Source organism: Diceros bicornis, chromosome 3 (genome assembly GCF_020826845.1).
Source record: "Diceros bicornis minor isolate mBicDic1 chromosome 3, mDicBic1.mat.cur, whole genome shotgun sequence".
Taxonomy (NCBI): Eukaryota; Metazoa; Chordata; class Mammalia; order Perissodactyla; family Rhinocerotidae; genus Diceros; species Diceros bicornis.
Window position 1 is genome coordinate 43,208,062 of NC_080742.1, and position 72,089 is coordinate 43,280,150.

The window sequence follows — 72,089 nt, forward strand, 5'->3', positions numbered from 1 at the left end:
TCCTTCTATTTTGTGGAGGAGAGCTATGAGGGAAGTGGGCAGAGACAGGAAGGATATGAGATTGTAGCTTCCCTTTTATTATTTACTAGTGGTTAATAGTTATGCCACATTAAAGCATTGCCTATAACTAGTATTTCTCCAGGCTCACCAGCCTATAGGTACAAATAAGGTCACAGAACATCTACCTAAATTTTTGTTGGTTTAATACCTATATTTATTAATGCAGAAACTCCAATCTCCTGAACATTATCTCCAGGTATTTTTCAAGGCAGCTAAATCACGTGTGCAGCACTCCTATAGTATCTGTCCACTCTATTTTGGTGCTCAAAGAGGTGCTACATCCACCTTTCCTGCTTCCTTTCCAGGCACAATTCCTTTTTGGTGTCCCTTGTGTGCTAGAGGCATCAACATTTGCTGGTGGTTTGTGGTGGAGTGAGGAAGAAAGGCTCTTTCCTGTTAGATTTACACTTTGCTAGAGGCCCATGTCAGTGCTGCTTGGACTCAGGTGGTTAATAAAACTAGTCTCTATGTTCTTACTTAAAACCTTCTTTTAAACCAGGACCCAAATGCGTGTCCAAGCTCAACTAAGTATTGGTTGAATTGACAGCCACCATTGTGGTACTCAAAATCAGTCTACCTCTTTTGACACTAAGGTTTTGGCACTGGATAACAGTTACTACCTGACTGCTGCTTTTCTTTTTGCAAAGAATATTCTGAAAAGTGTGTCATTTGCCTTCCTGAAAACAGATTTCTATTGGGTCACATCTATTTGATCTTAGCAGTGGACAAAGTTTCATTTTGTTCCCTCCTGGAGTCTTTTCAGGCCCACTACAAATGGCCTTATGAAAGCTTCTTCCATTGGTCTATCTGATGTGCCTAGACTCTGAATCCCAAAGTAGGTTCAACTAGGACACCGCTGGAGGTGACTACTGTGCCTTCTCTTTCTTAGACTTGTCACTCAAACATCTAACATACCTGACTTTGACCCACAGATTTATCAGGGATCCGTTTGCACACCCAGTTCAGCAGATGTGGTCCACCATTTTGGTGCATTGACTGCTCCAGAATTAAGGTTTTGGAGGAAATTTTATCCTTGATTTAATTTTAAATTTGGTAATAGGTTTCCTGTGTCTCATTTTCTGTCTGCCTGTCTCTGTCTTTGTGTTTGATCTCTTATAAAATTATAACATGGACTCTTTTTTTCAGAGCTGTTTAGAATATCAGCAAGTTTTGAAACCCATCACCTTATGCTCTCTAAAATATATTTAGAAGTAATTATTTTTTATCATTTGCCTATTATATATGTAAAATGGTTGCTCTAATTACATAAAAATAACCTTTTTCCGTTTATTTTAGTGTTTCTTAATGTTCACATAATTCACACATGTTTATATTATGTTTATATTTTTGTGTTTATATATTATTTATATATCATATATTTTTTATTTAATATTTCTTCTGGGGGTCTAAAAATCCCCATTTGTGAGAGAAAATGATGGATTGAATCATCTCCAGCTCCTTTTACAGCCTGAAAATTCTGTTTATTCTTTGAACCTTGCCACTAGCTTCTCATTACTCTTGTTTCTAAATTAAAATGATAGAATTAAATTGGCCAGAAACTCTTAGCTCAGTTATGAAATTTTAATAACTGGATGCTTTATGTTGTAAACATAAATACTTTTATATAAGAATAAAAATATTTTGAGTCTTTGAGATTGACTATAAACCATGTCATTGACAATGCTTGTCATAACGTTTTTGTAAAATTACATGCTCTTATTTTAAATAGTAAGAAACTAGATTTTAACCATGTGTTCTGTTTGGCCTAGGGGGTTGGGAGCATCCGAAATCTGAATTTAAGGAATGTACTCTTATAGAAAGTGAAACGACTTGGAAAAATTACTTCTTAAAAATCCCACAACTTGAGCACAGAAAGGGTATTTTGAGGAAGCGCTACTATGTGGGAGAAAAAGTGTTGTAGGCAGTGCTTTGAAGAAGTGAAATGTAAGCAGTTGCTTCTTCCTTTTTACAAACATTTGTCTCATTCTGGAGAGATGGCTCAGGGAGGGCTGTGCATCAGCACTTGAGAAACAGATGGCCACACTAATAGCTATCCTGGGGATTGGCTGGATTTAGGGTACATGAAAGCAGTAGAGAGGGGCCTGGTAGAGCTCTATTTTGAGTCAACAGTGTAAATGCTAAACTATGTAGTGAATCACAGGCTTTTGGATGGCCAATAAAGGCAGTTGAAATCATAGATTTGGAACAAACAAGAACTAGTGGATGGAAGAGAGGATAGCTGGGTCTATTTTTTGTTTTTTTCCTGAAACCATAAGAATTTGATGGAATAGCTGTCCTATTACTCTTTTCTGAAAGAGTGAGATTTTAATGTCTGGATTCCTAAGTTTGTACATCCAAAAAATTTGGATGAAATGTTTCCCATAATTTAAAGATACTTTATGAGGATTAAAGTAGTGTGGACAGGATAAAATACCAGAATTATAGAGCTGGAGGATATTAGAGATTCTAGTCCAAATGCTCTGTCCAAATGAGGCCTAAAATACCAAGGTCATCTGCAAATGGCAAAGCTGGGGCTAAAACTCCAGTTCTTATCTCTGTAAACTATACGGTTGCTTTTGTAAAAAGGGGAGAAAGGGGGGCCGGCCTGGCAGCATAGTGGTTGGGTTCACTGTGTTCCACTTCAGCAGCCCAGGTTTGAAGATTCAGATCCCGGGTGCAGACCTACACCACTTGTCAGCCATTCAGTGTCAGTGACCCACATACAAAATAGAGGAAGATTGGCACAGATGTTAGCTCAGGGCTAATCTTCCTCACCAAAAAAAAAAAAAAAAAAAGGTGGGTGGAAAAGGACCAGGAAGATATGAAACACCTGCATTATTATGTATCAATATGGAAACAAGGGATTCTTACAGCTTTGTAGCCAATTTCCTAGAGTTAGTGAATGTACTGTAATCAATATTTTCCTTCAGTGAACCAAAGTAAAAGACAATCAAGAAGTCAAGAGAATACAGAGATGATGATTTACCTCTGGGCATTGTATAATTAATGATACCTGGAAACATGTCAGAGTGAGGAGGTGAAGGGCATGAACTTTGGAACCACACCTCCTTGGGTTCAAGTCTTGGCTCTGTCACTTCAAGTGTGGCTGCCTTTGGCCACTTTCTTAACCTTCTATTCCTGGATAAAATGGGGGATAATCATGGCACCTATCTCATATGTTGATCATTAGATGAATAAAAGCATGTAAAGTATCTGGCACAGAATAATTGGCACATTTTAAGTGCTCAAAAATGCTAGTTATTATTATATTCTTAATTTAAAAAATAAATTCCATAAACAAAACAAAATAAAATAAAATAAAATAAAGGAAGTGTTGGAGATCTAAATTAGCCATGCCAGAATATGTCTCTCTACCTTGATTATTTTCTCTGACAGACATTTGACCTCTCCCAAACTACCTAAAGAATTTAACATAGAAGGCCTGTTTCAGGAAAGAGCCACTACCACATGATGGCTGTAGAATAATGTAAAACAGATGTTACAATAGGAAAGGCACCAACAAGCCCGTTTTATCAAAAATTCTCTTGCTCAGGCCACATTCTCTAGGTGGCCCTGTAAAGGGTTGTCAGACAGACATTTGCATTTCCATCTCCATGTGAATTGTCTTCTTCCTCTCTGAAATCCCCCATAGCTGTCTCCTCCCCCACCTCCAACATCCTCCTTTGTCTTTATCTAAGTCTATTTAAGGTGAAGAGCCTCCGCCATTTGTTGAGAAACTCAGTTTCCCTGGTTTCTCCCATGTATATGTGTTATTAAACTTTGTTTTATTTTCTCCTGCTAACCTGTCTTAATTATTTGGTCAGCCATAAGAACCTTAAGGGAAAGGGCAGAGGGGGATTCTCCCTCTTCCCCAACAGAATCAAGCAAACAAATAAAAAAATTCCAGTGTGATGTGTTATAAGCCTTGGAAGAGAATTAGGGAGTCATAGAGAGAGGGGCATTTTACCCAGGCTTGGAGCAAGGAATTAAAAACTCATGATCTCTCCACATATCCCAGTTGATTCCTCTTCAAATGTCTCCCTCTCCACACCCACTCCTACTCCCCAAATCTTGACCTCTTCCAGAGTTTCCTATCTCAGTCGTTGCTTAAGTCAGAAACATAAGGATCTCTTAAGACATACTGCATTTCTTACCTCCTGGCTTAAAACTGTTTTGTTCTTAATTTTATATCCTGCGTTATTCAATTATTTTGGTAGTATCGCTAAGAACTATAACACCTTCTGTTTTTATCCAAGTATAAAACGATTATTAAATGTCTTATTAATTTTAGGACTTAGGAGAAGTATTATCAGTTTCCAAAATACTAATATAAAAAAGGCTTGAGATATAATCTGTAGAATCTAAACTATGTGATAACGATCCATTCCTATGAAGAAGGCATGTTGTCATAACCAAAATGTGTGTGATGTGGCATCTGCTAAGTCATACCTGAGTCCTTGTAAAAGGAGAGTCAGCTCCATAAAATTCTGAAAAGATCAGTCAAATCCAAGCCAAAAAATTAATGTGACCAGTTGTTTTGCATTATGTAGACAAGAAAACTATCTGCTTTTCCAAATGGTGGTGAAGGTGACATTAGTTGTCGCATCTTGGCCCTGCGTCATAAAACCAGTGGCATCGCCCCTATGGTCACCTCCTTCACAAGGACATGGCTGGTGCTGGAGCCTGCTGGAGTCTACATCTTAACCTGTCACCTCTTCCCACGCATGCATTCTGCATCTGTGGTCCTGAGCTCTTCCTCCCTTCCTTTAGACTTGTCTCTTGAATGTGGCGACTACCATGACTCTTCTGCATCTTGTTTTCTCCTCTGAGTCAGAAGCTGTCCTTGCCCCTTTAGACTCTTTCATTGCGACCAAGTTCAGCCTGAGCCCATAAATCTGTTGGGGTGTCAATTTATTCCTGTTGTTTGAATTCCTGATTGTTCCACACTTTGTATAAGCTGTTCACTGACCTTTCTCACTTAAGCTTTTCTTACTTTCTCCCTTCTGCACTGCCACCAACAACCTATACACCTACACCCACTCAAAAAAATATTCTTTTTGTAAAGTTTTTCTTCAACTCTTTCTTCTGTCTGGAATGGTCCCGCACCCCATTCCCAAAGCATTTCTACTTATTAACTGATCAAATGTCATCTCTCCACGAAGCCTTCTTAGATCCCCCCAGAGGAATTTAGACGTTGTATTCACCCATCACCCATCCACGAGTTTCTTCTCGCATAGCACAGTGTATATGTCTCTACTATCATGTTTTTGAAATGCTGCTTTGTATTAGTTTTCTGTTTCTGTTATGGCTATGGGTGTCTGTTTCCCTGACCAAGTTATGATTCTGAAGGGCTGAGGCTGTCACTCATTTTTATATCCCCACAGAACCTAACGTAGTGCCCTGTAGGCCACTGTCATTCAGAAAATATCTGTAGGATTTGATTGAAACAGGGAACAAAATATGGCTGATCAATCAAATTTGATGGTTGATGTTAACACACATTTGTTAGTTGGTGAATAGTGGATGTGTGGATAGGTATGGGTGGCTATTTTCTAACGATATTTTAGAATATTGGTTTCAGATGTTTTGAGGGAGGTACAAAGGAACAGATTACTATAAATATTGCTGCTTAAAACCCAGGCACATAGTTTTAAGATTTAATATCATCTTCTCTCTTTTTCTCCCAGTCTTATGGATTTGAAAAGATTTCAAATTCTTACCAAATAGCTTTCTCATCAGTTTTCAAACATAAACGTATTGACAGGAAACAAAATCCTTATGTTTTTAATTCTTTAATAGTAACATTCATAAGATATTACTTGAGTATAACTTAATATCTTAGAACACTTCAAGCCTTTGAAACTGGAAATTATTTCCCAGGGGAAAAGTGAAATGGTATTCTTTGTGATCGCTTTTCAAAATCTAGGACCCAATGAGTTAGCAGATTCTAAATTTGGCAAGCCAATCTCTACTATTCCTAGTGGGAAGTATTTTGGTTTTAACTTCCTTTGGAAAATCTCCCAAGCTGGAGGGGAAATAAACATACCTCAACAATCAAGCCTCCTTGTAAAAATTCAATTTTAAAATACTTTTTCAGGAATTCTGGCTCTGACTCTTTTTTTCTCCTTTTAATCAACATTTCATCTCTCTCTTGTCAGCTGCCAAAAACCAGCGTTTTCCTGGGCAACTAGGGATTTGAATCATTTTGGCAAGCTAAGGAGGAAAATGGGTGGGAGAAACTCACAAAAAGGGTGAGAAATGATGTTTCCACTTCCTTATATTCCTGGCCAGATCAGTTTTCTGTGTGGGAGGAGAACACTCTGGAATCATTTCAAGCACTCCACTGAGATTCAGACTTATACGGCTGGACTCATTAAATCAACAAATATTTAGCATGTGCTGGGAGCTTTAGTCGACATAGAACTTTAAAAACTTAGTCCATACTCTTAAAACACTTAGATATAGTTGTGGAGATAAAATGTTTGCAATATTTAATGGCAGTGTAACAGACACACATAACTCAAAAGAGTACATATTCAGTTTCGAGACGTGTGGTAAAGACAGAAAAAGAAGAGTTCAGGGAATGAGAGGATCTTTGTAGATGCACAGTAACTTGAGGATCGCCTGTATTTCCAGAGGAAATTGGAGAAGTGTGAGAATGTATCACAGAAGATGCATATTTGACTGGGTTTTCAAGAATTATTAATAATGATAACTATTATTTGTCTACCTACTCTATATTATATGCTTTGCACATATTCTCTTTAGTCCTAACTGCTGTGCAAAGTGGGTATTATACGATTTTTTATTATTATTATTTTTTTTATTGATGTTTTAATGGTTTCTAACATTGTGAAATTTTGGGTTGTACATTTTTGTTTGTCCATCACCCCATATATGACTCCCTTCACCCCTTGTGCCCACCCCCCACCCCCACTGCCCGGGTAACCACAGTCCAGTTTTCTCTGTCCATGGGTTGGTTTATATTCCACATATGAGTGAGGTCATACAGTGTTTGTCTTTCTCTTTCTGGCTTATTTCACTTAACATAATACGCTCCAGGCCCATCCATGTTGTTGCAAATGGGACGATTTTGTCTTTTTTTATGGCTGAGTAGTATTCCATTGTATATATATACCACATTTTCTTAATCCAATCGTCAGTCGAGGGACACTTAGGTTGCTTCCACTTCTTGGCTATGGTGAATAATGCTGCAATGAACATAGGGGTGCATAAGCCTCTTTGGATTGTTGATTTCAGGTGTGTTGGATAGATTCCCAGTAGTGGGATGGCTGGATCATAGGGCATCTCTATTTTTAATTCTTTGAGGAATCTCCATACCGTTTTCCATAGAGGCTGCACCAATTTGCATTCTCACCAGCTGTGTATGAGGGTTCCTGTTTCTCCACATCCTCTCCAACATTTGTTGTTTTTTGTCTTGGTGATTATAGCCATTCTAACGGGCGTGAGGTGGTATCTTAGTGTTGTTTTGATTTGCATTTCCCTGATGATTAGTGATGTTGAGCATCTTTTCATGTGCCTATTGGCCATCTGTATATCTTCCTTGGAGAAGTGTCTGTTCATTTCCTCTGCCCATTTTTTTGATCGGGTTGTTTGTTTTTTTGTTGTTCAATTGTGTGAGTTCTTTATATATTATGGAGATCAACCCCTTGTCAGATGTATGTTTTGCAAATATTCTCTCCCAGCTGGTTGGTTGTTTGTTCATCTTGATTCTGGTTTCATTTGTCTTATAAAAGCTCTTTAGTCTGATAAAGTCCCACTTGTTTATTTTTTCTTTAGTTTCCCTAGTCTGGGTAGGCATGTCATCCGAAAAGATTCCTTTAAACCCAATGTCAAATAGTGTGTTGCCTATATTTTCTTCTATGAGTTTTATAGTTTCAGGTCTCACCTTCAGGTCTTTGATCCATTTTGAGTTAATTTTTGTGAATGGCGATAGCACATGGTCCACTTTCATTCTTTTGCATGTGGCTGTCCAGTTTTCCCAACACCATTTATTGAAGAGACTTTCCTTTCTCCATTGCATGTTCTTAGCACCTTTGTCGAAAATTAGCTGTCCGTATATGTGTGGTTTTATTTCTGGGCTTTCAATTCTGTTCCATTGATCTGTGTGTCTGTTTTTGTACCAGTACCATGCTGTTTTGATTACTATTGCTTTGTAGTATGTTTTGAAGTCAGGAATTGTGATGCCTCCTGCTTTGTTCTTTTTCTTTAGGATTTCTTTAGCTATTCGGGGTCTTTTGTTGCCCCATATAAATTTTAGTATTCTTTTTTCTATTTCTGTGAAGAATGTCATTGGGATTCTGATTGGGATTGCATTGAATCTGTAGATTGCTTTAGGTAATATAGACATTTTAACTATGTTTATTCTTCCAATCCACGTGCATGGGATATCTTTCCATTTCTTTATGTCATCGTGGATTTCCCTCAATAATGTCTTGTAGTTCTCATTGTATAGGTCCTTCACCTCCTTGGTAAGATTTATTCCTAGGTATTTTATTCTTTTTGATGCAATTGTAAATGGTATTATCTTTTTGAGCTCTCTTTCTGTTAGTTCATTATTAGCATATAGAAATGCAACTGATTTTTGTAGATTGATTTTGTACCCTGCAACTTTGCTGTAGTTGTTGATTGTTTCTAACAGTTTTCCAACAGATTCTTTAGGGTTTTCTATATATACAATCATGTCATCTGCAAATAGTGAGAGTTTCACTTCTTCGTTACCTATTTGGATTCCTTTTATTCCTTTTTCTTGCCTAATTGCCCTGGCCAAAACCTCCAGTACTATGTTGAACAGGAGCGGTGAGAGTGGGCAGCCCTGCCTGTTCTCAGAGGAATGGCTTTCAGTCTTTCCCCGTTGAGTATGATGTTAGCTGTGGGTTTGTCATATATGGCCTTTATTATGTTGAGGTATTTTCCTTCTATTCCCATTTTATTGAGAGTTTTTATCATAAATGGATGTTGTATCTTGTCAAATGCCTTCTCTGTGTCTATTGAGACGATCATGTGGTTTTTATTCTTTGTTTTGTTGATGTGATGTATCACGTTGATTGATTTGCGGATGTTGAACCATCCCTGCGTCTCTGGTATAAATCCCACTTGATCATGGTGTATGATCTTTTTAATATATTGTTGTATTCGGTTTGCCAATATTTTGTTGAGGATTTTTGCATCAATGTTCATCAGCGATATTGGCCTGTAATTTTCTTTCTTTGTATTGTCTTTGTCTGGTTTTGGTATCAGGGTGATGTTGGCCTCATAGAATGATTCAGGAAGGGTTCCATCTTCCTCTATTTTTTGGAATAGTTTGAGAAGGATGGGTATTAAATCTTCTTTGAATGTTTGGTAAAATTCACTGGAGAAGCCATCTGGTCCTGGACTTTTATTTTTTGGGAGGTTTTTGATTACTATTTCAATCTCTTTACTTGTTATTGGTCTATTCAGATTCTCCATTTCTTCTTGGTTCAATTTTGGGAGGTTGTATAAGTCTAAGAATTTATCCATTTCTTCTAGATTGTCCAATTTGTTGGCATATAATTTCTCATAGTATTCTCTTATAATCCTCTGTATTTCCATGGTATCCGTTGTAATTTCTCCTCTTTCATTTCTAATTTTATTTACTTAAGCCTTTTCTCTTTTTTTTCTTAGTAAGCCTGGCTAAGGGTTTGTCTATTTTGTTTATCTTCTCGAAGAACCAACTCTTTGTTTCATTAATCCTTTCTACTGTATTTTTGGTCTCAATATCATTTATTTCTGCTCTGATTTTTATTATTTCTCTCCTTCTGCTGGCTTTGGGCTTTGTTTGTTCTTCTTTTTCTAGTTCTGTTAGGTGTAATTTAAGGTTGCCTATTAGGACTTTTGCTTGTTTGTTAAGGTGGGCTTGTATCGCTATGAGTTTCCCTCTCAGGACCGCTTTTGCTGCATCCCATATGGTTTGATATGGCATGTTATCATTTTCGTTTGTTTCCAGATAGTTTTTGATTTCTCCTTTAATTTCATCAATGATGCATTGGTTGTTCAGTAGCATGTTGTTTAATCTCCACATTTTTGTTACTTTCCCAGTTTTTTTTTCCTGGTTCATTTCCAGTTTCATAGCCTTATGGTCTGAAAAGATGCTTGTTATGATTTCAATCTTCTTAAATTTATTGAGGCTTGCTTTGTTTCCCAACATATGGTCTATCCTAGAGAATGTTCCATGCGTGCTTGAGAAGAATGTGTAGTTAGCTGTTTTTGGGTGGAGTGCTCTGTATATGTCTACTAGGTCCATCTCGTCCAGTTTTTCATTTAAGTCTAATATTTCTTTATTAACTTTTTGTCTGGATGATCTATCCATTGCTGTAAGTGGGGTGTTAAGATCCCCTACTATTATTGTGTTGTTGTTGATTTCTCCTTTTAGGTTTGTTAATAGTTGTTTTATGTACATTGGTGCTCCTATGTTGGGTGCATATATATTTATAAGTGATATGTCTTCTTGATGGAGTGTCCCTTTTATCATTATATATTTCCCTTATTTGTCTTTCTTAACCTGTTTTATCTTGAAGTCTACTTTGTCTGATATGAGTATGGCAACACCTGCTTTCTTTTGTTTGCCATTAGCTTGGAGTATTGTCTTCCATCCTTTCACTCTGAGCCTGTGCTTGTCTTTAGTGCTAAGATGTGTTTCCTGAAGGCAGCATATTGTTGGGTCTTGCTTTTTAATCCATCCTGCCACTCTGTATCTTTTGATTGGAGAGTTCAATCCATTTACATTTAGGGTAATTATTGAAATATGAGGGCTGAATGTTGCTGTTTTGTCACTTATTTTCTGGTTCTTTTGCATTTCCTTTGTTTCTTGTCCCATTTGTTTTGGACTGCCAATTCAGTTTGGTTGTTCTGTCTTATGATTCTTCTAGTTTTCTCTTTGTTTATCATATGTGGTTTTAATTTGATTATTTGTTTAGTGGTTACCTTGAGGTTTGGGCAAAAAATCTTGTGTATGAGATAGTCCATTATCTGATAGCCTCCTATTTCCTTATACTAAGTCAATTCAGTCACTTTCCTCTTCCCCTTCTAAGTTGCTCTTGTTATACCTTATTCTATCTTGTGTTGTGGCTGTGTGTTTACAGTGATGAGGTTAAATTTATTTTTGGTGAATTTCTTCCTTTGATCTTTGAGTTTAGTATTTAAGTGGTTGCTAACCTATTCCGGTAAAGATCTACTATTTCTCTGATTTTGTCTACCTACTTTTCTCCTTACTCAAAGCTTTGTGTTCCCTTTCTCTTCTTGTTTTCAGGCCTGAGGGCCTTCTTGAGTATTTCTTGTAGTGGGGGTCTCGTGGCCATGAACTCCCTTAGCTTTTGTTTATCTGGGAGAGTTACTATTTCTCCATCATATTTGAAGGATATTTTTGCTGGATAGAGTATTCTTGGCTGAAAGTTTTTGTCTTTTAGTATTTTGAATATATCATTCCAGTCTCTTCTAGCCTGAAAAGTTTCTGTTGAGAAATCCGCTGAGAGCCTGATGGGAGTTCCTTTGTACGTTATTTTTTGTTTTTGTCTAGCTGCCCTTAATATTGTTTCTTTGTCGTTGACCCTGGCTAGCCTTACCACTAGGTGTCGTGGTGAAGGCCTTTGTCTGTTAATATATATAGGCGTCCTGTTGGCTTCGCTTACTGGTATTTCCTGCTCCTTCCCCAGATTTGGCAAATTTTCAGCTATTATTTCCTTGAATAGGCTCTCTGTTCCTCTTTCCCTCTCTTCTCCCTCAGGAATACCTATAATTCTTATGTTACATTTTCTAATAGAGTCTGATATTTCTCGGAGTCTTTCTTCATTTCTTTTCAGTCTTAGTTCTCTCTCTTCTTCCATCTGGAGTATATCTGTATTCCTATCCTCTAAAGTACTAATTCTTTCCTCCATATTGTCAGCTCTGTTCTTTAAAGATTCCAGATTCTCCTTTATCTCCTCCATTGTGTTCTTCATCTCCATCAGCACTGATTGGTTTTTCTTTATGATTTCAATCTCTTTTGTGAAGAAACTCCTAATCTCATTTAATTGTTTGTCTGTGTTGTCTCGTATTTCATTGAGTGTTCTTATGATAGCTATTTTGAAATCTCTGTCATTTAGTTTATGGATTTCTGTGTCTTCGGGGTTGATTTCTGGGTGCTTGTCATTTTGTTTCTGGTCTGGTGATTTCATATATTTTTGCATTGTGGTTCGTGTGTTGGTTTTGATTTTCCTCATCCTGGAAGTCTCTGGTTGCAATTTCCACCTGCCGCCACTGTCTGGTGGTAAAGGGCTGTGTAGTCTAAGCCCCCTGCGCTCTGCCCCAGTTTTTCTGCTGCGATCCGCAGTTTTGTTTTGTTTTGTTTTGTTTTTTCCCCACTGCGATCCACGGGTCCAGTCCAGTTTGTTCAGGTCTGCCTCGGATCGCTAGGTCTGGTCGAGCTGCAGACTCCGGGTTGCGGGGAGGGGGGAGCTCTCTCTTTTGCCCTCTGGGTCCCTGACGTGGGAGGCTTCTCGTTTGCCCCTCTTTATCCGCTCTCTGGGGTGCTCACATGTTGATGGTAGCCCTGTGGCTCCTCTGAGCCCTCTGTGAGGGAGTTTCCCACTGGCTGAGAGAGCCCGAAGAGCTAGTTTCCCGCCGAGGGCCGCCCCTCCCCCCTCTCTGGGAGCCGCGGGACCGGGATCGCTGATCTGATGGGGAGGGAGCGGAGTTCTCCTTACCTCTCCCCACTTCCTCCGGGGGCCCAGCACGTTCCGCTCTCAGATGTGCGGCAGTGTGGATCCCTCCGCTCTAGCTTTTCACTGTCTGGGATTCCGTTGTTGGTCTGTGGCTGTTGCTTTTGTTGTATCTTGTGGGGGAAGAATTCACGGGAAAGCTCACTCCACCATGATGCTGACGTCACTCCTCATACGATTTTTTTTTAATGTCTATCATTCCATGGGACTAGAAGCTCCATGAGGACAGGGATGGATATATCTGCTTTTATTGGTCTTTGTATCCTTAGGCCTAGTACAATGTCTGGCAGATGAAAAGTAGCTAATAATTACTTGTAGACTACAGATGAGAAAACTGGGACTCGGAGGTTAAGTAATTTGACCAAACTCACAGTGCCAGAAAGTGGCAAAGATGGGATTCGCACTTAATGTCATTGCAAAGCCTAAGGTCGACTGTGGTATAATGCTCTTCAGTGATGAATATGATTGAAAGAGTTGGAGAGGAATGAGAAGGACATGCCAGGTCGAAGCACAAGCACGAGGAAGATCATAGAGGGATAAGTAATTGGCCGATTTAGCTCTGGTATTTGTAGGCAAACTGGAAAATAAGGTTGGGGTCAGATTCTGTAAAACTTGGTATATCAGGCTCAAAATTTTTCATTTTTCTTGTAGTTAGTGGGACATAATAAAAGGTTTTATAATAAGAGAAACAGTGATCAAAGCAGTGCTTTAAGAAAATTCATGCAGCAGCTGTGCAAGGAAGTTTTGGAAGGAGAGGCTGAAAGCTGATGCCAGAGAAGAGACTGTTCCAATAGCCTTAGCAGGAAGTGATAGATACAGGATCAAGGAGAGTGGAGTTCTCTTTATATGGATATGGGTTCTTTGTCAGATCAGTGGAAGTGGAACTAATGGGGCTATGCAAGAGATAAGCTAAAGGAATGTCTTCAGGTATTCACGGTAAGCTTGCTGTTGCTACCTGCTGTCAAGCCCTCTCTCACTCCTGGCCACCCTATGAATGAGAGATGCCCACAATGTCCTGCCCTCAACAGCCCTACTCAGCTCCTGTAGACTCATGCCTACAGCTTCCTTTAGGGGTCAATCCATCATATTTGGTCTTCCTCTTTTCCTGCTGCCTTCTACTTTTCCCAGCATTATTGTCTCTTCTAAAGATTCCTGCCTTCTCACGATGTGCCCAAAGTAGGACAGCCTCAGTTTTATTGTTTTTGCCTCCAGTGATAGTTCAGGCTTAATTTGCTCTAGGACCTACTTGTTCATCTTTCTGGCCGTCCAGGGTACCCATAGAGCTCTCCCCCAGCACCATATTTCAAATGAATCAATTATTTTCCTGTCAGCCTTCTTTATTGTCCAGCTTTCACACCTGTGCATAGTAATTGGGAATATGAGGGTGTGGGTAATCATGATAAGGTAAGGGCACTTAAAAAGAGGGAAATTTTACAGACAACTGTATTGTGAGCCTGTGTAACTGGGCAAATGATGGTACCCTTGGGAAGGCAGAATAGTAATCTTTTTAGCGGAATTTGGTTTTAGACCTGTTACAACTGAGATCTGAACGAAACGTTCAGTGGGAAGGAATTTAAATATTCAGGACTGATACTAACATTAGAAGCCAGGAATACCGAATAACTGTTAGAGGTCAGGAAATAACCAAAACCGCAGTAGCGGATGAGGAGAAACAAGGATTGATGTTAGAGAGAAGCTCCATTAAACAAAATGAATTGCTTCTTTTTGATAAACATTGATATTGAACTATAAATAAGATGTACAAATTTTATATGTACAGCTCAGTGAAATTTTACAAAGTGATGCACCCGTGTAACATATGAAGATCATGATCAAGAATATTACCACATCCTAGAAGCCTGTCTCATCATAATCCTCCCTGAAAAGGTAGCCAGTATTCTGAGCTCTGTCACTAGAGATATGTGGAACCTTGTATAATTGAAACCATACAGTATGGTATGTGCTCTTTTGTGTCTGGCTTTTTTTGCTCAGCATTGTGACTGTGAGATGTATTGTTTATAATTTGACCCATGGGTTATTCAGAAATGTATTGCTTAATTTTAGCAAATTTGGAAGTTTTCTAGTTTTCTTTCTGTTATTGATTTTAGCTTAATCCCACTGAAGTCAGAAAACATTCTTGGTATTATTTCAATCCTTTGAAATTTGCTAAGACTTGCTTTATGGTCTAGCAAATTTTCTATTTTGGTAAATTTTCCATTGCATTGGAAAAGAATATGTATAAGAATGTGTACTCTGAAATGTTGAGTACAATGTTCTATAAATTTCAATCAGGTCAAGTTTGTTAATCTTAGTGTGTTAAATCCTTCTACATTTTAATGCTTTTTTGTTTGCTTGTTCTATCACTTGCTGAGAGAAGTATGTTACATTTTCCAACTATTATCATGATTTTGTTTAGTCCTTCTGTTAGTTATTTTTTCCTTTATAAATCTTGAAGCTTTCTTATTAGGTACAGATAAATTTAGTCTTATTATATTCTTCCATTAAAATGAGATTTTGTACGCTGAAATATATCTACTTATCTCTAGTACTATTTCTTGTCTCAAAGTCTACTGTGTTTATTATCATTATGGCTATACAATTTTCTTTTGCTTGGTATTTTTGTGATGTAGCTTTTTTCTATCTCTTTATTTTCAATCTTTCTATATCTTTATACATAAAGATATATATTTATATGTGTTGGATATATATATTTAATATACATATTAAATCATAGTTAGTCATATTATGGAAGCCAAGGTTTAAGGATGAGGAGCAAGCAGGGCTAAGAAAGAGACAGGAATAATCAGAGAAGTAGGAGGAGGATAAGGCTAATAAGGAATTAGTGACACCAAAAAAGAAGAATTTCAAGTAGGATAGAAAATTCAACCTGCTTTGCTACTATTTTAGCAGAGGCACGTGTCAAGTGCCGTAGAGACACTAAGGCAAATAGAGATTATGAAAGATCATTAGATTCGGTAGTTATGCATTCATTAAAATTTTTTTGAGTTATTTTATAATAGATAAAACAAAGTAGGCTGAAAGAGATAATTAATGACAATAAAATGTAAGCAGCAGATTTAGACATATTGTTTATTAAATTTAGCCGTGGAGAGAGAAATACTTTGAAAACACTCTTCAAGCTTTAGGTTTAATATGGTCACAACTTTTGGCCTTTTTAATAAATTATTCGAGCATCCACCTGCCTTTTTAGCAGGCACTTTGGTATCTCCTTCCCAAGGCTTCATCCTCCCCTTTAATTATACAGAAATCTCAAGCACTTACACATTCCAGTGCAGGATATCAGACTACTCGTATCCCTAAGCACGGTGAACACTATTTACTGCCCCTGTTCTCTCTCACCCTCAGGGTGAGGGGTGAAGGCTGAGACCTGTATAGTGAGACTCCCAGAGCAGGCTCGGTGGTGGGATGGTACTTTATTGGTCCATTTCTGTTTCTCTGTCTTCCTCTCCCTGCAAAGATAAAACAGTTTTCTATTTTAAAGCTCCAGAACACAAAGTATATAGTTAAATAAATTATGATTCAGTCATCCAAAGAAATTGTTTGCATCTTCAAAGAAAAAGAAATAGAATGAACAAGCTGACCACATGGAAAGAGCTCTAAGACATATTGGTACTGAAGTAAAGTAAGGTTCAGGCCAATGGGTATAGAATACCACACTTTCCCAGGGCAGAGTGATTATCTGCCCAGCTTTCTAAAGGAGGTCACCCTCTATAACCTCACATACATCTTCCTCCCCTTCTGAGGGGGATTCTCTAAGTGATTCTAAAATATACATGCATTCCCAGGAGAAGAAGATGGCCCTCAGCGATCTAAAATGATATGGTAATACCTCTTTTGATGGAAAAGACAAAAATACAAATCACCTCTTATAGGTTAGCCTTCTGCCCTTGATAGGTGGCTACACTGAGCAATTATTTTCAAAGCTGGGTTAGCCTGTGCCAACTTGAATGTGGATGAGAAGTATGGAATGCATATAAAACGCTGAAAGGATAATTAGGTAGCTTCTTGGAAAAACCAGGGGAGTTAGTTTGGGAAAGGAGAAGATACTCCTCTTTATCCAAAACAGAAAGCAAAGAGGATTCACTTAGACTAAATATTTAAAGTACACACAGGGGGAGAGGCATGGGAAATTCACGATTGATGGTCTGAATCTTCATACTAGAAGATTACTAGCAAAGCATTTGATTGTGGCTTCTGTCCTGACAGTAGCATAGAAAAAGATGAAGTGACGTGCATAAGTCTAGACAGTAACTTTATTACCACACAAAAAAATTAGAACTCATTCCCAAATTTTTAAAAGTTTGTATTATGGAAAACTTTCAGAAAAATATAAAAGTAGAGAGAATGATCAGCCTCCGTTAATCCATCACATTAGCTCCAGCAATTATGAACACAAAGCCAACCTTTTTTCATCTACAACCTACCCACTTTTTTGGATTATTTTGTAGCTAATCCCAGGCATCATAGTATTTTATCTGTAAATCATTTGATTTGGGATAAAGAAATTTTATAGATAGAGGAATTTTAAAAGCATAAGGGGATACACGCAACTCTATAGCCACAAATTTAAAAATCTGGATTTAACAGATGATTCTTATCAAAATATAAATTATCAAAAGTTAACCCAAGAAAATAATAGAAAAATCAAAAAAGGCAATTGCCATAGAAGACAGAGAAAAGATGATTAATATTTGTCATGAAAAATTTCACCAAGATTACAAAAATTAGAAATACATGGTATAAGCATAGGGAAGAAAGTGATAATTTTTGCCGATGATAAAAAGCTGAGATATTATATTTAAAAAGTTTAGAACTAACACAAAAATTTGAGAAGGTGTATGGGTGAAGCACAAATATATAAAATTTTCTCTTTTAGCAGTAATTACCTAGTAGTGGAATATAAAAAATATTCCACTAAACTATTGACAAATATTAAACTATTTATAATAAAATTAATGAGAAAAGCACAGGATATACATGAAAAACAATTAAATCTTATTGATTTATGAAGGACACAAAAGATCTGAATAAATGGAAAGATATACTATATTCTTGGATGGAAAGACAATATCATAAGCAAAACAAACTGACGATTAGAAAAAATACACTCCAATAGAAAAGAGAGCAGAGACTATGAAGAGAAGTTTCTTAGGTGAGTAAATTCAATCACCAAGATACGTATTCAAAACACTGTTTGCCAGTAAAGAAAATGGAAATTAACAATGAAACATCACTTCACATGCAGTGGACTGACAAATACGAAAAAGAAAAAGCCTACTGCCTGGGATGTAGAGAAATGGGTACTCTCATGAAATGCTGATGGATGTCTGAATTATTACAGCACATTGGGCAATAGATCTGGCAGGATCTCTTAAAATTATAAACACACATAGTTTTCATTTCCACAATTCTACTCCTGTGCATCTAGCTCATAGAAATAAGAGAAATAAAAAGATCACTACATATGATATAGGATGGGGAAATTTGTTATGAAGTTGCATGAAATGACAAAGAACTGGAAGAAAAGTGGATGCCCAGCAATAGGGAAATGTGTAAATGTGAATTTATGAAGTGTGTATGATATCTCATGTCGGTAAAATCTGTAATGTGTATACATTTAATTGCATATAATGATATTATCACAGAGAAAAATAAAAGATATTAGGTTGTTAAAATGGGATAACTAGTTGGAGGAAGAGGAGACTAGATGGATATAAAAGAGAAGAAAGGAAAGGAGAGAACTATGAAAAAAAAATTCATTAAAAACCCCACCCAGGATGTAAATGTCTTATTTATGCATTTATCTAAAAATATATTACATACACATGATTTTTCAAAATTAAAAGCATAAGACAAGTTTCCTTCTTTTAAGTAACTTGGAGTCTAGTCCTCAGATTATAATACAAAGTAGAAATTGAACATATTAAATGAACTTGTTCATTAGTTTCAATTTATAAATCACTTCCTCATTTGATCATCAAAATTCTAATTAATATTTATTTTTGAGAACATCTATTTTCTGAGTCGGCTATTGGTCAGGGATTTGGTTTGCCTTGTGCATTTCCTTCCGTGGGGTTTTCATATGGCGACTGCAAGGATTACCAATCAAATGAATAACAAGGTGTCAAAATATTAGGGCAAGGACTGCAAACTGTCCAATGACGGGCTTTTTGGTTAAAGAGAAGTGGTTTAGCCTTGAAGATAAAATGATGTCTTCTTCCTCCTGCACTGAATCTAAATCTTAAAACAAAAATGCCAGGGATGCCTGTTGGAGGAGTGGGTTGACACCACGTGGGCAGAGCAGGGTTCCGGGTCCAGCTGGAACAAGTCCGTGGACCAGTCTTACAACTACTTTTGAAGAGTGAGAGGAGGGTGAATCGCATCCTCTTCTCAGACTTTGGAGAAAAGACAGTCCAGGTGTGCTCACTACTTGGAACAGGAAGCAGTAGAAGAAGGAGGCCACACCTCGCCTACGGGTAAGAAGAGAAGGAGGAAGTGCCTGCACTAATTTTTGCTTTTGAGCGGCTGCAAGCCTCCCGTGAACGTCATGTAAAACATGGCCCAGGAGTGTCAAGCTCTGGATAATCAGATTAGTTCTTCTTCCTCTCTTCTGAAGGAGCAAATGCAGGGATCAGAGACAGGAGCCAGAGACGTTCTATCCAACCCTCCTCAAAGCGGAGATCAAAAAAAAGACGCCACCTTCGCCTGCAGGCTACCAGCAACCTGAAAAGCTGTCCCTCACACGGTCAATAACGGTGCAAAGCCCACTTCATAGGAGTGATAACTATCAGACCATAGTCTTCAAGCAATTTTCAAAATGCCCACAGATAAAAAGGAAAATGCATTTTCCACCTTTTCCTAAGATGCTTGGTTTTGATTATGCCAAACAAATGAGCAAGAAACTTGAAGAACCACTCTGGAACACTGCCAACAGTCTTAACTTGAAAGTAGTATTTGATTATCCTGTGGACATAAGGTTCTCCTTACATTCCTGCAGGAGTTATAGGCAAGAGCTTTGTCATTATTATTGTCTACATTGTGTAATTAGAAAAGATGGTTGTGCTGTGTTAATAGTTTGCATTAACAACTTGGAACTAGTTTAAAGGTAACTTGGGTTGTTTGTTTGGAAATAATATTTAAACAGCTTGAGGGATTGAGTCTTGCAGTCCTCAAAGCTTTCAAAAGTGTGCTGTAACTTGTACGAGGGTACAGATTGGTGAATACGTGCAATTACATCTGCGCGCTTTCAAGATTGCTTTAACGTTGTTGTTTCTCTGAGTGTTGGCATGTAAATACACATGTAAATATTTACCTAGTGCTTGCTATGCTCCTAGGAGAGTTCTCAGCTCTGGCGATTGACAAATGAATAACTCTCTGCAATTGATACTTCTAAGGAATATGTGTATAGCACAATACAATCTACTTGTCCTGATTGTGGAAGAAAAAAGTAAGGCTAATTGACATAATTGGGGGCTCTGAATGTCTGGTACTGTTATGGCACCAAAGCCACCAACCTGGGAGTTTCCAAATGTTTCTGTTGTGTCTGTCTCCTCCTTTCTGTATTAACTGCTGGTATCTAGATCAGATCCTCACTTTCCCTTGCTTGGACCACATGCTGGTTTTGTGTCCCTAGTTTTGTCCCTTGCCATCTCCACTGTCCTTTAACCTGCTCATCTCATACTGTCACTTCCCCCAATATAACTCCTCAATGATGTAATGTTCAACTACATTCGAGGAGAGAGTTCTAACTCTAGAATCTGAGTTCCTAAGGACTATGGCATACTGTCTGCCAGCAGGGACCAGGGTCTTCTGTTCCCTCACTTCCTAACTCCTAGTGAGTCCAGCTGATTGTGTCTTAATGTCCTTCACTCCCCTTTCCCTTTCCCCACCCCTGCTTTAATTGCTTGTGTCAGACTCTCAACATTTCTCATTTGTATTATGATTAACAATGTCTTCCTGCCAGTCTTCCCTATTCCATTCCAGTTTTCCAACTTCTGGTAGAATGGCTTTATAAAACACACATTTGATCAAGTTGCTGCATTAGAAACAACAACAACCCTCTGGTGTTCTCAGCAGCTTTCAGGATGAAGGGCTCGCTTCTTTCCCTGGCACCCTTGGCACTTGATGATCTGGCCCCTGCCTAACTCTAGTCTCGGCTTTGGCTGCACCCCTCCTGTCCCTCAGCTCAGCCAGTTCCTTGGAATTACCTGCGGTTTTTGCAAGGCCTCCTTCCTGCTTGCTTGTGCCTTTGCGCAGGGCTCTGCTCCCTAGTGAGAATCCTCATCCTTTCTCTCTCCCCAGAATTCTTTGCTCAGTAACTCCTAGTTGTTTTTTTAAAAACTTGTCTCACTCTTCCGCAGAAACATTTTCTAAACACTGTTATCCTCAACTCTACTCCCAGGTTGGATTGGATGCATTTCTGGTGTTCCCTCGGCCCTGATGCTAACCTCCATAGTAGCACTTAGTGTGCTGTACTTTAATCGTCTGTTTATGAAAAGACCAGTTCTTATGGATCACCTTTCATCTCCAGGGGGCAGCAAGTTGCCCAGCACCTAAGGGCAGACCCACCTAAGGGCAATCTTCCTGATCTGAGGCTCTCCAACAGAATCCTCAGAGGGTTCTCCTCAAGAGTTGATTTTGTTTTCTTCTTCTTATTTTTTGAGACTAAAAAAAAATGTAGTTGTAGACTGAAGGGTCAGATCAAATTATTCTCTAAATATTGGGATATGCCCTAAATTAATTTTATTTTGAAGTACGGATTAATTCTGCTACAGTATTTGATTGCAAAGTAACTAGAAATGTTCTCATTTAGATGCTGCTGAATTTCTTAAAAAAACATCATCTGTAATATTTTCACTGACTTTAGTCATAATCACTAGTGCTGTAATAATGATGGTAACTTTCTCATCAATAGCTAGAATTAATCTGAAAATAGGCTTAACTTTTAAAAAAATGTTTCATTTTTGCTAAAAATACTTTTTTGATTAATCAACTGATTTTTAAGACTGTCAGGCCCTGGGTTTCTGGATACATTGTGTAATTAATGTAAACTTGAGGAACCTTATTTTGTTTTGTTTTGTTTTGTTTCTAATGATCCAAAATTAAGTTGCTTTTAGTCACAGGATTTCTGTAAATACAAACTTATGTCAGAAGAGGCCTTTTATTTACTTTTTGATTCAACTCAGCATGTTTATTTAATCTGCAATGATTCAGCTTACTGGCTGCTTTAGAAAGTTGGAGTGTGTGTTCTCATGATGGCCGAATAAATTGATGCCTTTGATCTGAATGGTAAAGGCTCAGAGAAAAGGCATTTGTTTCCTGCAACTTGCCTTTGGAATTTCTTTTTCTTCTCTGTTAGGAAAGTATTCTTGTTTGACTGTAGGGCCACTCTCATTTAGTTTAGATTTCCTATACTTGCAAAATTAGAGGTTTTTTCATCTTGGGGTGCTTTTGGGTGCTTTCAGATGGAAAAGACAGGTTCATTCTAGGCACTGACAGAAATCTGTGTTGATTTTGTCACTCTTCTGGATATTCTGGAGGAAATACAAGAGAAGATGTTGATATTAATTGTTAGGGAGGTCACAAAATAACCAGTGTATGAATAATTGAGTCTAATGTCTCAGGATCCCTCACAAGAGAACGGTGACCAGTGTACATTCCCTCCTTAGGCAAGATTGTCTTGCAAAGTCTGTTCCCTCACTCCTCAGCCTCCCACCTCATTCACTCTGCGTTTACCCACGTTCCCACTATACCATTTCTTAGTCATAACCAGCTTCTACCCATCCTCCCTTTGCTCCGGATGGTCGCGTCTGAATTTGTAATCATCCCCCAGGTGACTTTTATCTCCATTTGTACCCTCTGCTGCCATTTCTGCTCTTGGATCATCTGAATTTCTAGGTGCTGGGCGACCCTGTCCCTAAGGTAAATCTGGTTCGCCATAATGTGCTCAGATCATGCCTGCCAGGCAGGGACTGCTTCTCTTCGAGTCTTTGAAATATGATTTCTTGGAACTATGGCTTTCAAACAAGTTCTCTGGAAAAAAAAAAAAGTGCTTAGATCATAAAAATGCCTGAGTCTGCAGGCTTGATCCTTTCCAATTGAATGAATGCTTAGTATTTCAAGTAAGGAAGATCCTTCTAGATTCTGACACTTTGTGTAGGGACATCAATAATGACCTGAGAGTTTCATGATCTGCTTTCATAGAAATCAGATGCTTTATAAGCTTAAACCTAAATTACATGTAATATTTTAAAAATGAAAGAACCAGGTATCCCAGAACCTCAGTGTTGGAAGGGACCAGAAGGTAATTTATCCCTTCTACATACAAATGTCCTCTCCTTGAGCATCCCTCAAGAAGAGAAACTCATTGCATTCTGAGGCAGCTCAGTGCCGCATTTGGACAGATCTAACAAATTTCTTCTCCCTATTCAACTGATATTTGTTTCCCTGGGATTTTTATCCCTTGGTTCTGGCTCTGCTTCTGAGCCCACCAATCAAAACTTCCCCTCATGAATGTCTGTAGAAAGCTATCATACATTCCTCAGCCTTCTTTTTAGGCTTCACATTCCTAGTTCTTAAACTCTTTTTCCCTCTGATGTGATCTCAAGATCTCTCACCTCCTGGCTGTTCAATTCTTCTTTTATTTTGTCTCTAATTCTACTAAAATGTGTGGTTCAGACTCAAAGATGAGGTCTCATCACTCCTCTCTTTCTTGTTGCGTTTGCTATTACAACCCTTAAAATGAATTCACCTTTGAGTGGGTGGGAACATACCCCGCAATTAGTTCATACTGAAATTATGACACAGAATCTTGAATTTTTAAATAGATACTGCTAAGTCACTGCCCCATTTCAAATTTATATGTTCTGGACCTCACAGTGGTGTATTATGTTCATCCGTGTTATATTTTATCTTCTTAGAGCCCATTATTTAAATAGTTTGAATTCTGAATCTGTAACCCAGCATATCCACTGTACTTTTTTTTTTTCCTTTGGTGAGGAAGATTTGCCCTGAGCTAACATCCATTGCCAATCTTCCTCTTTTTTTTCTTTTTCTTTTTCTTTTTTTTTTGCTTGAGGAAGATAAGCTCTGAGCTAATATCTGTGCCAATCTTTCTCTATTTTTATGTGGGATGCCTCCACAGCATGGCTGATGAGTGGCGTAGGTCTGTGCCCAGGATCCGAACCCGCAAACCCGGGCCGCCAAATTGGAGCACGTAGAACTTTAACCACTCGGCCAGCAGGCCAGCCCATCCATTGTCCTTTTTGACTTCATGTTACCTCTATGCTTTGTGAATGGACCTTCTGTAGCTTCACCAAAAGCAATGACAAAAATGGATCAACAGAACACAAAAGAGACCCCTGTGAGTCATCACTAGAAATCTCCCTTTAGATTGTTACCATCTTTTATTTGGAACCATTCATACTTGTTCAGTCAGCTACAAATCCACCTAGTTGTCTGACTACTCAGCCCAATTTTTTCACCTTTTCTTAAAGAATATTTTGAAACATCTCAACCAAACCCTCGCTGAAAAATCCATGGATCGCTGTTCTTTATCAGTAAGGAAAATAAAGATAAGTCTTTATAACTGGTTTTAGTAAATCTGTGATGCATTTCAATTATCACTTCTTCCTTATCCAATGTTTAGAAACCACCTTTTTAATAATCTGTCCTGGGACCTTGCCATACAAAGCTACCATTTCTAAATTATCTCCGCTTTTGGAAAAACTAGAATGAATTCCCTACGTCCAACTTTTCTGCATCTTTCTATACTTCATGATTATTAAATTATTATCATATCTCTTCTTCAAACTCTCAGTTACCCTAGCTGGGCTTTTCCTGCTGGGATGGTTAATTCATTTGTAGTCATTAGGTAATTGTGTAAGTCCCTCTACGCAGGGGCCGCATCCCCCAGGGCCTAGCCAAGTCTTGCCACAAACCATATTTTGCCACATTGAACAAATGACTCTCTTTCCTTATCTTGACAAAATTGATTCATTATTTTTCAGTCAGAAGATTATTTTACTTGTTAAAATTGCTGTAAATAACAGAAAACATAAAATCAAGGCACTTTCAACAAAATAGAGGTAACAGTTGTCCTGAGTAAGCAGGGATCCAGCTCCTTATTTCTTTCTGCTCTTTCATTCTAATACTTAAGTTTTCAGCTTCAAGGTCCAACATGCTGCTGGTGCTCCATCCATTACCTCTGTCTTCCAGGTAGCTGGAAGTAGAAGGGGCGAGGTGACTCACTGCTGAGCCAGCTTTCTTTAAACATCTTGCTTATCCTTGTTTGCCAGAACTTTGTCAAATGGCTGCACAAAGTTGAAGGGGAGCTGAAAATACAATCTTTAACCGGGCACATTGCAACCCCAGTCAAAGCTGATTTCTATTACTTAGATGATGAGAACAGCTTTTGTGGGGCAACAAGCCATCTCTGCTAAAACTTGAAGAGGAAACAGGCTACAGAGGAGGTCAGGAGGTCTTTCTTTACGTCCCTCAAAAACATGTTTGTCTTAGGAAGTAAATCTAGTATTTTTGACTACCTTTTGCTTCAGACCTCAGTAATAAGCCCGTTTTATTAACCACAAAAGTACATAGACATTTTGCTTCTTGAAATTTAGCCTTGTTACCATGCTTTTTCTTTGCTTTTTGTTACTGTTTCTGTGCATCCACACTGGCTTCTTTAGCTTCCTCTTCTCCTTAGTTACTCAACCAGAGCAGCACTTTTTTTTTTTTTGTGAGGAAGATTAGCCCTGAGCTAATATCCGATGCCAATCCTCCTCTTTTTGCTGAGGAAGACTGGCCCTGGGCTAACATCCGTGCCAATATTCCTTCACAGCATGGCTTGACAAGCAGAGCATTGGTCTGCGCCTGGGATCTGAACCTGTGAACCCTGGCCGCTGAAGCGGAGTGCTCGAACTTAACTGCTACACCACCAGGCTGGCCCCAATCAGAGCAGCATTTTTGCTGGCTCTCTAACCGTGTCGAGTCACATTCCCTTCCAGATGCTTAGGTCATGGAGTTATGAATCTTTTTCCTCTTTATTTTTTAAAAGCTGTCTTCCTTAAGTTTTCAAGAGGGTATATCTAACCAGCAGCTTGTGTCTTTTTCTACCGGTTTCTTGCCCCATTTTCAGTCATTGTGATTTGGCTGTAGCTTCTACCCTCTTCTACAAAGACTGGGCACATGACCGCAGTCTGGTTGGTACGTGCTCTTTTCCTATTCATCCTGATTGTTTCAGGGATGGCCAAGAGACCTAACTGACGTCTTTTACTGACAACACCACAAGGGGCCAGGTCTCTCGCTCTGAGATCCCTGGGGCCATCTTCAATGCCACACGGAGAGACAGCCTGTCTGAGAACGAAGCCAACACAGAGGAAAGCAAAGCAGATAGAGCTCGCTTCCTGAGGACAGGAATCCACCCTGCCTAATTCTAGTACTACTCTGGGACTTTGTGTTACGTAATCCAGTAAAGATCCTTCTCCCCTTTAAGCCAGTTTGAATTGAATTTATGCAACTTGTACCTTAATGAGTCCTCATCAGTTCAGTTTGGTAACTTCTCTGGGCTCTTGTTCATTCCACTAGCCAAACACTTTTTCCTTATTTGTTAAAATCTACAGTTTTACTTGATACATATGACCCTACATATGATAGTTGAGTTACATAAGGTGGATGTGAAATGAGTACATAGTAAAATCTTTAACCTGTCAGTGTCCGTTTAATGATGCTACTGAGCAATCATCAGGTTCCGTGTTTATGTGAAATAAAGGGATTGGTTTCAGCTTGGACGCAATCTCACCAGCTTCTCTCTTGACTCTCCTTATCACAGCACCTAAGGAACACAGAGGTGACTGACTGGAAAGTCAGTCATACCTGAAAGATGGAAAGATGGCCGCATACCAGACAGGAAAAAGCAGAACGAGGCACACATAAAGGCGTTTCAGAGAACATCTGGGAGCAGGCACCTTTCAGAAAGCTTTGAAGGGAATTAAACCTCTTTAGAAATCAGTTAATGATGTTTCTGTTCTGTAGTAGTTGAACTTTGAGCAACTATGGAATGCAACTAGGAATTCTCCAAGAGTAATAAGGGCCCTGATATAACGAAGCAGCCATATCAATCTAAAACGGCAAGCGACACAGGGGAAGGGAAGCAAAACTAACATTTGTTGAGAATCAGTTATGTCCTAGACATTGTCCAGGTTCCTTTTATGCAGAACTTAATACTAAAAAGAAAGAAGGTAGAGGCATTTTCTAAGCCATACCTGTCTAAGGAAAATGGGAATATAGTGCCTGGTGCGTAGGAAATATTCAATAAATAATAGCAACTACGGTGATGGTGATTGTGGTGGTGAGGATGATATACAAACACCTGGGTAAGGTAAACCTTCCCAGAGCACTGAGGTTGGGGTTCTGGTACCCCGAATGAGAGACCAGGTCCACAGTGGCACTTGTGTTCCTAAACACAAACTAAATACCTCGTCATTGCCCTCTAGGGGTAGATATTAATATGCAGATTCCTAGTCCGCAGCACTTGTGAATCAGAATCCTTAAAGGTAGAGCCCTGGTCAGCTGTATTTCCATCACGCTCCCTAGGAGGCTCTCGATGCCCATTAAAATGTGTGAATCCTGGCCTCAGAGGTAACACTGGGTGGGGAGAGAGGGATTAATATTAGTATTAATAACAACTAACATTTGTTAGCTGGTATTTCACTAACTCTTAAATTTGAAAATCTTCCAAATTGATTTAACATCACCAGACAATAATTTCAGAACAATTTCGATAATAATAACATTATTTTTTAATCTTTCAATTCTGACAAACATTTTCTGCAGTGAAAGCACAATCTCTATTTACTAAACAATCATAATTATGGGCAAAAATAGTTTATTTTTAATGTACCAAAGCTTCTATTAAAGATTATATATCCCAATTTTACTTATTTACTTTCTTTCTTTTCTTTATTCCTTTCCTTTCCTTCCTGCTTTCCTTTCTTTTCCATGTGTTGATTTTTTTTCCTCATAATGTAGTGCTTCAGTATGATCAGCAGAGGGCACTATTCTTCAGCAAGTCTAGAACTCAAAAGCATCTGAAAGATAATTTGCTGATTGTATAAAGAAGTCAGATTAAAACAAGCTCATAGAGGTTGTTACATACATGATTGCTTACTACATTTTAATTACTGTGATTTACACGAACCTGTCATGATCACATGGCTCGTAAAACGAACTCTGTTTTAATAGTAGTGTTTAACGATGTACCCTTTCCTTTATGAGAATTTAATTTTTTTTCAACTCCCAAACTCCTGAAAATGATACTCTTTTAAGTAAGACAAACTCTACTCAAACCAATGGCCAATAGAGCTGTGGCTCCTTCTGAAAAGCCTGTTTTATTGGTCTGTTCTACTGTGTAATTGTTTAGTTTAATTTGATAAACATGTCAGTTTTCCCAGGATAATTAGGTGGATAAACAGAATGTTCAAAAAGAAACCGAGCCAATTAGATTCTCTATCAGAGACATACACAAAAAAGGCTTTACAAATGGACAGACTTTTCCTTAGAGATTTGATCTCAAATTAGAGTTCCTGGAATTTACAAGGGACAAAGGAGACAGCTTTCCTAAATATAATGAAGTCTCAATTATCTGGAGAAGAGAGCAGATAAAAAAGACGAACTCTTACATGCTTCAAAATTCACAGTCGAGTTGGAAATGCAGAGGGACATGCCTTTAGTAAGAGCATAATTTTATCCCCACCTAATCACAACCACTTTTAAACAGGTTGGGCAACTGGAAGCGATTGCTCTGTGGCTGTGGGTAATTTTCTTGGAGCTAGCTCAAAGTCGACAGGTATCCAACGTTTGTTTATGCTGTAAATCTGTCACCATGCATGTTGTGGATACTCATGTATTCTAAGACTGAGTGTTCCACAGTTATTTGTCCTGACAATAACAGTCCATTCATTTGTTAGGTACTGTTTTGTAGAACTTACAATGTTTTGAGGAGTAAATAACATCATATCATTTTATTTTATTTCTTATTTTTGGTCTTTGAAAATAGTCTCATATTTGAAGTGTAATATCTGACCTGACTTCTCTATCCAGGTTTTAGCTCCTGTTTTCTGCTGCTTCTCTATAAGGCTCTTTGGTCCTTAATTAAATAATAGTTCATGTTGCTGTGATTCAGGATTTGGTCCTATTAGGACAGAATCAAGGGATGTGTTTATTTCTACTTGAAAATCTTCATAATATAATCCAATCAATAAAATATGTACTAATATTTTTTCATCACTTCTTGCCACATCGTTTATGATTTTCCTAGTTATTATTCCCTTTGAGTTCTGGAAAGCTGCTCAAAATGAAAAATCTTCAGAATTAATAAAATACATTTCTAAATTTAAGGATTCGCCCCACCCCCATGATTACTCCCACTTCTTCACACTTCAAGCTTGTGTACACTCTCTAGATTTCTCGATTCTCGCAAGCTTCATGTGGGATGGTAATAGACTATCTTCCAGAAAAAAAAGCCCTTTCATTCTTTAATAATAGAGTCTGTTTTTCTATGCACATCTCTCAGGGTTTCTTCACTCTGCTCTCAGTTTTGTTTCGATTTCTATGCTGCTTTTTCTTTTTCTTGTCTCAAATTCTCGGTATAATAGCAAAGTCCTTTCTGCCTATTTGTCACAATACCTATTACCACTGACAACCTCAGAACCTTATGTCTCTTGGGTGCCATGGCTTGAGTGGCTCGAACCAGCCATTCAATCTCTTGTGAGATTAATTCAGCATGTAGTTAGGATATTAAACTCTCCTTTGACAGGTAGGAATTAATTAGCGGGTGGTGTACAAAGCACATGTTTTCATTTATGGAGGGGACTCTAGGGGATGAAATCTAGGGGCGTGATCTAGGCCATCTAAAAAAAATGATGCTTGAAGTTCATTGTGGACTGCTGCCTGAGAGCCCCCCTGTGTGTGACGTCTGCGTCGGTGACGATGAGCATCTGAAGAAAGCGACTGTTTCGCCAAATGGTTTTCTGCCAGTTTCACCTACTTAAAGACTCAAACCTGCATTCAATATTGAAGCCCTGAGCTAGTCATCTGGGGACACATTTTCCTAAGAGTCTCTAAGCATTTTGATGTCTCTACAAGGACTTTTTAAAACTTACTTTTCTTGCTTCTCTTTTAAAAATGAAATGGCTGTATTTTGAAAAGAAATTTGAAAGCAGGAAGATATTAATAAATAAATAAAAATCACCCTAAATAACAAAATCGAAAAAACCACTTCAACAAAACATTGAAAAGCTTGAAGACATAAAAAATAAAAAAAATGAAATGATCATCATTAGCATTAGGTGAAAATTATTCCAAACATTTCTCTATATATCTATACATATATCTATATCTATATCTATCTATATAGTTGGGTGAGTAGATGGATAGAAATATAATTATAAAAATGTGATCATACTATAAAGCTCTTTTAAAATAATGAGTTTACACTTAATGTTACTACAATTTAATAGAGGAAAAAAATGAAGTGAAACTGAAGAAAATGCTGCACTTCAGATAAAAGTTTCTTTACCATAAAAGGCACTAAACTCTAAAGAATCTCCAGAGTATTTTTAAAAATACATTTTAAGAAATCTGTGGAAGAAACTCAAATCAAGTTGGCAATTTATTCTAAACTCTGGGCTTGATTAATTGATCTTACATTTTTCTTTTATCCTGTGCCCTTGGAATGAATTCTTAACTAGATATGGATTAATGTGAGCCTCTCCTTTTGCAAGAGAGAGTGCTATGTGCATTACGTAGAAAAAGGAAGACAGATCTTTCCAGCATTATGAACAAGTGCCTAGGCCAGCATAACATTTTAGAATATATTGGATAGAAATGAACCGACTGTGATTTGTTCTTGCCTCTCTCAGTTGCCTCACAAAATCATAGGCACTCAATAAGGGCTGCAATGAATTAAAGTCAGAGAGAGATGGTGTCTGAGTTTTTTTTTCCCCCTGTATGACTTGTATTTGGACTTGATGACTTTCTCTGATCTATGGCTGAATCCAGGAAGAACCTAAGAAGATGTGGTTTTCCACACAGGACAATGGTAATAGAGCCACTTGTTGACATTTCATCAGATGGTTAAATATCAACAAAGAAGAATGTGGTTCCATTCTAAGGCTTGTTCTCATCTGTGCAGACCCTCACAGAGGGATAAACAATTACCAGCAGTGAGAGGGCAGGGAAGAGGAGCATCTGAACTCAGATGTTATCCAGGCAGCCCCTGAAATCTTGAAGGCAACTGCTTCCCAGGCAATCTCTCAAAATAGAATCTACCAACGGGGAAGTCAGCAGATGCTCTCTGGCTGTCACAACTGGGTTCAGAAATCAAAGAACACCGGCCATTTCATTATAGCGTCTTGTATCCTACCATGCTTGTTTGAGATGGCAAGTATTATCAACTTAGCCTTGTGACATCGGAGTTTTTCTGAGGAACCTAAGATTTTTATCACAACAGCTAGGAAAGCTTGTGGACAATCACAACTTTGTTTCTTGTTTTCCAAGTAAGACTATGGGATCCTCCTTCAAAAAACATCTTTCAGCAAAAGGTTTATGAGATCAACCTTGGAAGACTTACTTACAATTCCAATAGCAACATTACTAGTTTTATCAAATTCATGGTTTAATTAACAATGTAATTGAGCTGTGAGCAAATGTCATGGGTAGAAAGATCAATAGTGTGGTCTCTGGGAGGCGCAGTGCCTGGATGATACTATGTGGATAATTGCATAACAACGATGTAGTAATGCTACTGAACAATCAGTACATTGTCTGTTCTGAATGAGGAAGGAAACAGTTTCCAGTGTTGCCATCACAAGTTCCCTAAACACTTATTGAACTTATGGGGACATTAGATTTTATAACTTTATCCAGACAGTGGGTTCATCTGCTGCTAAATGGAAAACAGGCAAGCAGAGGAGAAAAATAGAAATGGAATGATATGCCTTATTCCACTTCTGTGATGTTCTCACCCATGTCCTCCTTTGGGCTTGTATAACTGGGGAGTCAGATGCTGAAATCTGGACAAAGTCAAAATCTCTATGCAACTTTACAGTCATTTCATGAATATTTATTGAGGAACCAGATGGAAAGACAACCATCCCCAAAGATGGGAAATAAATCATTTCAACCATGTAGATTTTAAATTGTGTTGGGTGGGATTAGAACAATCTTTAGCTAGGACTAATTTTTCCCCGGTGTTGAGAACCCTTCTGAATGTTCAATTTGATGTCTCATGAATTACAAAGTTTTCCACTTTGGGGGGAACACAATCTAGTCCTGTCCCTGTATGAGTTCTGAGAATTGTTCCCTTAGGTGGTTTTTCCCCCAGTCTCGGGTAGTTTCTTCTCACTTATGTGCTGATCAGAATTCAGGTGAAGACTCAAAAGAAACCCTCTGCAGATCTCCCTCTCCCCCGCCCCCCCTGTGTGTGTGTGTGTGTGTGTGTGTGTGTGTGTGTGTGTCTGTGCAGCTCTCTTCTTTGGAAATCTGCCTGTGAATTCCCGGCCTTCCCAGACTCCTAGTACTGCTTCTTCAACTTAGGGACTCTACCAGGCTCCACTTGCGTTCCAGCTCCTTGAGCTTTGACCTAGAAACTCTCTCCAGGAGTAAGCTGGGACAACCACAGGATCGCTTTCTTTGTTTCCCATCTCTTAGGTCACTGTCCTATGTTGCCTGATGTCCAATGTCTGAAAATCATTGTTTCATATATTTTGTCAACTTTTTTAGTTGTTTCCTGGGGAAGGGTAAATCCAGTCCCTGTTACTTCATCCTGGTTAGAAACAACCACATAAATTTTAAATTAGAAAACATTCTTTATTGCTGTCTCCCTTAAAAATGGCTCATGGCTCCAAACACATGTTATCTTTTATACTGAGGATCTGGCTTACCATCTTCAGCCTTAGGGGAGGGCATTGTCAAGATAGGTGTCACATGAGAGTTGACAAGTCTCCTTAATGATCCTACGAGTGACTCTGTAGAATTAATTAGCTACAGGTTGAGCACTATAATGGATAGCTCTGGTCTTGAATTTGACTTCTCATATGAAAAAAATCTAATCTGCAGTTTGAACTTATAGACTCCGTTTTATGAAATCTCTCCTCTCTTTTTCATAGTTGCATCTCTGGGGTACATAGTGGGATAACCTTTAGGATATGTAATCATTAACATTAGATCTGTGAGTATAAATGTGGGCCACTTTATTCTAGGTTTGTGTTTTGCCTCATCCAGTCTTAAAAATAAGTTCTGGTTCACGTGCCACAGACCTAGAAGAAATAAGAGTAGTATCCATAAAAATAGATCTTGAGACGATAAAGTTGAACATACTTTATGCTTCCTTTAGATTCTGCTTGATTTCCACTGGAAGCTCTTTTAAGATATATTAAACTTACTTGGGCAAGTAAATGCCTCTGTGTGTGTGTGTGTGTGTGTGTGTTTACTATGGTGAAAATGAAAATGAGTGGGAACACTGCGAATATGGTGAACTCCGAACAATTTTAGAAGAAAAGGACTTCCCACAAGGTGCAGATCTGCACAAAGGGAAGCTGTGCGTTGGTTTCTAGCAAAGTTACAAAAAAATAGGAGAAATGATATGTTGTTGCTACGTCTTTCATGTAAAAGTACTTTCAATGACCTTTGTTACTGGATGAAATATGAGCACATAAATGGTCACATTTAGTTTTTATACCCCTTAAACAAGGCTGCCATTTGCCAAACAGAAGATGGAAATATGAAAAAATAGTAGGTTAAAAAATACTTTGAGGTGATGTTAGAAGTCTGGGGACTAGACGCATTGGTTCAATATCCTAAAAAGTTGAATTCCTGCTATAATCTTCCTAGTAATTCAGCAAATTATCTCTTCATAAGCATTTGTTTTTAATTTAATAAGCCTCTGAATTACTAAGGAGAATCAGATTATACTTTGGTTAACCTTGATGTTAACCATGATAAAGCTATTTGGTGCTTATTTTATATCTGGAAGTTATTATTACCTTTTTTTTTTAACTACCTTTCCTCTTTATGAGTCAATATATTATTTTTTTTTCTTATGGTTAACCTGAAGTCCCTTCTGTTTTATAAAGCCTATCCCAAACAACCCCACGAATAAGGATATATTATTTTTCCAAGTTCTTGCACTATTTATCGTTAATGTTAACCAATTATGTATTTGACCGGATACCGCCTTGCTAATTCTTGTGTATATGTTACGTACTTAAGTTTTGTCGTATCGCTTACTTGATAAGTTTCTTGAATGCAAGGTCCCTATATTCTTCTTCTTTTATATTTTTTCATCTTTCTCTGCCTACTTCTAACTTGAGAGTAGATGCTTGATAAATACTCTTTTGTCTTAAAATCAGTTGAAAGTATTTAAAACTAGATACATCCCTGTCTCCCCTCCTCCTCACTACCATCACCATAGTCCCTTTAATTGTCCAGAAAAATAAGACAGGAAATCATCGCTTGTGAAAGACCACACAAGAAGTTAGGTATGAAACTAAAATTGGACCTCAGAGTTTCAAACACATAATCCTAAACTCAAAACAAAAGGCCACACAGCCTCTGTCAATATAATTAGATTAAGAAAAGCATTCAGAAAAGCAAAGCCACTCTTGTCCTGAAGGAAAGTTTGTGACTGTGTATTCTTTGTAGAAAGTAAAGACTATGGATCTCATTAAAATGTCCTCATCCCCAGCATGCTGGAGATAGCAGCAGTGTAAACATTCTTGAAGGGGAACATATACTTCTGGGTCGGGGAGAAAAATCCCGTTTGGTCTACCTTGGATGGAAGGCCCTGACTACTCCATAGCGGTCGGTTGTTTTGTTGTGTGTGGACAGCTGAGAGTCATTTCCTCATCTTTATTCCAAATAAAACTGGACACTCCCTTTTTATTTTTGAAAAGCTATCTGTATGAGAAGGGAGCCAGCATGTTTACCCAGTGGGCTCGGAGCCAGTCAAGTGCCGCCTACTTCTCTTGGTCCTTCCTCTCTCTGTTTGCCAATCTCCCTGCTCTAAGATGGGCAGATATGAAAAGTTGCCAATCAGGATGCCACAGCTTCAAAGGGCTCCATCGTGAGTGCACACAAAGCCTCGTTTGTTCAGCACTTGGACGGAGATGCCAGTGGCTTCCAGGCAGGCACAGAATCGGGGGTTTGTCTTCACTTGACTTCTCGCCTGCACCATCTGGCTGATGGGGAAGTCTTTCTTTTCATCCTGTGGCTTCACCAAATTGACAATGACTGTGAATAGAAGTGCCTTTCAGCCTTCACTTGCCCCCATTTTTGAAGGGACGAATAAGGTCATCTCTGCTTCTGGAATTAACTAAAAGACAGGATTTCTCAAAAAAAAAATTCTATTTGTTACTAATAACCCTAATATACTGGACTATAGACTTTAGGGATAAACAGGACAGGTAACTGGCAATGTGGAGCGTTGTGATTTTTATACGTCATAAAGGCATTTTCTCAGTGTTCCTCCCAAACAGAAATCCTCCCTCAGAGATCCCATATAAAGGGTAAAATTCTAGTTAGAATACTTGAAGCTCTGCTTTTAGTGTTCCTTCCTTTGGCAAAAGCTTGCTTTTAAAATTGCAATAGTCCTGGGAGGATAGTATTAAGCTGTTACCAGTTATTTGATGCTCGTTTGAATATATTTCAGATCTGTTTCAGAGTATAGGTTTTGAGGACAAGTATGGCGGGATCAGAAAGAGTAAGGACATGTGTGGATGAGCAGGAAAAGAATCTGAAGTCAGAAAGGAAAGGTACTGGATTTGGAGTCTTCTAAGCAGGGCCAGAACTAAGGGGAGGCAAGTGAGGCTCCCAGGGCATAACATACGTACATTGGGATTTTTTCCCCCTCCTGAGTGTATTTCTAATTCTGAAAACTGTACAAAATAGTAATGAAAGTTCTGTTACATATTTTTCAAAAATAGAACTGACATATTCTGATACCAACTTTATGGGAGAACAACAGGTAAGTTCTGGGACATTAGGAAGTTAACATTGAAAAATATAGGTTTGGAATCATAAGTTGGTATATGAAAACAAATGGTTTAAATTCTCATTAAAAAACTTCAAATTTCTCTAAATGTACATTTGGCAGAAAGATAAATTCTTGGCCAATATATAATAAATGTATCAATTGTTTATTTTCCAAAATATTGAAAATACTGGGTGGAAAAGTTAGAAAAAAAATCTGTTATAAAAAGAGCCATAATTAAATGAGCCATAGAGCTTTTATCACTGAAAATCAAGGTTCTGTTTCAGTTACATTTGGCTCTGGTAGGGAAAAGTCCAAACCATTCATTTGAAATAGAATAATTTTATTTTCCATTTCATACACTACTGTCCAAGTGATTTGTTTTGAGAACTGAAAAATTATTAGCTATCATTTGTGATTCAAGTTCTAGCACTGGCCATCCCTACATAACACATATATATATACACACATTGTATATTGTATATATGCATATACATTGTATATATATGTGTGTGTGTGTGTGTGTGTGTATGAACACTTAACAGGATATCTATCCTCTTAACGCATTTTTAAGTGTACAATGCAGTACTGTTAACTACAGGTACAGTGTTGTACAGCAGGTCTCTAGAACTTATCCATCTTGCATCACTGAAACTTTATACCCATTGAACAGCAACTCTCTATTTCCCTCTTCTCCCAGCCCCTGGCAACCACCATTCCCCTCTCCGCTTCTATGAGTTTGACTATTTTCAACACGTCATCAAATGGAAGGAGGCAGCATTTGCCCTTTTGTGACTGGCCTATTTCACTTAGCATAATGTCTCAGGGCATCATATTTAAGGAGATACTCACTCTCAGGCTTATGCAAGTGCAGGCTCAGCACTTGAAAGTGAGAACCTCCTTAAGTTTTGCCCCTTGGGAGCCACACTTGCACCATCCTAGTCCTGGCCCTGCTCCTAAAACAAACAGCCACTTTCCACAACTTTCACCAAGACTGTTTCTGGTTCCCCAGGAGCAACTGTAGATGGACAACTATGTGCTGGATGAGGAGTGAAAAGCGGACTCTATTCTTTCTGTCTGATTTTAGGTGACTCTGATTACCTCCCTGGGCATCATTTTCACTCTGGAAACAGAACTAATATTTACTATCTATTTTATCTGTCAAGAACTGTGAAGGGTCTGAGATTTGGCCCTAATTGTAACCTACAAGTTAGCTTGTCACAGTTTCCTGGATGCTGGTAGAAGACACATGACTCCTGGGCCAGAAACAGGAGGCTTTACTACTCACAGTAACAGCAGTAGGCAGATCCTCAGCATTAGTAGTGGTTTTCTGAACTGTAATTCCCATAGGGCAACATGAAGAGGGTCAGATGATACAGGCACCTGCAGTGGGTTGAATTACACGAGATGAACCCTGAAGTTAAGGAACCAAAATATTTTATAATGGGCAGTAAGAATGCCTGACCTTTACTGTGGAGAGAGAGATCATCTTTAGTATACTGGACAGTAAGCATGCTTGCCCTTTGCTCTAGCAGAATCTCTCGCATATTTGCCTCCACAATTTTTTTACATGAGAGGAAAAAAAACCCTTGTCTTGTTTAAGACTCTGATATATTGCTTTTTATTTTTTTGTTTATACATAGCCAAACTGAAACCTAACTAATACAGAATTTGGCATGTGGAGGTAGTGTGTGATGACAGCACTTGAAAACATGACTTGGCTCAGTGGTGAAGAGGCGTCTGGGTAGTGAAGACTCAGATATTGCAGCTGAGAAACTAGTAACTCTTATTGTGGGATAGGAAACTATTTGTCACATGGTATCTGTTGTCCTTTGGAAGACAAAACACATATGAATTGGAGCTAAAGCACTAGGGTAAAATGGCAGGAAAAATGCAGAATGTTGGTGTGTGTTGGGTACTTCTTGCCATTTTAGTGAAGTCCTGTAGGAGTAAGAGATGAACTCAGAGTAGGCCAGACTTCGAGCAGAGATCAAAGGAAACACCTCTTCGCTTAGAGAGTTTCCATAAGTGGTCTATAGCATAAATTGCCTATGAGTCCTGTAATTTGAGGTATTGAAGGTCTGAGAAAACCCCTTCTTCTGTAGCTCAAATTAAAGCAATTGTAAGTGATGGTCCCTAGCTCTGGTGGTCTAGTGGGTAAGATACGGCGCTCTCACCACTACGGCTGGTTCAATTCCCAGTTAGGGAACCACACTACCCATCTGTCAGTTGTCATAGTGTGATGGCTATGAGATGCTGAAAGCTATGCCATCAGTATTTCAAATACCACCAGGGTCACCCATGGTGGACAGGTTTTAGCAGAGCTTCCAGACTAGGAAGAAGTACTCGGCCATCCACTTCTGAAAAAAATTGGCCATGAAAACCCTATGAATAGCAGTGGAGCATTGTCTGATATAGCACCAGAAGGTGAGAGGATGGCACAAAAAGACTGGGCAGGGTTCCGCTCTACTGTACACGGGGTTGCTAGGAGTTGGAATCAACTTGATGGCACTAACAATAGAAGTGATGGTTGCAAAGTGGCACTACTAGTATTGTGCCCCTAAACCTTATAACAAGAGCTCTCTACAGAAAATGAGAACTAGATGGACTTAAAATATCAGCTTAAGGTTCTCATTTTCCCATCCAAGCTTATTTTTTCAGATGGTGTTCAAGTGGCTCCCACGCATTTGAGAGAGAGAGCGATAGATAAAAAAGATAGTAAATAAAAGATGAGAGTTGCTAGGCTGAAAAACTAAATATAAACAAGATCTTGGTTATTTGCATGTGGAACTAACTGGAAACAAATATATCAGAGGCCTACTAAGATTTAAGGGAATGATATTGGCAGAGACCCCAAACTCGGTCTATAGCACCCTGTGACAATTCAACCCCTTAAGTGAACCTTGGGGCCCAGTTGGAAGTGGGTTGTGAAAGTTGTGCAGGCCCCAAGAAGGTCACATCCTCAGGACTACCTCAGTATGTCCGTAGATGATAGTGGACGTGGGTAACTCTCTCAGGAGAAAAAGCCAAGGTCAGAGAGAATGACGAGAGTGTGTTCCTGGAAAGAAGAACCAAAGGCTTCCAGAGGGGCCAACCAAGGAACTTATTTCACTGCTGGGACAGGGTACCTTTTCAGTTCTGCTCAGCTGGATTTTATAATTGCTTGGACCACTGAATGTGGTGTGTTTGCCCTTCTTCCAATTTCCAAATGGGAGGGTTTATTACGGCTGTGTTGTTCCTTTTCTGCCAGAGGGTTTCAAGTGCACTGGGGGAAAGATGTTTCTTTGTTTATAGATCATCAGACTGTGGGGAGCAACATTTTGATCTGACAGAGAGAATTGTGCATCACTCAGAGATCCTAGACCTTGAGCTCGATGCAGTAACTGGAGAAGACATTGGGTTGTCTCCACTGGAGAGGGAGAGTGTTCTTTTTACAGGAAAGGAGTGCAGCCATGTGATAATGTTCTGGCAAATGAGATGTAAGAAATAGTATCGTATTATACTTCTTTAAAAGAAACGATGCAGGCTCTTCTTTTTTTCCCACCATCCTACTTCCTGGAACATGGATGTAATGGCTGGCACTCTAGTTGCCATTTTGCATGATGAGGATGAGTCTTCTCACTCTAGGGGTATTGGAATGAAAGATAGTGGAAGGTAAGGTGCTGATGAACTCATGGAACTGACAAATCATCCTTGGACTGCTGGCCTACATACTTCTTTTATGCAAACACACAGAAACTTTGTGTTTAAACCATTGTTAATTTGGGTTCCCCTTCAAATATAGCTGAACCTAATTTTGATAACTGTAAAATTCTGCAGGAATGTGAGAATATTGTTACCATTATGAATCAGGAAATCTGTCAGAAAGAATGGGTGCATAAGTCTTTCTAAATGAAACAAAGTAAAATTATTTTATCCATTTTTCAAAAATAATCTCGACAATGGGGTTAGAAAGTATTTTTATTCTGATGTGAGCTGTACCACCATGGCCTTGGCCATCCCTGTGATTCTAAAATCTTAAGTCTTTGAGGCACAGTACCTTGCCATACTCACAGGGATCTATTATAGAATTACAACGTTAAGGATCCTACTGAAGGGACAGTAGTAGGCTGAATTATTTGTACCATATGACTCCAGCTATTACAACACAGCTAATTGGACCAAAGACAGGAAACTAACCAATGCAGTTAATACATAGGCTGGTTAGTGACCTATGATTGACATGTTTTGGTATTAAAAGAGGATCTGGGTCAATCAGCATCTCTCTGTCAGCAATCTGAATTAGGAAAACAAGATAGGTATCAGTTTGCAGTGGAAGCTAAAGCTAAAGTCAGCAGAAATGGTCCGGGTCAGACTATGATGACCATGTATAAGCTAAGAGTATAGGATGTCAGAAACCATGAACGAGCAGAAGCTTAGGTGAATAAAGGACATAGGGTAGAAGATGAGGATTCTGCTGAAAATGCTACAAGAAGAGGAGACACACACACAGATGGAAAGAGTTACTGGGAATCTTGTCAATGGCAGAGATATCTGACCTTCTGTTGCTTAGGTCTCTGCAGCTGGTGAGCAACCAGTTTTTGTTTCTATATGGCAAGGTAAGACTGAGTTCTTAGGTTTCCTGCTTTCTTTATCTCTTGCCCCTCCAAGAAATATATTTTTCTAATAGCATATTACCCAAATCTCTTTCCCCTGTCTGAAACAGCCTACTTTGATCAATTGGGGTATAGATAAATATTTATGTATTTCATCACCCAAATGATAATGTTTTTCTATGACTAGGAACTAATGAACCTAATTTTAAATTATTTGAATCCTGCTGAATTTTGAAAAGGGTTAATTTGAGGCAATTCCTCATATTAAAAACGATGTAGTGGAAGACAGTTAAAATAAGGTTAGAAGAAGACAAAGATAGCTATAGCAAGAACCTGAAAGGAAATAAGAATTCTAATGATGAAAATAATAGTCTTTATGGAGCACTCTCAGGCTCATGGTAAACAATTTATGTATATTGTTATTATTATCTATTATTATTATTATTATTTACATATTAGCAACAGCTTATCAGGTAGATGTTCTTATTACTCCTACTTTACAGATAAGAACATTGAGACTAAGAAGGTTAAGTATTTGCCACAGCTATTGAATGGCAGAGCCTGGGATCTGATCTTGGCTGTCTGACTATGAAATTCTTAGTCGCTATGCTACAGTGACTCTCTAGTTAGCCTGGAGCTTTCTAGTCACTATCCCCAAATGATAAATAGCCCCAAGCTGTGGCAAAGTGAAAATGAATAGCATCTGCAGGGCTGCTATTATGAAGCTGGGAGCCCAAGAGCCATATCCCAGGGGACCCTGGGAAATGCCTTGATCTCAGAGGCCAACTGAGGGGGATTCTTAGGAAATTCAGTAGGAAACAGGCGATGGGCTGCTTCAGAGAAATAATGAGAAAATTCTCATTACATTTTCTCTTAGCACCTAGGAACTTAAGGTAGAATTGAAACCATTGTTAACACAAGAGGCGATAGTGATGTGGTTAGGGATATGGACTCTCCACCCGGGCTATGCCGCTTACTATGAGTGTGACTTAGGCAAGTTACTTACGCTGTCTGCCTCTGTTTCTTCATCTATAAAAGTGAATTTCATTAAAAAAGGATTTCCTATGTATTTCATATTACTGTTGTGAGAATTAAATGATTTAATGTAAGCAAGCCCTTGAAAGAGTGCTTCGCGGAGAGGAAGAGCTCAATAAATGTTGGTTATGGTGATAATTATGGTTCTTTTCCTTCTCACTATCTCCACTGTCAGGTCTAGTGGAGAGGAGGTTTCCCTGAGAGCTGGTAGGGCCATAATGTGAGTGGCTGGGAGCAGTGAGCCTCATCTTTACTCCTTCAGACTTGTATGATTGACACTGTTAATAAACTAGATCCATCTCACCCTGGCTCAAGTTCTTTACCCACAATATTCAATAATAGCAGCAGCTAACATCTCTTGAATGTTTAGTAACGGCAAAGCACTTTACTAAATACTTTATATTAATCATTAATTTTACAAGAACTTGAGTAGGTGCTATGGGTATCCCCCCTTCACAGGGAGGGAAAAATTAGAACTGTTTTAAAGTGATAGCATTGGGGGAGAAAAAAAGAGGCATTTACTCAGTTAGAGTGTGTCTGAATTGCTGTGAAACCTCTCAAGGTTCTGCTTTTTTTTTTTGTTGTTTTTTTAACAAATCAGCTGAGAAGGGAGCTAGCAATACGGATTGGGGCCACGAGCATATCACAGAATGAAAAGCTGAATGAAGGTGCATGCATTGGTACACAACACCCAATTAGCATGAATACATTGTTGTTTAGTGGAAGTATAGTGACTGGATTAACATGGACCATTTCTTCTTTCCACACTGTTAGCTTCATTTGGGCCTTCTTGCAACTACTCAACCACAAAAGTCAACTCAGCTTGAGAGAGAGGGTAATTCCTAGAAGTGAATGTGACCAAATTTAGCAATGCAAATGCATCAAGTATTTCCTCTTGTTCAAACCTTACTACAGATGAAGTAGACATGGTCATCATACTTACATTACACGTCATTTTTAGTCGAAGACCATTACTGCGTTATTCTTTAGATGCTCTATGAGTTGTCTATTGCTACAATAATGCTGCACAACAAATGATCCCAAAATTCAGTGGCTTAAAACAATAAAGAGTGATTTAGTTCTAGTCTGTGGGGAATCAGTTTAGGCTGGTTTTGGCTGTGCTCACTGGAGATTGACTGACTGTCAACTGATTTGGGCTGGCGTCCGCTGAGAGGACTGGGGAGACTTGGTATTGCTTCTTGCATCTCTGATCCTCCAGCAGGATGGCCCAAGCATGTTCTTATGTTATGGCAGAGGTGCAAGAGACAGGGCAAGCCCAATCGTGCAAGCATTTTTCAAGACTCTGCTTTTGTAGCGTCTGCTAACATTCCATTGGCCAAAGTAAGTCACGTGGGCAACCTATATTCAAGGGGTTGGGAAAAAGCTTAGATTCTAACTCTTCAGTGAGAGAAACTCCCTGGACACAGGGAAGAGTGATGAATTAGAATCATCATTGCAATCTCCACAGGTGTCTTTTTCTTAGGGGAAACCATATTCTAAAAACGTTTTTTAAATTTAGTTTTATTTTAATTAAAAGTACATATGTACATAAAAGAGTCAAATGACTTTAGAAGACTTATACAGTCCCCTAACAGTTTCACCTCTTTTAGCTGTTTCTTTTGTTATTAGCCTCCACAGCTCCTACAAATGCTGGCACCACTACTTCTTGGCTTCGATTTTAGGTTTTGCCTATTGGCTTCTTATTAGGGAAGGTAAAAATTGACCTCTCTTTCACTTACCTCCCTCACCTCTCTCCAGACACATGCATACTTCCCATGCTCCTACCTTTTCAATATGGTTTTATAATTTTGTTTAGATTATTTCTCAGTATTTAGATTATTGAGACTTTGGAAACTCTATTCGTAGCTGACTCATGTACTAAACTATGATTATTTTTCCATGGTCACATGCTTTTTATTGTCCCTGAAGTTAATTATTGTCTTATTTTTCTTTGCTTCTCTATTACTTGTCAATAATTCAGCCTCAATTCTTTTTCACTTGTGCAAATCATCTCTCAATATGTGCAAACACACTGGAAATTTCCTCAGTTTCATTTACATAGAGGTCTCTCTTCCAGAACTGGTGACCTGCTCCAACCTGTATGACTCTATCCTTGTATCCTCTTTCACCATCATTCTGGAGGCCAGCATTTCCTGGACCCATATCTTCCTAATGCTTGGATTCTTCCCTAGGTTGATGGAGTACATCCTTCTATAGCTTTCCAACAAAAAGTAGTTAGAAAGTATATTTTTACCATCAGTATTTTACTACATACTACTGTCAGTATATAAAACAGATTAACTTGTAATATAAACACAAATTCAAAGAGATAGGCATTGAAGATTAACAAAAGTAGAAATTTATGAAATGTTATTTTTTGTTATGGCTAAGCTTTTGTACATTCTCAGAATAAGCTCTCCTTTGCCTCTTTAGTAGTACATTTTTTCCCTCAACACTGTATTATAAAATTATTCAAATGCAGAAAATTTGGAAAGATAGTATAATGAATAGTCACATACATTTACCTAGGTTTTATCTATATAATGAATATATGACTGTATATATATCCCATGTGTATATCCATATCTTTTTTTTGTACCATTTGAAGGTAAGTGGTTGACATTGTGAAATTTATACCTAAATATATCAGCATACATATCCTAAGCATGAGAATAATTTACAAGGAGACCACTATACCCTTCACACACCTGAGAAAATCTAGTGTCAGGTTCCTATTCAAATTTTCACATTTCTCGTTAAGAGTGTCTTTTATACTTACTTTGTTAAAAACAACAGTAATAGTGTCCAATCTAGGTTCATGCACAGTAATTGATTATTATGTATTTTTAGGCTCTTTTAATCTAGGCTGATTTTCCTATTTAAAATTATTTTTAATTTACCTCCAGCCAAATTCACTTTTTTGGTACATAGTTCTGTGAGTTTTATCACGTGTTTAGATTCATGTAATCACCACTACAATCAGGATATGAACAGTTTTATCACCTTAAAACATTTCCTCGTATTTCTCCTTTGTAGTCTTTCCCTCCCTCTGCCTGTAACCCTTGGTAACCACTGATTCTAGTAAGTGTTACCTGCAGGTAACTCTGTGCTCTAGGTGCTTTTTCCAGAAAGTTGTATGAATGGGATCATATAGTATGTAACCTTTTGAAATTGACTTCTTTTACTTAGCATAATGCACTTGTGTTTCATCCATGTTTTTGTGTGTGTCAATAGTTCATTCCTGTTTATTATTGACTTATTTTGACTTATGTAGTCATTATGTAGATATATTCCATTATGTAGACATATAACAATTTTTCTTTGGTGAGGAAGATTGGCCCTGAGCTAACATCTGTTGCCAATCTTCCTCTTTTTTCTTGAGGAAGATTGTGGCTGAGCTAACATCTGTGCCAGTCTTCCTCTATTTTGTACGTGGGACATCACCACAGCATGGCTTGACAAGTGGCGTGTAGGTCCACTCCTGGGATCCGAACTCAGGAACCCCGGACCCACCAAAGCAGGAGTGTGTGAAATTAACCACCATGCCACTGGGCCAGCCCCTATAACATTTTTTTAATCCATGCACTCACTGGGGAGCATTTGGGTTGTTTTCACTTTCTGATAATTATGAATGATGCCACTATAAACATTTGTATACGGGTTTTTTTTGGTGTGTGAAAGTAAGTCTTCACTTCTCTAGGGCGAATACCTAGACATGGATGGCTTGCTACGTCATGTGGTAAGTGTATATTTAATTTTTTTTTTCCTGCAAAAAACCCCAGATTATTGTTTCCATTCAATCCACAGCTTGGAGGAGGGCTCTAGAGTGGTTAAAAAGCTGCCTAGTGGCTGTAGGGAGAGGCTCAGGCAGAAGCCCTGACACCAGGGAGATGCAGAGAGGCCCCTCAAAAGCTGAAGGTCCCTAGCTGTGTTTGAAAGTGAAACTTTTGAAGAGTTACTCACCCAGCCCAACCTGGGGGCCAGCCAGCCTGTGGAGTTAGTCAGGTGGTTGCTCATCTTCCTGATGAGTTTCACGTGCTCTTCTAGGAAATGGCTCTCCAGGAAGGCACAGAGATGGGGGTCTGCGTAGGGAGAACCCAGGGCACGAAGATCACAAAGGGTTTGGGTTAGGCTCATTGCCAGGTCCATGGCAGCTTCTATGACATCCAGGGTTTTACCCCATTCATCTTGGGACTGCTTCTGCATGTCCTGGCAAAGGGTGTGGCCACCACCTCGGTTTTGCATCTTCCAGAGATGCTGGTCTCCCTCGTGGAAGAAGTGGCCCATGCCCTCCAGATCCTCATTGTAGCTGTCAAAATAGAAGCTCCGAGAGAGAGGTAGGTGTTGGAGGCCCGCAGATGCAGGTTGACCAGGAAATTGGCAGTAATAATTCTGAAAATCTAGGAGCTCATGGTTGGTTGGCAATAAGGGGCTAACCACAAAAAATGGTCCCAGAGGCAGGGGATAGTCGAGAAGATGGTCCTGTAGGTTGTGACCGGAGAGGAGGTTGGAGGGTGGTCAAAGGCTGGAAGAAGGGGGTCCCTAGGTCTGTCATGTCCAAACACTGTTGAAGTGAGAGACAGATCCATGGGACCAATGGGCATGCTGACAGTGTATTTTTTAACGCTGACTATTTAATTTTTTAAGAAACTTCCAAACCATTTGCCAAAGTGGCTGCACAATTTTGGATCCCCACCAGAAATATGTGAGTTTCAGTTGCTCAGTACTTGGCTTTAATTTCATTTCCCTAATATCTATTGATGTTGGACATCTTTTCATGTGCTTCTTTGCCATCTGTATTTCCTCTTTGATGAAGTGTCGAGTCAGGTCTTTTGCCTGTATTTTAACTGGGTTATTTGTTTTCATGTTGCTGAGTTTTGAGAGAGATCTCTATATTCTAGATAAAAGCTTTCTTAGATATGCAATTTGTAAATATTTTCTCTCTCTTTGTTGCTTGTCTTTTTATCCTCCTAACAGTGTGTTTCAGAGAGCTAACATTTAAATTTTGATGAAGGCCAGTTTATCAATTATTTATTTTTTGAATTGTGCTTTTGATATCTAAAAACACTTTGTCTAACCCCAGTTCGCGAAGATTTTCTCTTGTATTTTCTTTCTTCTTTTACCTCTTATTACCTGGTTGGTTAGTTTTACATGGCATCCTTTGACTTTCTCTTTTACCTATACTTCTACAACAATCAATGATTATATTCTGATTTCCTCTTCTATTTTTACTTTTGCTACATATTTTCTAGATGATTCTTTCTATTTTGTCAGAATGTGTAATTCTTATACACTATCCTTCCACCTATATCCCCAACCTTGTTTTAGTCCTAGATCTTCAATTCAACATATTAAAAGTTCATTATCAGTGCTTTTTCCTGATGTTTCTCCTGTTATTTCTTGGTTGGGTGAAGCTCATTTTCTAGAATATTTCTTATAAGAGGCTTATAAGTGCAGTACTGTCTGAGTTCTTGCACTTTTAAAACCATTTTGCTATAGCCCTGATACTGGAAATTCAGCTTAGCTGGATATAAAATCCTTAGTTTTCACTTGCTTTCTTTGAGTTTTTAAAAAGTGCTTCTCCACTATTGCCTTTCTTTATTTTTTGTTCTTCAGAATCTTGGCTAACATAATTGTTTTACTCTTAAAGCTAGTTGGTTTTTTCTGCCTTGAGGTCTCATGGATTTTTTTTCTTTTTTTAAAAATCTGATATTTTGCAAGGCTGTTTCAAATTTGGTCATTGTAAGTAAACTTTTCCGAGTGCATAGTAGGCTCTTTCAATATATAGATTTAGGTTTTCTTGAATTCTAGGTTTAAATATTCTGTTCCATTGTTTTATTTTTCTTCTTCAGGGACTCCAATTACATATGTTGGCTATTAGCCTATTTTGCATTTCAACCACTTTCTCTCTGACTCTTTTTAATTCTTTCTTTATCTCACTTTCATTTTCTTGGTTTCTTCCCTGCATTTATTCAATATTCCTTAATAATGTTTTATTTGAATCTATTTTCCTTTGGACACCTTATTATTTATTCTTCCTTTTGGAGATGTTTTGTCTATGTAATTCCTTTCCTGAGTTGTGTCAATTCATTGCATTTCTTCTTTTTTTGTGTGTAATTCTGTACTTAGTTTTTGCATTTTTTAATTATGAATTATATATCTATATCTCAATGCTTGTTTGAAGATATTTAATTCAGCTTTGAGAGTTATGTTACAACTTCTTCTGCCTTGTGGGTGTGTGTGAGAATGTTTATTATTTGTAAATGTTGATTTTTCATTTTTTTAATAATAGCTTTCTATTGAATTGGTCTGGTTTTGGTTTTTTATCCATTTTATTGGTGGATTTTCTAGTTCAAATGTGCCCTCTTCAGTGACCATAATAAAGTTACATATCTTTAGTAGATGAATTTGTTGGTGGGGAGTGGTGGTGAATGAGGAAGGAGAAGGGTTTACCTGTCCTGTGATGGTCTTTATTTCTGTATGCTACTTAATTTGTCCCTCTGGCTTCCTGCTTTCCCTTCACTGCCACACCTCTAAGGGATATCTCCTCTTCTTTATTTACCTACTTTTCCCCCAGAAGCAATGTTTCTTCAAAGTTGCCAGTTTCTAATTCACTCAATTTTAAACCCCTTCCCTGTAGACGTTGCTGCAAATTATCCAGTCCCAGAGCTGTGTTCAGTATTTTAGCTCTTAGCATTGGACTTTTTTCTTTCTGAGTGATTTTATCTGCACTTCCTGTAAGTTCTCTGATCCTTTTTTTTTTTTTTTTTGACATAGAAGGTTTAAAGACTCTCCTCCTCCACCCTCCCTACTCACAGTGTTGAAGCCAAGGTATGCAATCTGCTGGAATTGGTTTTTGTGTCTTTATATGAAAGAAAATAGAGGTTCATAGTATTCTCTGTCTCCTAGTAATGCTGAAGATGTGGATCAAGTGTGATTTTATTTGTGCTCCTCTCCCCCTCTTCTCCTCCTCCCCTGCTCTGCTTCTATCTCTTCCCCTCATCTCCTCCTCCTCCTTCTTCTTTTTGGAAGTTGTGTGGGGAGATTCAGATTTAGACAGCCACTCCTATGGCCAACTGGGACTCCTACTTTCACATTTAGTTGACACTTGGTCTGGGTGAACAGTTATTAGCTGGAAATCAGTGTTCTATTGTCTTCAACATCTAGTGCCATTCTAATTCTTGATCTTTTATACGTGATATACTTTTGCTCTCTGGAACTTTTATTATTTTCTCTTTTCCCAAGGTTGTTGCATTTTCAAGGTGAGTGTCCTGCTGTGGGTTCCTTTTCCTCTATTGTTTAGGCTATTAGATGGACCATCTCAACCTGAAAACATAGGTCTTTCAATTGTGAAGTAATTTTTAGAATTATTTCATTAATAATTTCGTCTCTTTATTTTTTTACTTCCCCTTCTCATCCTAAGATTATTATTCAGATGTTGAACATTCTAAATAAATCCTGTAGTTTTCCTTCTTTTTTTTGTCTTCTGTAGCCTGATATTTCCGCTCTTTCTCTCTCCATCCCCTCCTTCCCTTTTCTTGTGTTTTCTCTAGCTTTATCTGCCAATCCTCAATCCTTCTGTTAATTTTTAATTCCAATCATAACATTTTAAATTCTAAGAGTTAATTTGGATTGTTCCTTCTATAGATATTTTTATTATTTTAATTTTTTAACATTGAATACATTATTTTATTTATTTTTTTACCTTTTGACCCCCTTCACTCATTTCTCTCATATTTCATTTATTTTTAAGTAAAATTTTATTCTTGTTTAACAGATATAATGTCTTCTCATTTTCCTGAGTAAAAAAAGTTTTGTGAAAATTTTACTTCCCTGCATGGTCTCAGTCACCTCCAAGTTACTTTTTATTTTGCTTTACTTTGATTTTTGTCTTCCACGTTAGAGTTTTGCCTTAAAAGTTTAGTAATCTTGGGTTTGCTTGTTTATGTTAATAAGTGTGGTGCTAAGAAGCTGATTGCAAGCTGTAGGTATTTCCATGAGACTTGTTAAATATGGGCTTTCAGTAGGAGGGTGTGTTTTGGTTATTTTTATTAGGGAAACATCTGATATCATAATCATTAAGTCTTTTTTCTTGGGATGGTCAAATTCCTCAGAGAAAAAATTTCCAATCCCTTGCTGTACAGCCGTGAAATGAATAAACTAAACAACACCACCCAACAACATGGATGAATTTCACAAACATAATATTGACTGAAAGAAGCAAGACACAATGGAATTCATACTGTGCAGTTCCATTTCTATCAGCTTCAAATTGTGCGAAGTTAAATGTGTCGGTTAAGACTGCATACATAAGCAGTAAAATTATTATTACAAAAGTCTTAGTTTAGAGTTCCTTGAAAGCAGAACATGAGTCAAAGGCTTATGACAGATAGTTTATGTGGGAAGAGATCCTAAGAAGCAGGATAAGCGAGTAGGGAGAGTGAAAAGGGAAGGAAGATCCACCAATATAAGTGTGAGTTTCCCAGGCTACTGCTGAAAGCCAGGGCCTCTGATGACTGGGCAGAACCCCTGCCAGGATTATCTGTACGACGACTGGAGGTTGGGGTATTTATCCATCAGCTCCATTCTCCACTGATAGAGCTTTGTCCCCGATGTGTTAACTTCCCTTCCTGTGCTTCACGCAATGACTGAGCAGGCTTGGAGAGGTCTTGAGGCAGAAAAGCCGAGAGATGCAAGCCAAGCACTTTAGATGCAGCAACGTCAGCATAAATCTGAGCTCACACCTAACCTTCCGACATGGCTGTGATTGCAATCAAGCTGGACTTGGGAATGGTAGCACAGGGCACCAAAAGTGTCTACCACAAAAGGCAAGATCAGAATTAATGGCAAACAGGGAAGGGAAGATTTGTAATATAGGTGATGTAAACTGAGGGTGTAGGGGGTCTTTTGGGGTGCTGCAATATCTCATGATTTTACTTGTGGTTATACAGATGTTGCTTTGTAACTTTCTAAATGGATATATACTTATAACACATTATTTTGTATTATGATATAACCCATAACAAAAAGAGGCAACTAGATTGTTGGTAGTAGCCTTGAATACCAGGCATTTAGCCTCATTTCTATGTTCAAATTACGTGTGATGGGGCTGGGGGCATTGAAGATTTTATTCAATGAGGAGACAAGAAAAAAAGTGATACAAGAAGATAGACTTATAGTTCTGTTCAGGATGGACTGAAAGAAGATGGATAGCATGAAATCACTTAGGAAACTGTTTATATAGTTTAGATGGTTGGTAATAGTCTGAATTAGTGTGATGACAGGGTAAATATGGAGGAAGGAATTGATATAAAATCTATTTAAGGCAGGTCAGTCAGGCTTGATGGAGAAATCAACGGATATATCTCTGAGACTTTAAATCTCATCCCTTTTCTGAACCACACAGAACTGATCACATCATTTTTGGTGTGCTGCCACAGTATTTTGTACCTTATACATACTCTGATTATAGATCTTACCTCAGTGAATTGGAAACACTAATGTACAGGTCTGCTTCTCTATTTCAGGGTAAACATAGATGGGAGAAATTGTGAGTTTCTTATATATATATTAGCTTCTTGGTGATATTTACTGAATTATTAAATAAATGAGAGAATTAATGCTTGAGAAATACCTGGCCTAAGTAAAAGTTATATCTATGCTGGGTATTTACTTCATCAATGAGAGCCTTTGCTAATGCTAATGCTTTGCTAATACATAGCTGTATAGGGAATAGGAGAATAGAAAGAATGATTAGTAGCAGAGATGAGATTACAAAAATATATATTGGCTATTGTTTCTCCCACAAAATAGCAAAAGTTTGCTCTTCCTTGACTCATTCTATCAGGCAGTTGTACAAATAAGACCAATATTCTCAGTTGCTCTTTTGACTTTTACATGGTGGGACAGTAAGAATGGACTCTTAGAGACTATTATTCTCTGTTGTGAAATTGAGACTGTGTGTGATTTTGTCTCCCCTTACTCCCTACTTAATCCAGACCTCCCTATAGGGGGAACTAAGGGATTTGAGTACATTAGACATAATAAGTTCACTATTAGTTGAACACAGAATTACCACTTTCATATTGCAAATATCACGACACTATCAATAAATGTTGTTGAACAGAAGCATGAATGACTGGCGCATTTTTTGGTCACCTCTTTTGAGTGATGTGGTATATTAAGAAGTGCCTCCAGGGTAGGATCAGTGAGAATGGGCATTGGGACCACTTTAGAGGCACCCAATGTTAAGAAGATGAACTGCTATATCTGGGTGCATGGTCTCAGAGAAGTTACCCAAGACCAATGTGCTGAAACTAAAAAAAGGGAAAAAATACTTCTCAAAAACTATGGCAAAGAAATTATTTCATAATCTGTTTTTTGCAGATGTCAGAGTGACTGGGGTAAGCAAATAGGAATAGAAGCAGTGTGTGCTTTGTTCTAGCCTTGTCAAAATTAGATCAGAGTCTGGGATAAGATCATTAGCAACAGACATCAATTTTTCACATGGTAACGAAGTTGGGAGCTTAAAAGGGTACGTGAAACTGGTTTTCTCTCATCAACATTGTCCAGACCCTCTCCCTCTTCTCCCCTCCACTGTCTTAATGACTCCTTGACCATCTGAAAAGGGCAGGAAAGTTAGAAAAAGGAAATGGAACACAAGAATAGAAGGTGAGAGGATGTAGCTTGGAAAAATATACTTGCGACAGCAGTCTTATATATACTAAACACTTGAAGCATTTTAATAGATGCAACATGAGTGAGCTTAAATTGCACCTGTTAAAAATACCTTCACTTGGGGCCGACAGTGGTGTAGCAGTTAAGTTCGCACACTCTGCTGCGGTGGCCCGGGGTCCGCAGGTTTGGATCCTGGGTGCAGACCGATGCACCGCTTGTCAAACCATGCTGTGGCGGCGTTTCATATAAAGTAGAGGAAGATGGGCATGGATGTGAGCTCAGGGCCAGTCTTCCTCAGCAAAAAGAGGAGGATTGGCATCAGATGTTAGCTCAAGGGTAATCTTCCTCACACACACACAAAATAACTTCACTTAATAACATGAATAAACTATACTACAAAGAGCAGTGAATTTTTGGATAACTTCATTTTTCACAATAGAAATGGTGCTGAAAACCTTAGTAGTATCATGTAATAAATATAATTTCTTGTGATTTACTTCATTTTATTTTAAACTTTTGTCATAAAATTTTCTTTTGCTTTCTTTAAAAGTTTTACTTGGCTGAGAGAATAATCAGTAAAATTGAGACTTGAGAAAAAATGGATCATAACTTCCACTGTGGTTTGCCTTTGCAAGCAACAAAAACCACTATTTTCCCTCCTTTGAATAAGGGAAATGAGTTTGGCTAAGGATGGGAAAGATTTGTACGTGGGGGAGGGCAAGGGGAAGGGCATGAGGAACAATTTTTATTTTGTTTTGGGGATGGAAACAGGGCCGATGCACCTGTATCATCAGTAATATGGTTTCCTGAGCTTCAAGTACTGACATAACAACTCCTGTGGATGCCCAAGACAGCTGTGGAATAGAGCTGCGGGCACACTCCTGAACTTTTGGTCTATGCATTTGCCCAGGAAGGGCAAAGTGACTGAAGTTTCTCCTCTCTAGAAACTTGCTGTCTGCACCTCAATTTCTTCTCCGCTGCCCCTTAATCACCCTGCTTCAAGGGAAGGGCAAAAGATTGCTTTGAAAGCTCACTATGATTTCACCATATGCACAAGAATGGAAAGGCAAACGAAGTGTCAACAGGGAAGGATGGAACAACGTGTTTGCATGTAGAGGCCACTGGTAGATCAGGTTTGGTAGAATGGGATTTGCAAGAGAATAAAGGATGGATTATGATTATCAACTGAAATCATAGAAGAGATTTTATAAGCTGTAACTATTTTTAGGAATTTTTAGTGTCAAAATTGTCTCAGCATTTGGCTCTAGGCATCATTTCTACATACAACATATTTGTAGTTGCTTCATGTAGTGTGAAAGCTTTATATAAATGTCATTGTTATGAGATATTATGGTATTAGCAAGACTGTATGAGATCATTGCTAGATGGTAGAATATCTGCTAATTTCTCTTGATCTGCATACTTTGCACTGTTTATAAACTAAGGAGTCAGATTTATTTACTTTTTTAATCCTCTTTTCAGATTTCTATATTGTAACACATTTCAGTATCTATAAAAAATATGGAAACTCTGGTTGCTGTTCATTAACCTACCATAGTGCATGTTAAAAATCTTAGAGTCATTTTTTGTTAGCTACTCGTCTTCCCCATTTAGCAAATTTTTTAAATCTAAAATATTCTTCAGGTATTTCTCTTTCTGTATATATTTTAAGCAATCCTCCTATTTCTTGCATTATTACACTATACCCAAACTACTACAAACTACAATCGTTCTTTAGTTGCTCTGTCTTTAGCATTTTGTCCTTAAATGCTCAAATCTCAAATGCTTAAAATCTCAAAACTGCTCAGAAAGCTCAATACTCTCTTTATCATTCAAACTAAGTGTAAAAGGACTTACTTTGCAGCTGAAGTAACTTTTCAAAAGAATGAGGGAACATTATCATTAAATAAGATAATATAATTGTACACTAAAAATTTAACTGAAGAATTATTACAATTATTAAGAATCTGTTAAAGGAGTCAGGTATAAAAGAAACACGCAAAAATCCACGATTTCCTTGTATTCCAGGCCCAAGGACAGATCTGGTTGTGCTCATGTACCCAGTGAAAATGGTTTCATCACCTTCTGAATCTCACCAACTCCCTCACGGAGTCATGGCCAATCAAGTGCATGTCATCATACACTTTATTTCTATATGCCCGACAGGCAGGAGGAGATAGTTTTTCTACCCCAGGGCACTTGATTCTTGCCTTGTCAGTTACCCCACAAGAAGAGGTCTGGGTCCCAGCAGGTCTGGTCCAAGTGTGCAACACCCTTGGGCTGAACAATCTTGAAGGAGCAGAATCAATTCTGAGGCTGCCCAGGAGGCCAGCCTAGCAGGAGGATAATATAATCTGATTGCCTTAAACCTATTCAGGCTAGATGACTAAGGGAGATGGAAGGAGTGTAAAAGAAAGACGATTAATGTAATAGTTGTTTTGAGTGCTTTCTTAAATTTTTCCATTAAGAAAGGAAACTTCATTCTTTAAAATTAAGAGTTTATGTAATTTTTCAAAAGCACAGAAAAGAATGTCGAACTTCTGATCATGTCCCTTAAGTCTGACACTTGAGCAGGTGCCTTTGGGAAACTTTTCTTGTCTCCGTATCTTTGGGGAGGAATGGGAACAATCTAGTGCTCTGTCAGATGGCCTCCTGAATGACTCTTTAAGTGGTAGGTGAATACTGAGAGAATTCCAAAGTAAAAAATTATATCATTAGAATTCACACATCACATATCTGATCTGTATCTACTATTCTCTGAAATGAATACAGGTTATATGATATCATGTCTTTCAACACATTCTTTTAGAAAGTTATTAAACTTGACACATAGATAATAACTTTATCAAGTAAACTATATACAATACAGTATAATAAATAAAATATAATAGTATAAATTCTGACAGCTAACTGGCAAACAATCCCACATCATCATTAAGAGCAAAGGAAATATAGATTTGACTAAGGTCACAGCTCAACATGGATTTGGGAAACAGTGAATCATTGCCAGATTAATGAATCAATTTCCTTGGGACAGAATTTCTACAAATCTTTTTTTTGCCAACTCTGCTCAAGACAAGAACAGAATTAATGTATTAAAAATAGCTCTCACCTTATTAGACCACTTTTATGTGTGAAGGGTAGATTTTTTCACATGAATAAGACTTCCATTCTGAGCAAGGTCTTCTCAACACAAGTAAAAGTATTTCCAAGATATGATTTCATCTTTTATAGAAGTCGCACTTGCCCAAAAGTTTGACAAAGGGTTAAACAAAGGGCAAAGGCCATACTGATAATAAAATATAATAAAAGAAAAGAAATTTTAATAATTTAAAATTAAATTAAAGAAAAAATTAATTGAACCTGATGACACCATGATGGAGGCTTCTCTCAAAATACCAATAAACAGATGTCATTTATAGTTTTCTTTTTTCAGTGCTGTAGTTATACTATTGGGGCAAATGTAAGGATGTAGGGGTGAATTAGGTAGTAGTTTTGTAGACTATATACACCTAGAGAGTTGGAGTGTCCCTGGTTGAAAAACCCCGTGAATTTTATTGCACTATTTAGAGAACCGGTACAGATTTAGCACGGCCTTGACCTAGGTTTTTAAGACAATTGACATCGAGATGTGTTCATGTTAGAGTTTTGATAAACTAGTTTAAAATAACTTAGAGATGCCAATATTGCCTTGGGTTTTCTGAGAATTGTATTCTCTTTGTTTATAAATCAGTTACTTTAAAAAAAAGCAATGCATTTTAAAATCAGCACTAATAAGTGGCAGTGGAGTCATGCTGTCTGGCAAAAATAAAAAAGAACAACGTCTTGGAAACTGACTTTTTGTGATTTAGGCTGACTTTTAAGTCTCACTGGAAGTTAATTAAAATGAACTTTTTTTTGACTTTTAAAGTTTATTTTATTATCTTTGCGTTTACTCACTTAGTGGCAGATGCCAGAAAATTCCTCAATCCATAGTACTAATTGAAAAACAACTCTTCAATCTGGGAGGAGAGCTCAGACATTCCAAATATCTCTTTTTAGTTGGATTAAAGGGTTTGCAATCTAAATATCTTGATTTGAAAAAAATGTGAGGAATTTCAAGGTTTCCAATCTTAAAACCATGAACAAGAGGGTTGGCCATGCCAAGCTTATTTCTCCAAATTCTTTTGGTGCTCAAAGGGTGTGGTCTAGACTAGGATGCCGGTGGGGCAATATCCATGGGTTATATATACATAATCTGAGTGTATCCTCATTTTAAAAACATATATATTAGTTCATATCCTGATTCCTTTAGGGAACTTCAGTTTGCTTTGATCAGTAAGTCTATGATATTTTTCCTGGCTAGCCCAGCAAGCACTTAGACTTCTGCCCTTCAAAGATAACACTCCGGGTGGCGATGACTATGTCTGTTGCGGGGGTAGATTACCAGCAGCTATTTCACATTGTGCACCTTGGGTGTTTGTTTTGATGTGGCTGCTGACAATATTTGTACTTGTCATTCTCGTCTCAAGGTTAGCTTAGACTTTTCTGAAAACAGAATAGCCTCTGTGTTGTAGCAATTTACCTGCCGCCTACAAGCATGGCAAGTTTGAGGCACCCCTTACGCTCCTTTGAAGGCGTTTCTTTCTCCTTTTCTTTTACCATCTAGTAGTTTGTGTTACATCACAGGGGGCCTGACTGGGTAATAAAATTGATGACACACTGAGGACGCCTCTGAGTAGTGCTTAATTTAGCAAATCGCCAGTATTTTCCCCATAAGGGACAGCTGGGCTGTGCAGAGTGAGCCACTGATTTTTATTCCAACTCTAGTGGCTTATTCTGGCAGATAGAAGAGAGTGAAGGGGCAGAGGCTGGAACCCTGGGGAACATGCTATGTTGAAGGAGAATCAGCGGAAGTCAGAGAAAAAGGTAGGAAGGTTTGCAGGGAAGATTAGAGTAAAACATGCTGGTCCAACTTCAACAACTAAGGGAAAGAGTTTCAAGCAGAGAGTGGAGAAGCCAAAATGTATTGCTTAAGAAAATTATAAAAATGGTTGTAATGTGGAGACTGATCACAGAATTAAAATCATCTTGTAAACACTTGATTGGGACTTCTAAATTTAATCATTTTCAGCTACAACAACAAATGTTCAAACCACATAAGAAGCTTTTGCTTCACATATTTAACAGGTTTTATTTTGTTTTTTCCTATGCACTAGTCTTATTTATTTATTTATTTATGTTTCATGGTGCATCATAACAGCATGTCTCTAATTTACCTTCCATTCAACTGTTGGTATAACAGTGGACAGCAGTGTGGTGAAGAGAAGAGTTTGGACTTCAATACCTGAGTTTCAGTCCTTGCTTTCACAATTACTAGCTGTGTGACCCTGGACAAATTGCATCTACTGAGTCTCAGTTTCCTCATCTGTAAAATGGGATATCTATAAAGCACCTACTACGTGTTTTCCACAACATGGGAGACACTAGAAAAGGTAGTTGTTTTTATCACCATGATTACTACTTTGAAAGTGAGGCTAAGCTGATATAAAAAAGCATTTACTGAGCTTTTTAATAGATTAAAGGGAATGAAATAAAATCTAAGGGTCAATATAGAACAAAGGTGTGTTGCTTAAAATAAAATCAGGCCTGTACTCCAATTTGACATACACATATTATGCCATATATCTTCATTCACTAGATTATCTGTGTTCTGGTGAATTAAGTAATGGATATCTTTGGAGTGTGAGTGAAGTTTTCCATAGGTTATTTATCTAAAGTAATTATTATAGGGATAAATAATATGCCCTACTCCTTTATCACTGGCTTGGAGATCATCTGAGCTCTGTATGGCCTCTCCATTTTCTTTTGATTTCCGTGGGTTTTGTGTGTTTGTGTGTGTGCACCTGCCTACCTGGTACCAAGAGGTAATGGGGAGGAAAATTGGTCCTTTTGCATTAATTTACACTACAACATTAATTAAGAAGCATGTATAGCTTTAAAACACTTCTAAAGTATATTCTTGTAAAAATACACCACCACTTGGAGAAGTATCATTTTATTTCTTTAGGAAAACCTTAATTTATTTACATTTGTGTTAGCCAATCACTTTGTAGGGTCTTTTACTTTTTATACAATCGAAGTTATCAGACCTACATATTTCATTCTTTGGTACTGTTTTGAAATAAGCCTACACTTGCTAACACATGTTTCTACCACATTCTTTGCTTCCCCCAATAGGCAAGTTCAGACTTAGAATACAAAAGTCCAGTGGAAAGTACCGGAACCGAGGGAAGAATATTTGTGTAACCACCCACACCACAGAATGCTTTCTTGGAATCTGCTGTGTGTATAAGATGGTATCCTACTCACATATGTGTAACCTTTGCCTTTCTGAAAATCAAATCAGATTCTACAAGGAAATCACAAAAACGAAAACACTGTTTTCTCAAGTTATATCAGATTTGTTTTCCAAAAACAAAAATCAGGCTAGTTTTAAAAATTGTGAACTGTTCCACATCAAGCATCTAACCATTCATGGAAGTTGGCTTTGTGACCTCAGTTTTTAGCAAAAGTGGTGGTGGCTTTATTTACAAGAAAAAACCAGGGTGACTAAGAACTGTAGAAATTAAACTAGTTTTTTGTTTTTTGTGTATGGAACTTTCCTTTTTTCCATTCCTCAATAGTTTTTCTGACTATCCTGGACTGAAACTTCATTTGCTAAGGTTATCTTTGACCTCTGACTTGTCCAACTGTGGACTCTTTATAGTATATTATATTCGATCAATCTATGATATTTCACCCAATCAGCCATTTTCTCTGTGGAAATGGCTGCCATTGGCTTCCATGACACCCTTCTTGTGTCCCTCTTCTAGTCTTTCTGACCACTTTTTAAAATCTCCTTTACTCCCTTTTTTTACTTTACTTATTTCTTAATTACTGGTATTTCCCTGGGGTTCCATTCTTGCTCTTTTGTTTCTACATACATTCCCTGGGCAGCTTCCCTAAGCCGTGAATCGAAGTATCACGTGGATACTGATTAATCCAAAATTTCAGTCTCCAGCCCTGTCCATCTGCCCTGGAAAACTAATCCAATGTTATGCAGACTTTTTAAACTTCAAGTGACCAAAGTACAACATATTTTCTTACTTTCTTCCACCACTGCCCTTAGACCTGCTTCTCTTACTGTATTTTCTGTCTTATAGCATCACCACCTATCATGGAACCTCCTAAAATCTTTCTTTTTTTTTTTTTAATTTTTTGTTTATTGCAGTAACATTGGTTTTTAACATTGTAAAAATTTCAGGTGTACATCATTGTACTTCTATTTCTGCATGGACTACATCATGTTCACCACCAAAATACTAATTACAACCCATCACCACACACATGTACCGAATTATCCCTTTCACCCTCCTCCCTCCCCCTTCCCCTCTGGTAACCACCAATCCAATCTCTGTCCCTATGTGTTTGTTTATTGTTGTTATTATCTACTACTTAATGAAGGAAATCATACGGTATTTGACCTTCTCCCTCTGACTTATTTCACTTTGCATTATACCCTCAATGTCCATCCATGTTGTCACAAATCGCTGGATTTCGTCGTTTCTTATGGCTGAGTAGTATTCCATTGTGTATATATACCACAGCTTCTTTATCCATTCGTCCCTTGATGGGCACTTAGGTTGCTTCCAAGTCTTGGCTATTGTGAATAACGCTGCAATGAACACAGGGGTGCATGTACCTTTGCAAATTGGTGTTTTCAAGTTCTTTGGATAAATACCCAACAGTGGAATAGCTGGATCATATGGTAGTTCTATCGTTGATTTTTTGAGGAATCTCCATACTGTTTTCCATAGTGGTTGCACCAGTTTGCACTCCCACCAGCAGTGTATGAGAGTTCCCTTCTCTCCACAACCTCTCCAACACATGTTGTTTCCTGTCTTGTTAATTATAGCCATTCTGACAGGCGTGAGGTGATATCTCATTGTAGTTTTGATTTGCATTTCCCTGATAGTTAGTGATTTTGAACATCTTTTCATGTGTCTGTTGGCCATCTGTATATCTTCTTTGGAGAAATGTCTGTTCAGGTCTTTTGCCCATTTTTTAATTGGGTTGGTAGTTTTTTTGTTGTTGAGATGCATGAGTTCTTTATATATTTTGGAGATTAAGCCCTTATCAGATGTATGGTTTGCAAATATCTTCTCCCAATTGTTAGGTTGTCTTTTCGTTTTGTTGATAGTTTCCTTTGCTGTGCAGAAGCTTTTTAGTTTGATGTAGTCCCATTTGTTTATTTTTTCTATTGTTTCTCTTGCCCGGTCAGATGTGGTGTTTGAAAAGATGTTGCTAAGACCGATGTCGAAGATCGTACTGCCTATGTTTTCTTCTAGAACTTTCACAGTTTCAGGTCTTACATTCAAGTCTTTAATCCATTTGGAGTTAATTTTTGTGTATGGTGTAAGGTAAGGGTCTACTTTCATTTTTTTGCATATGGCTATCCAGTTTTCCCAACACCATTTGTTGAAGAGACTTTCTTTTCCCCATTGTATGTTCTTGGCTCCTTTGTCAAAGATTAGCTGTCCATAGATGTGTGGGTTTATTTCTGGGCTTTCGATTCTATTCCATTGATCTGTGTGTCTGTTTTTGTGCCAGTACCATGCTGTTTTGGTTACTACAGCTTTGTAGTATATTTTGAAATCAGGGAGTGTGATACCTCCAGCTTTGTTCTTTTTTCTCAGGATTCCTTTAGCTATTCGGGGTCTTTTGTTGTTCCATATAAATTTTAGGATTCTTTGTTCTATTTCTGTGAAAAATGTTGTTGGAACTTTGATAGGGATTGCATTGAATCTATAGATGGCGTTAGGAAGTATGGACATCTTAACTATGTTAATTCTTCCAATCCAAGAGCACGGAATATCTTTCCATTTCTTTGTGTCTTCTTCAATTTCTTTCAGAAATGTTTTATAGTTTTCGGTGTACAGATCTTTCACCTCTTTGGTTAAGTTTATTCCTAGGTATTTTATTCTTTTTGTTGCAATTGTAAATGGGATGGTATTCTTAATTTCTCTTTCTGCTACTTCGTTGTTAGTGTACAGAAATGCAACTGATTTTTGTATGTTGATTTTGTATCCTGCAACTTTACCATATTCGTTTATTACTTCTAAAAGTTTTCTGGTGGATTCTTTAGGGTTTTCTATATATAAAATCATGTCATCTGCAAATAGTGACAGTTTCACTTCTTCCTTTCCAATTTGGATCCCTTTTATTTCTTTCTCTTGCCTGATTGCTCTGGCTAGGACTTCCAGTACTATGTTAAATAGGAGTGGTGACAGTGGGCATCCTTGTCTGGTTCCTGTTCTTAGAGGGATAGCTTTCAGTTTTTCACCATTGAGGATGATATTAGCTGTGGGTTTCTCATATATGGTCTTTATTATGTTGAGGTACTTTCCTTCTATACCCATTTTATTCAGAGTTTTTATCATAAATGGATGCTGTATCTTGTCAAATGCTTTCTCTGCATCTATTGAGATGATCATGTGATTTTTATTCTTCATTTTATTAATGTGGTGTATTACGTTGATTGATTTGCGAATGTTAAACCATCCCTGCATACCTGGAATAAATCCCACTTGATCATGGTGTATAATCTTTTTAACGTATTGTTGTATGCGATTTGCTAGTATTTTGTTGAGGATTTTCGCATCGATGTTCATCAGTGATATTGGCCTGTAATTTTCTTTTTTTTGTGTTGTCCTTGTCTGGTTTTGGTATCAGGGTAATGTCAGCTTCGTAGAATGAGTTAGGGAGCTTCCCCCCCTCCTCAATTTTTTGGAAGAGTTTGAGAAGGATAGGTATTAAGTCTTCTTTGAATGTTTGGTAGAATTCCCCAGGGAAGCCGTCTGGTCCTGGACTTTTATTTTTGGGGAGGTTTTTGATTACTGTTTCGATCTCCTTACTGGTGATTGGTCTATTCAAATTCTCTACTTCTTCTTGATCCAGTTTTGGAAGGTTGTATGATTCTAAGAATTTATCCATTTCTTCCAGATTGTCGAATTGGTTGGCATATAGTTTTTCATAGTATTCTCTTATAATCTTTTGTATTTCTGAGGTGTCTGTTGTAACCTCTCCTCTTTCATTTCTGATTTTACTTATTTGTGCCTTCTCTCTTTTTTTCTTGGTGAGTCTAGCTAAAGGTTTGTCTATTTTGTTGATCTTTTCAAAGAACCAGCTCTTGGTTTTATTAATTTTTTCTATTGTTTTTTTGGTCTCTATTTCATTTATTTCTGCTCTGATTTTTATTATTTCCCTTCTTCTACTGATTTGGGGCTTTGTTTGTTCTTCTTTTTCCAGTTCCTTTAGGTGCATTGTTAGATTGTTTATTTGAGATTTTTCTTGTTTGTTGAGATAGGCCTGGATTGCTATAAGCTTCCCTCTTAGAACCGCTTTTGCTGTATCCCATAAATTCTGGCATGTCGTATTTTCATTTTCATTTGTCTCCAGGTATTTTTTGATTTCTTCTTTGATTTCTTCGTTAACCCAGTCGTTGTTCAGTAGCATTTTGTTTAATCTCCATGTATTTGTGGCTTTTCTGATTTTCTTCCTATAGTTGATTTCTAGTTTCATACCGTTGTGGTCAGAAAAGATGCTTGGTATTATTTCAATCTTCTTAAATTTATGGAGACTTGTTTTGTGGCCTAATATGTGATCAATCCTGGAGAATGTTCCATGTGCATTTGAAAAGAACGTGTATTCTTCGGTTTTTGGATGGAATGCTCTGTATATATCTACTAGGTCCATCTGTTCTAGTGTGTCGTTTAAGGCCAATGTTTCCTTATTGATCTTCTGTTTGGATGATCTATCCGTTGGTGTAAGTGGAGTGTTAAAGTCCCCTATTATTATTGTGTTACTGTCTATTTCTGTTTTTATGTCTGTTAATAATTGCTTTATATATTTAGGTGCACCTACATTGGGGGCGTAGATATTTACAAGTGTTATATCCTCTTGTTGGATTGTTCCCTTGATCATTATGTAATGCCCTTGTCTCGTTTTACAGTTTTTGTTTTAAAGTCTATTTTGTCTGATATGAGTACTGCTACCCCAGCTTTCTTTTCATTGCCATTTGCGTGGAGTATCTTTTTCCATCCCTTCACTTTCAGTTTGTGAGTGTCTTTAGGTCTGAAGTGTGTCTCTTGTATGCAGCATATATATGGGTCTTGTTTTTTTATCCAGTCAGCCACCCTATGCCTTTTAATTGGAGCATTTAGTCCATTGACGTTTAAAGTAGCTATTGATAAGTATGTACTTACTGACATTTTTTAACTTTTTTTTTTTTCCCTCAGTGTTTTAGTAGTCCTTCTCTGTTCCTTACTTCTTCTATACAGAATTGATGGTCACTTTAGTTTGACCTCTGTCTGAAAGCTGTACTCTTTAACTACCCTCCTCCCTCCTTTTATGTTTTTGATATCATATCCAACCTCTTTTTTGTGCATTTGTATCCATTACGTTCTAATCGTGGAAATAGATAATTTTTCCTATTTGTGGTCTTCTCTTTTCCCCTTAAATCAGTCCCTTTAACATTTCTTGTAACACTGGTTTGTTGGTGACAAACTCCTTTAATTTTTGCTTATCTGGGAAAATTTTGATCTCTCCTTCCATTTTGAACGATAACCTTGCTGGGTAGAGTATTCTTGGCTGTAAGTTTTTTCCTTTTAGCACTTTAAATATATCGTGCCATTCTCTTCTAGCCTGTAAGGTTTCTGCTGAGAAGTCAGCTGATAGCCTTATGGGGTTTCCTTTGTATGTAACTTGACATTCTCTTGCGGCTTTTAGGATTCTCTCTTTATCTTTAATTCTGGACATTTTGATTATGATGTGTCTTGGTGTGGGCCTCTTTGGGTTTATCTTGTTTGGGGCTCTCTGTGCCTCCTGTACCTGGATGTCTGTTTCCTTCCTTAGGTTAGGGAAGTTTTCATCTATTATTTCTTGAAATAGATTCTCTGCCCCCTTGTCTCGCTCTTCTCCTTCTGGGACACCTATAACACGGATGTTAGTGCGCTTGATGTTGTCCCAGAGGTCCCTTAGACTGTCCTCACTCTTTTTAATTCTTTTCTCTTTTACCTGTTCACCTTGGGTAATTTCTTCTAGTCTTTCTTCCAGCTCACAGATCCGTTCTTCTGTATCCTCTACTCTGCTTTTGAGTCCCTCTAATGAATTTTTCATTTCCAGTATTGTATTCTTCATTTCTGATTGGTTCTTTTTTATATCTTCCATTTCTTTGTTGACATTCTCACTGAGTTCATCTATTCTTCTCCCCAGATCAGTGAGCATCCTTAACACTCTTAGTTTGTACTCTCTGTCGGGTAGGTTGCTCATTTCTGTTTCACTTAGTTCCTTTTCTGGGGTTTTGTCCTGTTCCCTTACTTGGAATGTATTCTTTTGCCTCCTCATTTTGCCTCTTTCCCTGTGCTTGTGTCTATGGATTAGGTAGGTCAGCTACGTCTCCTGCTCTTGGATAGGTGACCTTATGTAAGTGATGCCTTAGGAGGCTTCCAGTGTGCTTCCCTCAGTTCTCAATGTTCCAGGGGTGGCCCCTATGTGGGCTACATGTGTCCTTCTATTGTGGCCTGTTAGCTCTCCCTATAGGCACCCAGGGAGGCTGTTATGCTCCTGGCCAGCTGTTGTAATGCTCAGCTGCTTGTAGTTGTTGTGGGCCCTTCAGTCTCTTTATCAGGTGTGGGGAGCCCCAGCACAGTTGGCTGTAAGTTCTAATACCACATTTGTGTTGCAGTATTTCTTTTAAGTGAGTAGGCCCCCAGTGTGGCAGGTTGTTAGGCTCAGGGCCTTACAATTGCTGTAAGCCTCTAGCCTATTAGGTCTCTTGTCTGCTCTCTGAGGATTGCAGCTGGGTGGGGCTGGCCTCAGGCACAGGAACACCCAATTGTTTCAGGCTTTGGAAGGTGGGGCAAACCTCCTATGTGGGTCTTTGAGAAGCACAAGTCTTCTGCAGCTGACACACCCTGCCGCCCACAGGTCCACACACACAATCAACACAGTCCTGCCCCGTGTGAGCACCCCGACCTCCCCAAGCGGACCCAGTCTCTCCACGGCGGGAGCCCCACACACTCCGCCACCACCCCACACTCTCCACCCGCTCCTCGTGCACACCCTGCCCTGCTCAAGTCAGCTCAGTTGCCAGGCTGCAGAGAATCCAGTCACCAATCTATGTAGGCCCACACGTTGCCTGAGGGCTTGTTGTTGGGTGGGGCCAGTCTCTAGGGTGGGCTGCCTGCCCTGGCTGAGCTGGATTAAATCGGTGCTCTAGCAGGTGGAGCAGACCCTGGGCTAGCAGGCCTCAGGGAGAACTCCAATGGCGTCTGTGTCAGCACGCTCACACCAGGCCACAACAATGGCCGCCGCCAATGTCCCAGTCCCTGGAGAGGTCTCACCCCTCACTGAGATGCACTCAGGGCCTATTAGGTGAGTCTCTTGTCACCGAAGCACTGTGCACCTTTCTTTCTGGTGATTTTAGGATGCTTTCTGCAACGGGTGAGTTTGTGCGCGGGCCCTTTAAGAGCCAGTTTTAGTTTCTTTGTGAACCGGGTTTTCTGGGGGTGCTCCCCAGTGCTTTAGTAGCAGGCACAGTCAGATATTCTGCCGCTGGTGTCGATTGTGCTGGGTCCACAAAATGCCCACAGCGGGGGCGCTCCCGGCTCAGGGCCCCACGCCTCCAGGGAGGCTGCGTACCTGTGGGCTGCTCCCGGCGGCCGTGAAGCTGGCGGCTTGTGAAGGTGGCGTTTTTCTCTCCGGAAGGGAGTCTCTGCCTCTTCCACCCCAGTTAGGATTGTCCGTTGTTGCAGGAGTTCCTCTTATCCAGTTTTCAGTTCTGTCTCAGGGGTAATTTTTCCACGAGTAGTTATAAATTGGCTGTGTCCACGGGAGGAGGTGAGTTCAGAGTCTGCCTACGCCGCCATCTTGACTCCGCCCCCCTAAAATCTTTCTTAAGTTAGGCTGTGCCATACTCCTTTCCCTCCAGGACCTTGCCCATGTTCTTTCTTTATCTGGGACATTCTCAGATGTCCCTTCACTTAGTTAACTGTTAAGCATCCTTCATATCTCATGCTAATTCCTCAAAGAAGTTCTCTCAAGTTTATTTTTCACCAGCAGTTTCAAAACTGACTTTTCCTTCTTAGAACTTATTACAGCCTGAAGGAATACACACACTTGAGTGATTATTAAATAAATGACTATATTTTTCACTTTCCCACTGTTTTCTAAGAGCAGAGGGGGCATATTTATTTTGGTTCACCATTTTATCCTCGTCAACAAGCACAGTCCCTGGCATATGGAATGCTCTCAGTAAATCCTCTTAGATACTGAATGAGTGACTTCTTCTTGGCACCTCCTAATGCCCTCCAACTTCAATGAGTTGCCATATCCCCTTGTTTCTATCATATCACATGTTTTTCAAATCTGATCTTTCATCATCTTCCCCGGTCTAGTTCTTGGAGGCGGTCCTCAGCATCCCTTGCTTACCGTCAGCCTCAACTCCATCCACCAAACTATCAGTGTTGTTACTTTTTAGACACAAATACAATAGATGTACGCTCCTGCTCTGGAATCTTTAATGACGCCCAAATTTCTCCAGGAACAAAATCTAAACTCCTAAGCCTGGTCTACAAGATTCTCAACAACCTGACTCTAGCCTTCCTTTCCAATATCCTTACCACCTCCTTCACCACATGTTTCAGTCACTAGAGAAATCGCACATGCCTTGAATACACCATGTTCTTCATTTTCTCTGTGGGTTCCTTCAGCTATTTTGAACTCCTCCTTCATATGTGTTTTGAACTCTAAGATATACATGAGTATAACAATTTAAAATTATAAAACCCTTACTTTGGCAGATTATTACCTATTTACCTACTTATAGAAAGCACATTTCCTAACACAATACTAGCTGTTGGATACAGTTAATGAATAGAGGCAAAAGATGGTAAGATCATTTTCTTTGACTTTAGATTCCACCTTCTTTTGGCTAAGAGGACTCTGGTTCCGTTCCCAGCATATTCTCCCATTTTCTCCCAATCACTTTTTGTTGCCATCAGTTTTCTGCCAGCTGCATTCAGGCCATGTTTCCTGCATCACCGCTTTGGTAGGCAGCAATGCTCTGCTCTGCTCCAATAACGCTTACGCGGAGATTGCTTCTCTTATCACATGCATTGATCTTATTTGTGAGTCAAAAACCAGGGTGACCCCATTTTCTGGCTTCCCTACTGTACCTCTACTAATGGAGTGCATTTCTTGATTCATTTTAAATATATTTCCCACTCTTGTGGAAATTGGCACAGGACTTGGAGAGACTGGGCTGAAAGACAACTTAGGTAGCCATCTTCCACATCCAAAATCAAGTCTTTTCATTACTCCCAGCCAAGGTTCCTGGTCTAGGTTTGTGACTCTGAAACTCTCACTTGAGGAGTGAGGCTGTGGAGCTAGCTGCAAGTTCCGTCTCCTCCAAGAATCATTTTCCTGTGGGTCTTACTGGATCTCCAGGCAAAACAGTTCTCCTGCTAGACTTTTTAGCTAACTAGCTTATTAAAATGTCATGGACTGAAACCAAGAAACAGAAAGTCTAAATAGAAAATATATCTCAAAATTAATGCATTAATGATTAGCTTTTGAAGTTCTAAAAGTAGATTATTTGTTGGTGTTAAAAGTCTTAAAATTATTTTCCAGTATGTCCTCTGATATTGTTTGATAAAAAAATTACTAATGGCCCACCGATATCCCGCAATAGATGATTTATGAGTAGGTACATGTCAGCTTAATTTGACAATTTATATATGTGGCTACTAGTAAAGCAGATTCTGGATCTCTTGAAGAACCAGGGAAAGAAAAAGAAGTTTTCGCATACTCAGTGAGGATATTTCTGCAGTTAGTGTTTTGGAGTGGATCCCCTTAGTAGAGATTAGCTGGGTGGAATTTGAACCTACTCTACTATGATATAGTAGGGTGAAATATTTTGCTTCTCTGCCATTTATTGGGATATTGGTCTGTATTCTATTTAATATTTCTTTCATTCTTCTTTAAAAAGAAAAGAGGGAAATATGATCTGTATTTAGATTCACGGTGATTATAAAATGAGAGAAAATCTTTTTGTTCAGGAGAAGCAGAGCTTTCCATTATGCTGAACTCTGACAGAAACATATCCTTTGTATCTTTATTACTAAAAAAGATATAATATAGTGTATATCTATAGTATACACATAAAGCCTATAATCTACAACTTCCTCTGATAGGTACAAATGTAGTAATATTCATATGGCTGTCCTAACAGTAGTCTGTGGAATTCAATTTGGTAAAAGAAATTCTGCAAGGGATCATAAGTACTGTCTATGTGTGTGGTTATGGTACTCTAGTAAGATGCACGAAGTTTAAGATTTCTTGAATTTCTTCACAAAAAGGGTAGAAATTACCAAATGTGTTTAGGAAGTGTGTTTACAAAAAATTATACAGAAAACATAGCTGCATTGAGAATTAAATGTTTTTATAAGCTAATTTAGCAAAATGACATAGTTAATAGCATAAAGATTACTGGAGACAGTGAAAACATATAAAGATGTCATGCTATCACAAAATCAAAGGTTTTCTGTGGATAATTTAATAAGTTAAACTTCAATAGAATTTTTCTCTGTATCATGTTCATTCATTGTCTATATTAGATTGGTTATCAATATTAATCAAGTTAAACAAAGTGACCAAGTTTTTCTTTGCTAGACCTTTTCATATCCTAACTACCCTTCAAGATCCAACTCAAGTCCTACCACTGCCTAAATCTTCTTTCTTCTCTTTGTTTACATGTATAGTCTCCATTGCACAACATACCTAACTCTACAGTTTTATACTTGAATTGTTTATATTATGTGCATAGTCCTATTGTAGTCAACAAATTGTCGTAATACAATACAATTCAATAATACAAAAAAACTTTCTAACAATTACCTTACATAGTTAAAGATGAAACTTAAGGCCAAGACTCATGTACTCTATCTGGAAACCCAGTAATCTTTTCTTTTTACATAAGTACATGGTGAATATCTAGGGGACGTAGATTCATTCAAAACTGAATGAGCCTTAAAGGGTCAGGACAAAGCGGTAGAATTTTATTGAGATGTTGAATCCTTTAGTTTCAGCTCTTCTCAAAAAGGGCTCTGCTTGAGTCTATGTCGGTATCTCTGTGCAAAATGAGGCCCATTTGTATTTTTCACTATTGCAGGGATATGGGTTTTACTGAATATCATTTTATTATTACTTTTTACTACAATGCATAAATAAAATATCATTTTACTATATCTATATTTTCTACTAGTCTACTTTTTATATAACTCATTAGTTATTCAAAATATCATACTATATTTTAGCTGTGAATCTTGATACTTCTTAATTTTCATATCCCAGATACTGTACACAGAAATTTCAATGGGACATCACTGCCTCCATTAAGATTCTCCATCTCTGTCTTGGAATTTAGCCCATCACTGAAATTACAGTTGTGCGTAATGAACAACCTAACTGTTCTAGTATGGAAACATGAAACCTCATTTGTGATAATAGGATATGACTTGTCTTCTTCCTCTCACTTTTAGTAATATCATAATGTTGATGCATCTAAATGTAATTAGCATAAGCAGTCTTAAGAAATGCTTTACTGTACCAGAAAACATGGATTAGACTTTCAATTATTATTGTTTTTCCAGACATTGACTTTTGGGGCCAGGCCAAATGGATTTCTGGTTCTTGGACTGTGCTAATCAATATAACTGTAAGTGTATATTTTCAAGGTTAATTTTATGACCAGATTTTCTTGTCTTAATGACAAGAATAGTTTTCCTCTTTGGTGTCTGTTGGAATGGACTGACTTATTATCGGAGAACACTAGAGGGTAAAAACTAGAAGGTGGCAAGTGAAAAGATTCCTTTTCTCCTGCTTGATTCCTTCTCCTACATGTAGATAGTGGGAAATTGAGTCAAAAATAAATGTTTAACTTTCTCATTGATGAATTATTCATGTGAAATGAAAAGGCAAGAAATATATAATATGAGAGATTGATCTCCAAAGAAATATTAATTCAAAAGAAGTTTGGCTGAAATATCTTAACAACCAATAATTGAAATATATTTTACTAAAGCTGTATCCTAGTTATATAGACATAGGATACCAATGGACAATATTTTTACATGGAAATGTACTAATAAATACTGAAGGTAGAACCTCATTTGAGAGGACCTGGACCTTAAGCCTTCAGGGCCTCTGGAATCCTCTGAGATGAGTGTAAGATAGCCTATGACTAGACTCTGGTCTAGTGTTTCCTCTTCCTACATAAGTGAGTGAAATACCTCTTCCACTAGTTTCTGTCTTGGCTAAGAGTGTAAATATGATTTCTATGGGTTGGTGCAAATGGGGTCTGAAGTTAAATCTTGAGGTTTACTACCTACTACCTGGGGATTAGAGATCTTTAACTTCAAACTTATGGGAATTTTGAGTAATTTCTAAATTTCTGGAGATTTTAGAGTGCTCAACTGGACTGACATTTGTTCTTGGATCTTATCATCTCAAATACAGCATAGAGCATTGTCTAGAAATTAGACAAATTGCTATATCTTTTTTTGTGGATGTGTGTAATCTCATTTATTAAAATAAATATTTCATTACATATTTGTTATTGGTGTGGGTTATTTTTTAGACTTTGGGAACTCTGAAGAATGTTGTGTATATATAAGTCCATGTGTGTGTTTGGTGACTTTGTGAGTATTCTTATGGCAAAGATAGAAAGAGAGGAAGGAAAGAAGGGAGGAAGGAGGATGGAATAGCATGCATCTTGAAAATAAATACAATCAAAGTAATGAATGCATGGTTTAGAGTACATAATAATTATACTCTGAGTTTTAACTTATTGAGTAAACTGGGATATTATATTCATAAAACAGGCATATTAATAATGGCATCATGCTGACTTTAAAATTTAGACTAATAATCCTCCTCTAGATACGTCCTTTAAAGTAAGCATCTATTATATACTGAATCCTTCATATAGCGTAAAATGTGGAATTATTTATAATTTACTCATATGTATATAATACTGGAATTAGCATGTTATAGATAGATCAGGTCTTAGAAACCATGTATCTTGCCATTGTAAATTGGTTTATACTCTTGTGTTAACACTGCTGAAATGGTAGTGGTTGTGTGGAGCATTTCTTGACAAGAATTCTGAGGATGCATTTAGAGTAGGGAAAAAGAGGTCTATGATTGACTACTTATGTCTGCATGGACCCAGCATAGAGAATGGTGGCAGGTATATGAGGTATTTTGACATTTCTAATCTATTTTCTTTTTTTTTTTTTCATAAGGAAGATCGGCCCTGAGCCAACATCCTTGCCAATCCTCCTCTTTTTGCTGAGGAAGACTGGCCCTGGGTTAACGTCCATGCTTATCTTCCTCCACTCTATGTGGGACGCTGCCACAGCATGGCCTGACAAGCGATGCATCGGTGTGTGCTCGGGATCCGAACCCCGGGCCTCCAGCAGCGGAGCGCGCGCACTTAACCACTATGCCGCAGGGGTAGCCCCTCTAATCTATTTTCATATCCTAAATTTATAGGAAAAAAATCCCACACATTTGTATGCTGACTCTATTATTACATGACACTTCAGAGATTGTGCAATGTATTCCCATATGCCTAGACAGTTAATTTTTACAACAGCCTTGCAAGGTAGGTAATATTTGAACCCCAAGTGTGGATGAGAAAACTGATGTTGTTTAAGTCCACAAAGCAAGTTAGTGGCACATCTAAGATCAAAAACAAGGTCTTCTGTCCTCCAGTCAAGAATCTTTTCCACAATAAAACAAAGGATTGTCGCTGAATGAGTAAGGAATGTCTTTGTGAGTAACAGAGAATCTAAT

The 72,089-nt window shown here is 38.2% G+C and overlaps 1 pseudogene; it reads right to left on the minus strand.

Annotated features, from left to right (window-relative positions):
* Positions 1–34,923: 34,923 nt before the first annotated feature.
* On the minus strand, positions 34,924–56,795 carry LOC131399836 (ferritin light chain-like; annotated as a pseudogene).
* Between the last annotated feature and the right edge of the window lie 15,294 nt (positions 56,796–72,089).